Raw genomic sequence first — 70,487 nt, 5'->3', positions numbered from 1 at the left:
ACACTTGTTTTTTAAGATTGCAAGTGTTCAAGACTGTAGAATAAGAGTTGTGCAACATTAATCACCTTTCAACAAAGCAATCACTGATCACTGTTTTCCTTTCTTTAGATTTAGAGATTATCAACATTGCATTGCTTTGAAAGTTGCAAGTATTCAGCGTGTTGTACTTGAGCTTGATCTCTTTGCTGTCTGTGCTCTCTAGAATCATCAAGAGTCGTTCTCGTCAGCGCAATTTCCAGCTGCTCATCATCACCCATGATGAAGACTTTGTGGAGCTCCTGGGCCGCTCCAGCTACATCGAGAACTTCTACCGAATCCGCAAGAACCAGGACCAGAACTCCGAAATCAACAAGTGCAGCATCTCCTCTCTCTCGTCTTATCTTCATTAAAAAACTGGCTGTGTTGCATAACTTTAAAGGTCCTCAGTGACATTTCATTCTTTGATTGTAGTTGGTAAAATTCACACTGTTTTATTTACCCTCTTTTTGCTGTGAACCGTTTAAATTTTCTTATAGTGAACAAGAGCTTGAAAAAAATTTTTTTGTCAATTTATTTGAATAAATGTCAAAACACTAAGTAAGAAACTGAAAGTACAAGTTATGCACATATATTAATGACTTTCATGTCTTTGCATGATGCACCAATTGCAGAGTTGTATTAAAGAAATTTAGCATGCCGCCTTTGTTAAGAAATGAAAATAATTTTTAAATGATCAAATGCTTTCAGATAGAAAGCATTGATAGTTTGTGCTTCAAAATATGAGACATTACAGTTTAAATGTCCTTGTTTCATCTTCAAAAGTTTGACATTCTGGTATTAAATCTTCAGAATTACTAAAGCTGGAATGATTTTTTTAACACAAACTCAGTTTAGGTATTTCACTTTAACAGCTAACAAGCCTTCAAATTCAAAGAAATAGTCAAACCACAACTTATCTCATAATCACTGCAGACGACATCTCATTTTAGCAGTGAAGAAACATAGCTAGAGGCGTGGACAAAGGGTGTATAAAACCAAGCACTCAGTCAGAGCAACTTCAAGCTTACAGCTGAACAACCAAAGACAACTTCAGAGACTCCCTCTCGAGACATCCTCAACCTACGAGCAACCATGGTGATGGCAATACTTCTGCTGGTGTGTGCTGTGGTTCAGCTGGTCATCCCGGCTCCTTCTGCTTCTCCTGATGCTACACACGTCATCCTCAACCACATTATTACAGAGGCTCACAAATGTAAAGACATTTACGCCAAAGTGAGTTTTCTCTTTTAGTTATCCTTTTTCCAACAGTTTATGACTAAATTGCCGTTTTAAAAGTTGGCAGCATGTTTGACTGAACTTATTTTCTCTTTGTGATAGGCGTTTGTGGAGAACGTGCAGGATTTGGTTGATGCCGGCTGTAAGGTAAGAAGAGTGCTTCATCACTTGACCCATACTTAAAGAATGTTGAAAATGTACTTACATACTTTTCAATTACTTCCCATGTAGGATGACTTCTTTTGCAAAGCGCACATGATTCTGTCTAAGCATGAGAAGTCTGAAGAACCCAAGAAGAACGAGCAATCACTTGTGCACTACGTGGGCAAATACATCAACGATACACAGGTAAGTTTTTTAATTCATCTTGGATTTTTATATGAAAACAGGTCACGTGTGTTTTAGCCTTCTCAATAGAGTGGATTAACTTACAAAAACAAAAGAATTGCAGATGTAGCTGCAGAAATTAGGGTGAGCAACATTTTTGTGCAGCTTGAATGAACTGGATTTCTTGTCATTCAGATCGACTGTCCAGAGCTGCTGAAGACTGTGAGAAACTCAACTGAAACCAAGCCAATCACTGTTCTGCTGGATAACATCTCCAAATGTAGCAAGAGGAAAAACTTTGGGGTATAGTAACTTCAGGTCGTGGAACCTTTTCAGCAGTTGCTGATCTGCATTTACAAATTCATTGTAGTTGTGTCTTATAAGGTTTATTTGCATTTTTACATTTTCTGAAAGTGGAAATTGTGCATGTAAAGAAAATAATAAAACAACTGAGCAGCATGATATGAGAAATTAAGTTTAATGCTGTGGTTTAACTTGCGTAGTATTTTAGTTGAAAAGTTGTTTTTATTTTAAGATATTCCATCTTATTTATTTTTTATTTAATTTATCATAAGACTATTTATTGTAATTTTCTTTCACAGTATTAAAATCAGCATTAGAGAACATTAACTTATTTCTCATGACTTTCTCAGGCAAAAATGTTTTGTTCTGTATAATTTGTCAATTTTATTGTAAATCCTAAAAATATTTTTGGAGAAAATGTTTTACATATTGGCATTTACAGTGCAGATTCTGACTGTACTTTAGGATGATCAGATGGAATTATGTTGTATATTCTATTTTAATTTGACTGCTGGATTTAACTGTATTGGAATAAACTTAATTAAACAAATTTGCAATGAATTGGATTTGTTTGCTTTGTAAGGTGATTTTTGATTTGAGTGAAATAAACTTACTTGTGTCATATATCTTACATTTTGTCCTGTACTTGTGACTTATTAACAACTGCTAGGAGGGATTCCCTTCTTCCTTTACCTATTGGACACAAAGTGTAACATGTTAAGCTATAAGCTCTTTTGGAATCACTTTGTTGGTGATAAAATTATTCATGGTGTTTTAAAATTAGTCAAGGACATTGAACAAATTGTTTAGTTGTGGACAAGCCTGTAGTAAACTGTCTAAAGTTTCATGCTTGTATAGGTCATACATTACTACTTAACAATTGAGAGAGGAGAGGAATTATATTTTGTATAGAAAAAGCAGCTAATTAGTTAATTTTAATCAGAATTATATGTACAAAAATGGTGGTGTAGTCGCATCTCTTTTACTTCATTTGTATGCTGACCTAGCCTTCTGAAAACCAGTCGCTTGTCTGATGCCATTTGCTTTGTCCAGAGAGTCTGGGCTCTTGGCTGTTGAGAAACGATTGCTTCCTAGTGATATTACCTCCGTCGAGGTTTTAAATTTTACCCTATCGCTAACGTTTGCCTATGTAATTCACCAATACAACACTATGAAGCTTAGTAGAAATTGACTGTGTTTTAAACAACCATCCTCCACTGCAAAGATAGAAGTGCAGGTGTTACAGAAAAATCTGTGATCCATATTTTTCTGTGACCGCAGGGGGCGATTATTCTGGACGGAATAATCTGTGACTAGTATGATTTTAGCTATTTGAGGGTTAAATATTATAAATGCGCCCAGATTGTTGTGATGAGATGGTAGAACTCTGAAAAATAGTTGTTTTAAACTCTGACGTTATATTTTCTTTGTCAATGCGATGGTAATATAGGAGCCATGAATTTTACAATCCCAGCTGTATAATATATACCCAGTATTTTCACGCTATTGCAGAAAATGAAGGGTCACAGATTTTTCTGTAACCTGTCAAAAATTGACCGGAGCCAGTCTGAGTCAAGGGGAGGAAGCCCAAACTCTGCTGGAAATGAGGTTTTTTTTCAAGCAGAGTTGCACAGGAAGGCAATGGTCAGGCTAATGCCAAGTAGCTATTGAATATGTTTTGCATTTTATTTCATGAAGAGCTCCAGATGGCCTTAATTTAACTTTATAAGTCTTTTGTTTGCTAGGTTTTGGACATGAATGTTGCTTTTTGATTTTCCAGAACTACAATTATATCTCTGAAAGGTGTTTTATATTTGGGTAACACAGTTTCTTCTGCATTGTACATCACTCATTCTTTTTTCACAAAAAAAAGAAGTCTGTTCTGACTCAGCTATATCCGTGGCACAAAAAAAAAGAAGTTGCTTTTTTACCATTATCGCACTTTCATTTTCAAACCGCATGAGATTTTTTTTCTTTGGTGAGCAAGATCATAGACAAAGGTTCTTAGTATTCAGGAAAACACCATAGAGCTCCTCCGATTTGTATCTGTACACATGTCTCTTGCTGCAGTGCAAGACTGATACCCTATTAAAAATATTAAGACAAATACGAGAACCTGCTGTAGCTCGGTAACAGTTCACTGATTTTACATACTTACTGTCTAATGAGGGTTTTGACTTCAGAGTGGATTTGCCCCACAATGACTACGTGTTAACCTCTCTTTTTGCATTTTTTTTAAAACTAGTTATATTTAAAACCTTTGAAATGTAGTTGCTAAATGAAGAGCAATGTTTACAAAAGTGTTACCTAGAGATTTGGATGAGGCCTTTAGAAAAAGTGGGCATTAAAGTAAAGTTAATGTAAGAAGAAAAGAGGTTTTGGCAGCCACCTAGTGGTCGATTTGGCTCCGTAATGTAATATAAATTATTACATTTATTAGCTAAAAGATTTTCCTGCCCCATTCTACGTTTTGGAACAATCAGATCTCAGATGTATGATTCAATTTTATTATTAAGGGCTTTATGTGAGAAAGAGAATTTAATATTTAACCAGGAGCAAGTGAATGTTTACAAACAGGATATTTTAGAAAAAAAATGTCTAAGTTTATTTTGTATTTATTTTATGAGGATAATTATTTATTTGGTGGAGTATTTATTAATTATTAATACATATTCATTTAACTCTGAATGAAACAACTGCCCATATTATATACATGTCTTAAAATAAATTTCATATTATTCACATCTGATGGAGAAGATGATATGTCAAATAAGCCGTCAAATTACAAAAAGTGAAATATTAGTAGATTATTTGCTATATTACTCTTGGAGGATGGGATTAAAATTAAACATAGTTAAGATTTGTGTTATTTTCTGATATGTAACTAATTAATTTATATAACTAATAAGGATAAAAGATCATTAAAAAATCTACTCAGCACTATTAATAAAACATTTTTGTTAATAGATTTATTGTGTACTCTCTCTAACACAGGAACAAAAGAAATATGTGAATACATGATCCTTAAAGAACCTATAATCTAAACATTCTAGATTGTCTTTTAATTTAACATGGTCAACCGCAGATAACATGGTCATAATAACTAATTGCACCTGGTAGCTTCTTTTGACAGGACTCACAGACTGGTCAATCCTCAGAGCAATAAAAAAGTTACAGGAACCTGCAGAAGTGGAAGTCTTCTTAAATAATTTTGTGTAGTTATGTAAATATGTCAATGTTTTTGTCATTCCTTTCTTTAAAAAGGAGAGTTAAAAAAACATCAAACCCTAAAATAATTACTCTAATGGCCCCTTTAAGTTCCCGTCAAACCATACAGATGGGTTGAAGAAAAACAGATTTTCTGTTTATCAAAATGTTTAAAAGAAAAACGGTGAAACATTGACTTTGATTTGCCTGCACTGGACTAAATCAAGACAATCTTTCTTTTGTTATGACCAGAGGGAACGATTATATGTTATTTGTCCTCTGAGGCTGTTATGTGTCTTGAAATAGCAATGCAGGAACGTTTAGAGGTTCAAATGATAACTCAAATATTGATGATTGTGTAAATCATTCAGCCCACAACGAACTTCGGAGGAACCCTCCTCTCTTGTAGTGCACTCAGCTAATCGCAGCACTCCAGAAATGCATTTGTGTAAATGCTCTTCTTTGGCTGTGGGGAGCTGGTTCTCTCTCTGAGAGGAACATGTTTCACCACTCTTTTCCCTCTTGCCTGAGACAATGTACCCGTCACTCTGTGACTTGATGCAATGTGAGAGCTATGGAGGAGGCTTGTTCTTGGTGGGACTCTGTGTGCCATTCAGCTATGTGTATCTATGCTACTGAACCGTGGCTTCCTCATTACTTAATAAAGAGAATCACTCCTTTTCAGCATTGCTTTTTATAGAACTGTTGAGGGGGGAAAAAATCCTCTTTGTGGATGATTTTCTACAATAAACAAGAGGTTTTGCAAACAATTTCAAAGAACAGGTAAACTCTCGGATCAGTTGAAAGTAAAATGAAGAAAAGTGAAAGTTCTGTACGTCCTTTAGGTCACCGCCGTGTTTGAGAACTTTCATAAGAAGTAAACTGATTGCTGCAGAAATGCCTTTTATTGAGAAATGCTGTGATTCAAAAGTGCTGTTACTTTAAACCAGCCCTGGATGAGCTCAACATCCTGTTTATTCCTCATTTAACCCTGCAACACACAATAGAGACATTTTACTTATCTGTTTCCCTGGAGGCAGATAAGTAAAATAAAACAAACATGTAACAAAGGGATATTTGGAATGATTGAATCCTTAAACTTGACAGTTGAGACACATGAAATCATATAGTTTGTTCTTGAGCCTATAAAAAAAACCCTAAAAAGTAAGCAACCATTTAAGTTTTAAAAATTTTGTTACATCAACATACTTTTTGACATATTTTGCTGGGTTTTACAAATGTATTATCTTTTGTGCATAACTATAAGGTAGAATCAAAATGATCTGTGATTTTAAATTTAATCTTCCAAAAAGAAATGTTATATTCATAAATAACTCATCTTCACTACTGATGTATCTTATTTTAGACTCATAATCTTGAATTTGGATGACGTGCTTCATTTGAATCTGTTGAGACATTTTGAATATGATTTAAATATTTAGTTTTTTTATGTGTTAACAGCTTTGTAGTTATATTAACTCTGACATGTTTTACTAGTTATTCTCAATAAATACCTGTTTTTACCTGGCTTGAATTAAATAAACTATATTTTTGTTTATTTTTTAAGCCATAAAAACCTGATAAGTTTTTTTCTTTTGCTTAACATGCTAACATTAACGCACCTTTAATGCTATGATCCATCGGTCCGTATAAACACGGACCTCCATCACATCCTTAATTCCAGGAAACTACAAGCAGCTTTTGTTTTATAGCTGATCTGATGTGATGCACAATCTTTAATAAAAAATATATTTTCTGCAGCTCACAGCAAGTGCCAAGTAGACAGTCGTGCAGAGGCATGTAAATCTTTAAAGTGTGAAGGAGCCCATTGTGGATCACTGTTTGTATTTAGGGTGGCTTGATAAATTCATCGTTTTGTTAAGTTCTTCCCCTTGATCTGTACACATGCAGAGGAATACATGCTCAGAGCTTTCAACCTCTGCTGCTTTCTTTATTGTGTTCCTGGTCGATTAGCCTCGGGGCTGTCTTCAGGGCCTGGGGCCGGTGGGAGCAAATGGGGGAAGGGCGGGTGGCTGCATCTGCTAGGGGACCTTCTTCAGGGGGTCCCACTGTGGCCTGGCTCAGTTTTCATGTCTATCTTCAAAGGCACAACCCGGTGCAGGGAGAGAGAAGAGAGAATAGTGAAGAGACGACAACGCTGCTGCTGTTATTTTCCCAAGTGCCTTCAGCAAGCACTACTGGTCTAACAGCATCCTGACACCAGGCCGCTCTACAGATACCCAGAGTAAACTGAAATATCATTTTATATGTTTGTCGAAATTATTTTAAAATTAAAGTTTAACCAAAATAAAACACAAAATATCCTTCGCCCACACATGCAGTGACCCCGTGGATCACAGATATGCAACAGGAAGGGAGTGATTAACAGTAAAACTGCCCGGTAGTTTGTGCGGAGCATGAATTAGGAACATAAATAAAACATGCAGAGAAAAAGTCTAATGAATAAACCTTGAAAATCTAAACAGGCAGGACTTTGAATGGGATCATGTCTCTGTTGTGCAGAATTTTGCAGCTTCCTCGTGCCGCCTGATCCTCTCTGTAGCCGATCCTCTGGGCACGCCTGCTGTCACAGGGGTTTAGCTTCACATTTTCCAATCCAGCAGGGAAGCACTCACCTTGATGAGACCAACTTAGAAAAGAAAAACTAAATCCAGACCGTCAAAAATAACAGAAATATCAACATTTGACGTTTATGTGTTTTCCCTTTTTTGGTTTTTCATATCTCATTCTCTGTCATAAAAATATGTAATTTACTTCTCTTTTGATTGCTTTTCTTTTACTTTTTATATGTATTTTCTTCCTTCATCTACTTTATCCACTATTTTTCTCTTCCGTCCTCTACTTCTGCGTTCTCCACGTTCAGTGGCTTAGTAATGTAGATGGACTCTTTGAACAAATTCATCACAGCCACAAACTTCACTAATTCACATTAAGGGGTTCATAGTAGTGAAACGGAAGATTACGTGGTTTTCAAAATTTGAAGTTTGCCATTCATCTGTACATTTTTCCTTTATTCTAATTCTGTATGAAATGCAGATTAACCAACTGCTTTCAGGGGTCGTCCAGTTTTGCATGTGTGTATTTTAATCTCATTTTAGGTAAAGCTTCTCTGTGAATTAAACCTGCAAAGCAAAAAACTTATACTGCACATCATTCTGAACACACCACACCCACGGTGGTGGCAGCATCATGATGTTGGATGCATTTTTTTTTGCAAGAGCAAGTAAGCTGGTTAGAGGCTGATGGACAGGAATATATATCTATAATTTTTTGTCATTCCACTTCACATTTCTGCCTTACTTTGTGTTCACCTATATCCCAGAGAAATTGTGTGAGGCTTGTGGTTGTAGCATGAACTAATATGAAAACATTCAGGGTGTAACAATATGTGTGCAACCCACTAAGTTTTTACTTCCCATCTTAGTTTGAGTAAGAATTGTTTCGTTTTCTTGTCCTCGCCTTTGTTTGTTTTAGTTCTTTACGTCTCTCATTTTTTCTTAATTTTCTTGTTTCTGCTTTACATACATTGTCTCAGAAGATTTTGTTCAGCAGGCTGTATGTCCATATACACTCATCTGAGTTTGTGCTTAGGAATTGCACCTGACCAAGTGTGTTATATGGAGAAATCACGCCACACTGAGTTATTTCTGGCTGGGTTAGTCGTATTTCTCTGGGCACTTTGATAATGGAGAGCATTTGAATAATGAATGGAGTGTATAATACTGTTCTTCAAACTCGCTGAATGAATTAGGCAAGTGCACATAAGAGAGGTCTCTGAGTGTATGTTGTAGGGAATGAAACACAAATTTCCTTTTTAGCACTGCTTAATAAGCAAAGGAGTGGCCAGAACTATGAATATATATTGACATAGACAATTATCTCTTTTTGCAACCATTCTGACTTGTGTGGGCGATTCTTAATAGCACTTAATGTGCTGTGATACTAAGCAGACCCCTTGCCTGAACAAACCGCTAGTCTGAGAGGCTGCTTTGTCTCTAAAGAGAAGACGCAATGACAAATGAATCACTATGAGATGACTAGTTCCTGATAAAGGTTTAAATAACACGACTATTGTACACATCACCTAAAAAAAGTGATTAAAACCACCACTCACTTCTTTACGCTTTGATTCCAGTGAGCCATTCTTCTTCATTGTCATGCTTTATAGCTCCTTCAGTTGTCTGAGATTTCTTATGATCTAACGAGTATTTTCTTAGAAATTTGCTGATTTTTCACTGATATTTTAACCAGAATATTCTCAAAAATAAGGAAAGTGAAAGAGTACACTGTCAGTTCTAAAAAATAAAATAAAATAGAAACAAACTACTCACAGGTAATTAATATTATTCATGTTTTTGGATCTAAGAGGTACAGCTGTATGATAACTCACACCATTTGCACCTTTGAATATTTAACATTGATCTTTAACACTACTGTTAAATTTAAGTGATTGAATAAATAATGCAGCCCTTTATGGTTTTTTTCTGTGAAACCTAATTAGAAATTTGATTTCTGGAGAGGAATAAATTCATAGCTGAAACCACAGAGTAAGACTGAAAGAGTTACAGTAGTTGGTCCTTTCAGAATGAATAAGGAAATGATGGGATCTCAAAAGAATTTGAAACTATTCATGCCACTGCTTGAAAAACAGTTTCCAAGAGGAGGAAATGCAAACAACAATACATGGAGGTCTATCTGTCCTGGTACGCTGACTTGAGCAGACAGACCCCAGAAGCTAAAAGAAGTCTTCAAAAAAACCTAAAGTACCATAAATCCAGTCGTGATTTAACTGTCCAGTTTTATCCAGACAACAAAATTAGATTAGGAATCAATATGTGAATATTTCTTAATAAATAACTGAATGTTTAGTAGGTTCTCCTATTTTTTTTCATAACTTTTTATCAATCCTAAATGTCCATGTTTTCCAACTTTTCACCTTTTATTAATGAATAATGGTGAAGACATTTTTTGAAAAAGACAAAGGATAAATTAGACATAAAGACGTCAATTTGAATTCATAACCTGGAGCAACAGACTTCTTGATTAGATCCCATGCATTAAATGACTGGTCCTATTCTTCTTTACTGAAACTACATTAATTAATATTCAGGTGGTTTTATTTCTAAATTAAATTTTTTTCAATTGCTCAATTATTAATAACTCCAAAATCATTCAAAAAAGGTACTTTTAGTCTGTTTTCTAAAGTAAATCTTGCTGAGTGTAAGACATCTATCAGCTTAGTTTTAATTTCTACAGCGTAACTCAATCTTACTTTGTTTATTTTAGTGTGTGTGTGTGTGTGTGTGTGTGTGTGTGTGTGTGTGTGTGTGTGTGTGTGTGTGTGTGTGTGTGTGTGTGTGTGTGTGTGTGTGTGTGTGTTGTCGGTGCTTCATATGTGAGTATAATCCTGCAGGATGACTTGGTCTCGTGCTGGTTTGGCTTCTGACGATAACTGAAGGTGACTAAAAGGGAGGTAGCTGTCTTCTTTCGCTGCGGTCACATTCTCATTTGTTGCTACTGGCATCCTATGAATTATTGAGTCTGGGGTGTCGTGGCTCCCACCTCTCCTCTCACATTCCCTCAGTCTACTTGACAGCCACCCTGTGTGTGTACGTGTGTGTGTGTGTATTTGCGGACGCGTGTGTGCGCGCGCTTAGCGTAAAAGTGCGTGCTTTCTTCAGCAATTAGACGGAGCCTCCATCCTCATTCTGTCAGAAATGTTCTCTGCTGCATGAAAAAATCCAAAGTAAACACAGTTTCTCTCCTGCGCTCTGGCTTTCTTCCAATCCGCATTTTAATGTTTCACTTTGAATCTGCACCTTCTATTAATTTGCTTAAATTGCAAACTATTTCATTTAATGTACAAAGCATCAAAGTTTCAGGCAAATATAAAGCAGAAATTGGCCTCCCGGTGCACCTCGATTATTGCATGAGAAACAGCAATATACCTTTCAGGTTCTGCTGAATAATTGAAGTGCCCTCAGTCGCCACATGCCGCTGACGCTCATAGGCCTTCAGCTCAACTTACCACGTTATGATATCAATGCTGGTAATATGAGGATCAATTATTCACAAGACCAAACCTCACTTTCAGGCCAGAAAACTCTCAGAAATTCAACTTTTTTATGTCTTAGTTTGCATTTTTATTTCTGACTTAACTTAAAAACGCGCGTTGAAACGGCCTAACTCATCAAAAAGGGGGGGAGGAGGATCCGTTACAACAATTAAATTAAGGGTTCGTCTCTCCCTTTTGAAAAAATCCATTAAACACCATAAATTAGACTGAATTAAATCGGCTCTCACCATCAAAGAGAATATTCATGAGCGCCACAAACGTTTCCGCGTAAAGCTGCAAAGTATCGATCTGATCCAACAACCGGCCCACGGTCTCTCAGGGAAGAATCACACAGCCGCAAGCCACGGCCACTGAGGGAGGATTCCGGCGGAAGCTTCTCAATTTAGCCTCTAACGCATTTATTTATTTATTCATTCATTTCGTTTCTAGAAACATCTGATGGATGTTTGGCGACCGACTCCACGGGCGGAAATGAGTATTTTAAGATATTTTTAATGTGTCATTTTTACGCAACTGCTGAGTAGAAACGTCTGTGAAAATGAACTTAAAGCGTACAATGCATCCAGAAAATAATAATAATAATAATAATAATAATAATAATAATAATAATAATAATAATAATAATAAAAAGTGAATTAAAAGTAGACTGGTGCACATGCGCCCATAATTTAAATTGATTAAAAATAAGAAAATACAACGGTAAAGCTTAAAAATACTTAAATAACAAAAGTCTAATATTAATGAAGTAAAAGAGAGAGAGAGAGAGAGAGAGAGAGAGAGAGAGAGAGAGAGAGAGAGAGAGAAAGAGAGAAAGAGAGAGAGAGAGAACTCTCCCTGTTTCCTCGTCCAACCTGTGGTGCGTCTCAGGAGTTCCCGTTCAAGCCTCTGCTCCCTGTTCGTCCACACTACTTGCTTTTATACACATATATAATTAATATTGCATCGTCATTACTTAATAATTTCAGTCCCAACGCACGAGACAACCCGGTAACACGAGGGCATTCATAATTGAAGGTGCGCTAATTAGAGAGGAAGGGGTCCGGACGCGCACTTGTCGCTCCACGGTGTGAGAATCGCTGTGAAAATCAAGGGCCCTCCCTGTGTTTATTTGTTCTGCTTGTATCACATACGACAAATTCATATTTAATGCCAGCAGAGTTCTAGGGTCTATAAATAATAGAGCCCCTAAAAACAACCCTCATTTTTTTTTCTTGCACTGTAAACATTATTTGTTATTTTCGCTGAAAAAAAGTGGCGTATTCACCAAAGTTCATATTTCTTGAAGTAATGCCCAGTAGCTATAACATCATACAATTAAAATATTCACAATTCAACACTGTATCATTTTTACATTGCTGTATATTTATACTACATTCACGGTAATGGTCATTTAAAGAACAGTTAAGTGTGGATGAGGAGCTGACACTGCATCGTAAAATTAATAAGGTTACTGATGTTGGCTGAGAGGGAACATTTTTGATCGATTTTATTATTTTTTTTACTAGTTAAACTTCGACACGGATTACAAAAATCACTTACAGCAGCTTGTATTCTATTTATTCAACTGTAGGTCTGTAAATTATAGATTTTTACAGGAAAACATTACTCTTAGTTATACAGCACTGATGGTGTAAAACTAAAATATTAACTCAGCATACCTAATACAAGTGTTACCTCAATACTTTTCTTTACCCAAATAAGTACAATACATACTGTATATAATCCATATATTTTTCCCCCTCTTCTTTTTCAGTGGCTACATATTCAGACAGAAAAAAAGAAGGGTTTGCATCTTTTTTAAGCTGTATTTTTGTTTCAGCTGCTCTTAACTAAAATGTCCTTTGACAGGTAACGTCACTGAGCTAAGCTGTTATTCTAACAATAAACAATTTGCAGTGTATAATCTGCAGCTTATCTAACATGCCTTGTTGGAAGGCCTCGGGCCGCAGCCTGAGGATCAAAACCACCCATTCATTCAAGAAAACAATGAGAATAAGAGTGAGAATTTTAGAAAATAACCAATAATTTATTCAGTTTAAATTTCACACTTTTTTTTTTATTATTCCAAGTGAAATCAAGAGTGAGGAAAATAAATACTTGACAGGTGATAAAAGCCATATAATAAATATCTATACAGCTCACCTGTGATTCTGGAAAACATGTTCACATCAAAATACTAAAATATAGCAGCAGCCACATTGGTTGTGCTCCCTGTAATGACGGTGTCATTTCCATTTCTTAATAATTCAAGACGAACAGAGTGTTTTGTGATGAAGACTCACTTTTGTGCGTAAATCACGATCACTCACAGTTCACAAAGAGAGAGAGAGAGAGCGGCTTCATTCGAAGAATTTAGTGGTTAAAATGTGAAACCATGGAACATTTTTATCGTAAAGGCTCCACAGGTGAAGACATGATAGTGTTGGTATTTAAGGATATATGAAGTGGAGATCATAGAGTCTGTTTTGTTATTTGTTGTAAGAAAGAAAAAGAAAAAGAAAAAAGTCCAGTTGGGCTCCAATAACAAGGAATATGATAGTTCAAAATAAAAGTCCCTTCTCAGCGTGTGCAGACTACATTATCAATAACATCAAAAATCCCTTTAAAAGAAATAAATATGCCATCTCAACAGCAGAATCCGGAAAAGTGCAACAATGCAAAGTGAGTGACACAAAAATGGGTAAAGTCATTTTTGGAAACGATCCCAGAGATGCTGATAAATCCCTGTCTGTTAGGGCTACTCAGGTTATTATTAATCACTCAATCAAAAATGTAGTAGGCTATTTTATTCATGATGTTGGTGGGAAGAACTCAGTGCACCGCCGAGTACTTCATTCGCTTCTGTTTCTGCCGCTGATTGCAGAACCACACTCGAACCACGTTCTTTTTCAGGTCCAATTTCTCGGCGATGGCCGCGATTTTCTCCGACGAGGGCCGAGGCTGGATGGCGAAGTACGCCTCCAACGAGCGCTTCTCCGGCGCGGCGATGGACGTGCGCTTCCTTTTCCTCTCGCTGCCGTTGAAAAGGTCCGGCTTGCTGCTCTTCTCCCGGTGCGCAGCCTCGGCTTCTTCCAGCCAGGCCTGCAGGACCGGCTTGAGGGCGATCATGTTGTTGTGGGACAGGGTGAGGGACTCGAACCTGCAGATAGTGCTCTGGCTCAGCGACCCCACGCCTGGGATCTTGAGGTTGGCCAATGCTGCGCCGACGTCCGCCTGGGTCACTCCGAGCTTAATCCTGCGCTGCTTGAAGCGCTCCGCGAACGCTTCCAACTCCCGTGGATCGGACTCCACGTCGCTGACGCAGGCCATGCCTCCGTGCACGGACAGGGAGTGAGGATGGGCCATTGTGGCCATCGCCTGATGCAGCTGTCCCATGGTCTGCAGGTGGTGGTGCGGGTGCTGGTGGTGGTGCGCCGTCGCAGCCATCCCTGGGGGCTCTGGAGCGCCCATCCCGGTCACGGCCAGGCTGGTGGAAAGGTGATCCAGGAGGTCCCCAGCCTCCAGGGTCTGTCCCAGGTGGTGGTGGTGGTGGTGATGGTGGGAGATGGGCACGGTGGTGGAGGAGGAAGAGGAGGCTGAGGTGCAGGGGACACTGCTCATGGTATGGTAAGTCACGTCTGGTTTGAACGGGTGGCTCTTGCCTTGAGAGACAATGCTGTCAGCAGCCGCCAGAGCTTCAGCCCGTGCCAGCAGGCTCTCATCAAAGCCTCCGAATATATTGCCCTGCAGCTGCAAGCAAGAGTGCGCATACTGGAGTCAGTGGGGAATTCTGTCAGGCAGCTCTCAGGATCTAAAAAACATTTTCCAAAGGCAAGCAGCGCCGAGGAGAGGAGAGAACCCCTCCTCAAAGCGCAGGTCATAAAAATTAATATGAAAGCAAGAGCATTGCTTGAATAGACATGTGGATGAAAGGGGGGAAGGGGGGAGGAGGAGAGAGGGGGCGCAGAGGAAGAGAGAGAGAGAGAGTCAGAGAGAGAGAGAGAGAACAAAGTCCTGTCAAATCAACTTTACAGACATTTCCAGTGTGATATTTTCCCCTCTCCTCTCCTCTCCTCCAGCAGCGCTGGCCCTTCTCTCCCACCCTGACCCGAACGTACCTGCGGGGCCGGCAGACAGACTCTGCGCATGCCCTCCGAGCCTGAGTGCAGGCCGGGATATTTGGGCTCGTGCAGGGCCGGGTGCATGGAGAAGTGTTGCTTGCCGTTCATGGTCATCATCGTCATCCTCCCAGCAGGCCCCTCACAAGCAGTGTGGCCCCGGACATGAAAAGAGCCGGGAGGAGCGGGCAGCCACGGGAGCCTCCTGTGCTCTCAGTCACCAGACTGAGGCTGTTCACAGCCAGGGCGCCTCCCGGCATCATCCTCCTCCTCTTCCTCCTCCTCCTCCTCTTCCTCCTCCTCCCTGCCTCCCTCCTCCTCCCTCCCACCTGCTCCTTTGCTCAACTTACAGGTTTTAACCGTGTGGCCTGTGGGCTCAAACATATTGCTGGTCAAAATCACTAATATATTTTATTTCAAAAACTGTTTATAGACGAGAATATGAATATTTTGGTGACTTTTTTTCTGTTAATATACTGAACATCCTCTTCTGTCAGCATCTATCAGAAGAGGACGATGTCAAATTTGGCGAATCTAATGCAGTCTAGTCATTTCAGCACCATGGACAGAGATGAACAACCCGCGGGCATCAAACCATTGACAAAGTTTCTCAATAAGTTAGAATATTATCAAATAGTTCATTTATTTCAACAATTCAATTTAATTAGTTAAAACCTAACATTTGATATATTCATTTTACACAGAGACAGAGTTCAATTTTTTATTTCTGTTCATTTGAATGATTAAGGCTAACAGTTGCTTCAGTTCCAAAAGTTTCCAAAAAAGAGTTTTTAACAGTTTTGTCGGCCCCCTGAAAAGTTTGTGCTGTGCTGTAACAATTCTTCCTCCGGATTCTTGAAACTCGATTTTCAAATAAAGTGAAAAAAAATATTTTAATCTAAAAAGAGAATCTTTGACCACTGAGCAAGAGTTCTTAATCTTCTAGCCCCGATGTGACCCGATGTGAATGTTTACTCGACAATTGTCATCCAGTTGTTGTTTCTGGTTCAGGTATGGTTGGACACCTGAGAGGCTGCAGCTGCAGCCTTTGTCCTGGAAACATCTGTCTGGGTCTTCAGGATGTCACTCATGAATCTCAACTAAAATGTTGCCTGGCCTTTGCTTCAAATCCTCTCAGGGCTGCAGTTTTATTCCTTGTTTTCCGCTCAACTTAACAATAATATGCTGTGATACAACCCCTCATGAAAGGCCAGCTTGTTTAGCAGTTACCTTTCATAGCCCACAGCTCCCATTCAGGCTTTCAGTGAATGTTTACCGGACAATTGTCATGTTAGCAGTTTTCTCCACCGTAGGCTAAGGGTGGACAACCCCCACCTTAGGGCTGCGGTTGAACACCCCTGGTTTCGGCCATACGTGTGTTGGCCTGGTTTCACCTATAATGATTAAAATTAAAGAAAATAAGCCCACTAAACAACAACAAAAAACAAAAGAACAACAGATTTTTAGTTGGCCTTGTACAGCAGGAATGGTGATTCTTTTCAAACCCCACAGTTACATCCACTAACTTCATGGTATTTTATTAGGATTTTATGATAGCCCATCAAATAGTGGTAGATGAATAAGAAGAGGAAGGAAAATAATAAATGTTTCTTTTGAAATAGTTTTTACAAAGCAAACTCTGGAAGGTGTGGCATGTGTTTATACTCAGCCATCTTTATTCATAAACCTCTAAAAATTCAGGATAAACAATGGCCTTCAAAGTCAACTGTTACAGGTTTCAAAAGACCTTAGACTGGTGCAGAGGCTCAACTTCCACTCTAAACATACAGCCAGAGCTGCATGGCATGATATCAAATGTTAGAATGTCCCAGTCAAAGTCTAAACCTAAATGTTTACAATAGTAAGACTTGAACATGTGTGTTTACAGACGTTCATCCAAACTGACTGACTCAAAAAGTTCTGCCTCTATATGTAAAGCTGTTTGCTTAATTACCCCACAGCTTAATTACCCCACAGGTGTAAATGCAGCAAAGGCTGTTCTAAAGAATTATTCACTCAGGATGGCTGAATAAAAAACACATTTTACACTTTTTGGATATTTTTATTTTGAAAAACCATCTTCCTAACAGTGATCGCTGTGCAAACTGTAATAAACTGAAGAACATAAATGTTCATTGTTTAGACTGTGGTGCTGTGTAAGCCTGCACTTTAATGACAAGCCTTGACCCGATGGCCTTGGCCTGGCTCCTCTCGACTTGAATGCTCAGTTCTCTGGAGCTGCTGCTTTACCCGACTTCTCATGTGGCTGCCTGGTTAAAACTCAGAGACCCGGATGGACAGACCGAAAGAGGAGCCATGTGGACAGAGGCCGGGCTGATGACACAGCGGGTCCATCTGATCCTGCCAGCCACCTCTCCAGTTCCCCAGACTCTGAATAATTCAGCAACATGGTGGCAGGCATCCATTACCACGGTGGCATCTTCTCATTCATTACGCAGATTAAAACAGGCAACCTTTTCTCACCATGCAAACATGTTGCAGCCAAACATAAACCCAAACATACACATGCTTCAGAGACACAGGGTTTGATAAAGCCTTGGTTCTGACTGGAAAAACTCAGCTCTTGGTGCATACACACGTGTCAAAAAGAAAATGCTATGTTTTACCTGCCATAAAATCGATCTAATTGTTTGCAAATGACTGGAACAGAAGAGGAATACAGGTTGACTTTATTCATGTGCGGCACAGCTCATTGAAGACATGCACATTATAACAATTCTTTTCAGTGTTTGGTAAATTTTGCATCCCGGAGAAGTTAGTTACTTTTTATTAAACTGTAAAATGTCTGCATATGACATCTGCAAACTCTGGAGGTAGAGTTAAACAGAGACGTTTTATCGTTTGTTTCTTTTTAAAGCTGTAGAGCCAGCTCCAGCTACTGCTAAACAGGTCATGGATCAGTTCCAATGCCATCATTTCCAAACTATAAGCTGCCACTTTTTTCACAGGCACTGTTAGGAAAGAGTAATTATAGTACATTTTCTATTTAAAAAGTAAAAAAATACTAAAATATCTATGCAACTATCTCATGGAGATGTGGGACTTAGACAGCAGGTGTCCCTCCCCTTTTTTCCTTTTCAAAGTTAGTGCACGCAACTTATATTCAGACACTAACAAGAATATTTAGTATGTTTTTACAATATAAAAAAGATACTAAATATTACAAAACATCATGCTGCCCTATGCTGAAGATGTAATGGGTGTTTAAAAAGCAGTTCTACAGGTAAACATTAGTTCAGTGCTTCACAGCAATGATAAATTCTCAAGCATTTTCAGTAAAAGTTTGCATTTGTAATAAAAAACTTGGAGGAATCTGTTCCATTTTTTTCTCACTTTCTGTAGATGGATTTTGAATAGAATGTCACATTTTCACATTTATAAATATAAATGCATTGAAGCTAAATCACATTAGAACTTCACCAATTTTATCAATCAGTTTAAAATATGTCTGACAAAGTAGAAGCGCATCCATACTTGGGTGATGATGCTCATAACTGCAGCACAGGAAGCAATAAAATAAAAAATACAATGAAGGAGACCACACATCATTTTAAAGGTAATGTTTTCTGGAATGCTTTTGCTTGCATCTTTTTTCTCCCCACAGCCAATATTCTCATCTTTTTGCTCAATTTTCTTTAACTTACTTTTTTCTTTTCCAAATCCAATGATTTATAATTCTTTTTTCTTTTTTTTTTTATCATTTTACAAGCACCCCATTCCTTTGTCTTTATTGGCAAAAGCAAACATGCTAGTAAATTATAAATCCATTTATACAAATAAAATACATGAAGAAAATACACACACATCCTGCAAATATAAACAGTAACAAATCCAAAACTATTATCCAATAAACATTTTACATTTTGTACACTATTGGGTGATAGTAGCATTACAGAAGGTTGTACAAAAACTGGGAGATGGTCAGAATCTGTTTACTCAAATGAGAGAAGACAAAAAAAAATAAAATCAAAAATCACAACACTTAAACCTCTTTGTGGCAAAGTGAAATGTAAAGATCTAAAATGAAACACATCGGGTTCTTATCAAACTTCACTGAGGCTGAAACGTGTTTAAAATAGTTTTGTAGCCTCCTAAATTGTGCCACTGTTGTGGAGCTAATGTATTTACAAGCAGGCAAAATGATGTCTGCTAATAAGTTAATCTCACCTTTAGCTTGGCTTCATTCTGGATATGCTCCATCGACTTGAGTTCTGATTATCGAAGTGTAAACAATTATCTGCTGAAGGGGCATTTAAAGTCATCTTGCTTTTATTTGAGCAAACTGAGCTCATCCCACCCAGATGACTTTGGAACACAGTATATGTTATAAAGAGGCAAAAGCAGGAAGCAGAATCTTCAGTTGTCAAGCTTGCACACCTAAGCAGGTTTTGAACACTGACAATGTGAGGCAGCGCTGCACTCATGCAAATAAGTTAGGGTGTGCTGCGCGACTCAAGTGTCTTTCAAAAGTGTTTTAACAACTCAGAGCAGCTCTGAGAACTGGTTTAGAGCAAACGTTCTACTTAGATGAGGAGTAAAAGGAAACAAAACAGGGTGGACTGTTCCAACACATAGGCAAAATTGTGCACACATGTCTGACCTCTTCTACCTGATATACAATCCTGTCATTTGTGAGAAACAAAAAAAAATCCAAAGTTAACAGTAATTTCTCTTCAAAGCATTTACAAAATTTACAAAAGTAAATCACAAATCCTGTAAAAACTCAGCAATGAGCTGATAGTTTAAGGCAAAGAAATTACACATATATTTCTTTATAATAAAATCAAAATGTTCAGTACTACATTCAAACACCTGTCTATGGATGTCACATTTTGGAAATAGGTGATCCGACCAGCTCAACAGGTGAGGATTTTCCACCCTCTCTTAATCTCCTGTGCGGATGTGTTTTCACACAGAGTGGCACTGGACCGAGCGAGGAAGAAAACTAAAGAGGGAAAAACGGGGGATATATGCTACACATCTGTCTGTTGACACAGAAACTGTAATTTGTGAACACTGATCTGCTGCACCAGGATCTGTCAGTACCTGCACACTCTCTCTCTCATGGTTCAACAGAACCTGGATGTGCTGGGCGTGCCAAATCGAACATATGGAATCAAAAATACTTGAGATCTTTAACATTTTTTGGGGGGGGGGTAATTACTATCAGGAAAAAAAATAAAAACCCCACTGAGAGTAAAGTGAAATTGAAAACCATACCAGGTACAACACAGTGCATCAATGTGGTGACAAAAAATAAAATAAACAGACCTCTTTCTGGAAGCAATAGAGAACTTTCTACTGGTGATGGAATGGCTGTCCCTGAACTGAGGGTGAGATTGTTTAGTTTTTTATCTTTTTTTTTCCTTACAAAAAACTGGTGAGAAAAAGCTTAAATACAGTATGTATAAAAATACCTATTCACAGTAGACACAAATGTTGTGCATTACTGATATTAATCATCTGATAAGCACACTACAACATACATAGATTTTTCTATCTATAAGAGCAAAACATTTATCACTCTCAGCAAAAGTGAGATGTTGTACATGTTTCATCGAGGGATACAAAAACTAATGACCCTCTAAGCTTTTTTTTATTTGTTTTTCACAAAGAAACGATGTTTTCCTTTAACTCAAGTCTAAAATTAATGTAAATTATAAAAAAAACTGTTTCCTTGTATGCAGGGAGAAAATAATAAAAAAAAGAACTGAATCCACCAGAGGGCATGCAGGGACACATCGGCCTCCTTATCGTCTCCAAGACCGGCTCTCATTCTCGTCGTCTTCATCGTCGTCTTCCTCCTCTTCCTCGTCCTCCCTCCCCTCTTCGTTTCCTGGGAGATACGAGCTTGCTTCCTTCTGTTCAGATCAAAACACACCAAGGAAGCATCTTTATGCTGTTCTGGTTTTAACATATTTTAGAAATGTAGCATCTCACTTTGAGAGACACTTCACACAAACTGCAAAGTTTCTCTCAAAGAACTTTACAGATCTTTTGAGAACCTTATGTTCCTTTGTTTTGTAAATAAAGCAAAGGGAAATTAAGAAAATGGCTTAAGGAAAGAACATAAGGAGACATGGAAGGACACAAACAGGTTACATAAAAGGTAAAACAACACGTATGAAAGAAAGGAAAAAGGAAGAATGTACAAATGGAAACCAATGACTGAAAGAAAATATGTGCAGGTAAAGGAGAAAGGACACATGAAAGAACGGAATATGGACAGTAAGGATTAAGAGGGAAGAGAAGAGGCGAACGGATGGAAGGAAGGAAAGACACAAATGAGAAGGAAATGTGGGAACAAATTACAAAGAAATAAGAAAAAGAAAACATGACTGAAGGAGGGAAAGTAGAAAGGAAAGCTGTAAGAAAGTGAAAAAGAAGGAGCAAAGATGGAGGATAACAAGTCATAAGAAAGAAAGGAATGACTGAAACACAGAAGGTCAGGAAAAACAAACAGAAGGATTAAAGGAAGGGTGGATGTAACATTCAGACTACGGGGTAGAGAATGATTACAAATACAAATATTTTTTCTAAACTCATTCTCTTTTTTTTCCAACACTTGATCCTGGAAAAGTCTTGAACCAAATTCTGTCTCAGACCAAAACGTGTCCATGGATCCTGGACACGGCTCTGAGAGAAAGAAGACCAACTGCATGCAGACTGAAGGAGATCTAGTGATAGCTAAATTAATCCTAAAAAACAAAATAAATAAATAAATACCCTTCTTAAAAAAGAGCCAAACACATTAAAGTGATACGGTAAAGAATCCACCCTTAAACAGCTAAAAGAAACCATAGCAGGAGGATTTCACCTGATCTTAATGCAGTTTTACTCAAGAGGCTGGAATGCTCTTAGCACAGAGAGGTTCCCCCTCTCTGGGAGCAGCAGTGAAAAATTCACAAGCACTAAAAACATCCAACCTGTGAATATAGCTAAAACTTCAGAAAAGTTCACCAACTTTTCTGAAAAACTGTGTCAAAGCCCAACGCTTGGCCTGAACTGAGTGTGTGTGATGTGCCGTACCGCCTTCTCCTCGTCTTTAGTCTCTTCTGCCTCAGGTTCAGACGTAACGGACAATGACTTGGGCTTGTACCAGGAAATCTGCAGAACGCGACTTTTGAACTTAGCTCCCTGATTTGCTGCCTAGAACACAAAACACACAGATTATTTTCAAAAACTTAAAAAGCACAAAGAATCTGGCCTCATTTGGAGTGTGCAGCTTACATTCTCTGCTTCGCTTCGCGTCTTAAAGGTCATGATGACAGTGTTGGCATCTTGGTAACGCAGTTCTTCAATTTCCCCAAATTTCTGAAAGTAAGAGAAAAAGCTTAGCACAACAATTACAGACAATTTCTGTGGACAGTTCTGTGAAATTGTGCAATTACACACCGAGAAATGAAGCATTAGCTCTTCCTTTTCCTCCTGCGCGACTCCTAAAATAGCGACCGTTCTGGGCCTGTGGTCGACAACCATGCGGTTTACGACTCCACCGCGAGTCATCATCTCTCGGCTTCGGCTCCTGCCGCGGCCCGAGTGCATCGCCCCGGGATCCGGCGCCATCTTCCCTCGGCCTCTGCCTCGACCCGGTGGTGGGATGATGAGACCAAGTCGCTTCGCCTAAAGAAAAGAAAGAGACTGGTCGCTTATTTTCTTCAAGGCACAAAGTAACTAAATTGGGAAAAAAGCACAGTAATTTTCAAAATCGTATCACATTAGTATTTTACCAAGATGTCAAACAAAGGTCATTTCTTTAAGTTATTTATTCATAAGCACCGTTTGTTAATCTTTTCCAACACCAGTAGAATGATTACGTTTAACAATATCTCTCATTTTTTACTTTCATTTCTGAAGAGGATCTGAAGACCCCACAATGATTGATTTGCGACCCCTAATTGGATCTTCACACAAACATTTGCAAGTAATGTGTCAGAGAATATTCCTAAACCAACAGCATCATGAGGACCACAAAAAACAGCAGACAGATCAGGAATTAAACTGTAGAGAAGTTTAAACACGATTTTCCACCAGAGCCAGAGACGCCATAGAAGGGGTCTGCTCAAAGAACACTGCTGTTAGAATGGCCTAGTTAAAGTTGTTGACTAAATAATATTAAGAATGTGTGGCTAAATAGCTCAAGGTCAGTCAGATTTGACTGCAAGTGTCTACACAAAGCAAAGCGAAATGGGAAGAAATTTCTATTTCTGTCCAAACCTGATAGCAGCATGCCACACTTTTCAGAAACCTATGAATTATTTTCATTCCACTTCACAAATAAGCACTTATTTCACTTTGCCTATCACATAAAATTCAAATAAAATGCATTTAATAACAAGTTAAAGGGGTGTAAATACTTTTGGAAGGGCCTGTATGCGTTCTGCTCTCCATTAGTTGTCCCTCCTCCATTTTTAACATGTCATCTCACATCTTAACCACCCCACAACCCATCAGCCCGTCTCTTCTCCATTTGTCCCTGCCTCACTGCTGCCTTTAATTGTCATTCCGCGATTTTCCGAGACAGACCAGCAGCTCAAACTTTAATGAGACGGGTCCACATCAGTGTAAGGACTTGTGTCTGATTTGGCTTCGGTAGCGGCTGCTCCTCTGGGGTTGCTTAAGTGGCTGCAGTTTAATGTGCAGAAAGAGGTTTGGGCTTGGATGGATGAGGCGGGATGGGGGGGCAGAGAATATGCATTTTTAACAACCAGCTAATTAAGGACCGCTGGGATGAAGCAAGGGAGAGGGAGACAGGGTGTTGCAAACTGAAGCCAAGTTGATAATGTGCTGATTGAGGGACTAAACCCATTAGGGTCTATATTCACAGTACATTTAGATGTACACTCACTCTGGATGGTCTGGGAAAAGTGATCAAAGAGGACCCTGATAACACTAACATGAGTAAAAAGAAAACAATAATTTGTTGCAGAAAACACAAAGAATGTTCTGACTAATTGGTTTTTGACAGCAGCACCGAACAGATTTGAGACTCTTGGCATTTTTCACCCCGCTTGTCTTAAACACTCTCTTGTTGTTTTATTGCTTATGCTTGTTTGTTTTAATACACACCAGAAAACCAAACACTAAAGCAGAGCAGCAATCAAAATCAATTCACGGGACTCAAGAGTGCAAAACTGTTAAAACATTTGAAATATAGACCTTTTTTAATGGGCAGGCGTTGGGGTAATTTTGTTTTAGCTTTACATCATGCTATATCATCATTCTCTCATCAAACACCTACCCAGAGTGTTGCTTTGACTCATTTATGGGGATCCTTGAATCTCCCATGGCAACCATTTGGGGGTGTCTTAACGCCTGCTCTGTGTCTTAAAAGTCTGCCTTTAGGGACATAGGACACTCACTCTGGATGGTCTGGGAAAAGTCATCAGACTTTTCCACCCAACCACAGAGCACCCCTCTCACACTCCACTCCCCCAGACTAGCGGCAGCAACAATTAGCAAACACCTGGTGGAACTACATCTACTGAGCTCTGCTTTAAAACTGCGGTTGGAAAACTAAAAGCAGCCAATAACTGACGGCTCGTTATGTCAGCATGTAGACCGACTGACTACATGACTTATTACATCTAGTTACACCAGGATCACTCCAAATACATACATATTTTTCCCCCTATGGCTTCTTTATCCAAATCAGAAAGATGATGAAAATCAACGTTGCACCTATTGTTGCTGTATCATGCAATCCGTTTTGTGCTCCTGTAGAAGTAGTTTTTCTGTTGCTTATTTAGTTTACGTCTGAATACTGGGATGCTGCAGCATCACACCTTCAGTCTCATACTGATCCAACAGCTTTCTCTCTCTTTCCCCTAAGGTTTTAACTGAACCCACATTACCGACTCAAATGATGTCTTTTTCAAATGCACAAGCCAAACTATTATGTCTGACAGAAGCTGAAGAGCTCATTAAATACCAAGCCGGCTCTTTTATTTATTTTGTGTTAGGATTTTGCTTTATATGTTTACTTTTGTTGCAAATTTATGCATGTGTGTGAGAGAAAAGTAAAAAAAAAAAAGTAATCTCATCAGTAAACTTCCTCTCTGACATTTCTCAGAATCACATCCTCAAATTCAGCTTGTGAATTCAGAAACGTCTGGTGTTGTGTGTGTGTGTTTGTGGTCCCTGTTTGGGGAACTTTAATATATATGGGGTAACACTGGTTGTTCAGATTAGTATTAATGAATTTAAATTTTTTACTCCTTTGGGGGTTGATTTATATCAACAAATTAAGCATTAAAAATGTACTTTTAGGACTGTGCTTAGAAAATGATGTCAGTGTAATTTCTGTACCTCCACCCGTAGCTCCACAAGTTTTCTCTTAAGGTCTGTTGTGTCTTCTCCAGAGCTAATTTTTTTATGAAAGTCTAATTCAGCATCGAGCAACTCCTTCTGGGCCTGAGAAGAAAACCAAGACAAATAAAGACACCGTGATAATCTGGTCGTTTACTCCATAAAGTAAATCAGCGAAAGAAAAAGAAAATAGATTTTAAGGTTTACCAAAGTACCTCTACTTATTTAGTATAGCTTATAACTTAAAAATATTTGTACAGCATAAACATGTATTTCTAAACTTACATCAGTTTTGGTCTTAGGTTGGCTGTGGTTGGCTTTGCCACTTGAGACCTGAGAGGTGGGGTTCATTTCATTCTGCAGCTGGGTAATCTTCTCTGTTAGCTCCTTCAGGGTTTTCATGATGTTGGCCCGTTCCTCGGGCTTCATCGCTCGGTTTTTCTCCAAGCGGTTGATCAGAGCCTTAAGGAGAAGCAGTAAGAGGAAAATGGATTGAATGCAATCTAGAACACAAGGCAAGAGAAAACCTTAAGAGCAAAGGTCACGTCATAACCCAGTGGAGAGAAAACAAAAGAGGGCATGTTACTTTCTGACACTCGATCTGCGTCTTCAGCATCTCCTGTTTCTTTTTCCTCATGTCTTGCTGGAGTTTCATCGCCTCCTACAACAGAAAACAAGCCTTTAGCACACTACTAGCTATCAGTAAAACAATATTTCACAAACAAAATACTCGATCTTTTGCATCTATTCTGGAATATGTTGGCAAATAAAAAATATATATGCTACTTACTTGCTTCTTTTTAATAGCTTCCTGCACTTCCAGGGCTTTTCCAGTTTTCCCAAGGCTCTTTGAGGAGGATTTGGCGGCTGTGGGTGTGTAGGGGCCTTTCTGGGTGTTTGGTGCCACCTATGCGTCACAAGAAGAGGAAAAAGAAACGGAACCATGTAGGTCATCAAAAAAGGAATACACACGGCTGTAAACTTTAAGTCACAGTGGAAGGCATTCCCTGGAGCCACCAGCTTGGAATGCAATCCTAAAAACGGCTCGTAAGGAGCTTAATGAGGCTTAAAATAGTGCAGAAGATGACATGTTCTAGAAATATTAAAGACATAAAAACGTTTTAATTTAGCTCCTTGAGGGTTCACATGCAAACCTTCATGATGTCTAATGATGTCCAGAGTATCACTGTGGCTCAGTACAGCCATATAAAGCTGCATCATTAGTTAATTATATGTCTTTACACAAAAAAAACTTTAGTAAACTTATTTTTGTATACATATGAGGAGAATAAAGGCGTACAATGAGAGCGTCAGCGTTTGGATTCATGCCGTCCGTCTTTGTTGCGATTGTGGTTCCAGGTGCTGCATTCAGGTGATGCTTGGGTACAGTCTTGTTCAGCACGTAGGCACCTGGACTGTGCTGTTTAATCCCCTGCAGAAACATTAAGATCAAGGTAAAAGAAAGAAAATGAAAAATTTTAAAAATTTCAAAGAGAAATCAACTGGCGACCTGAAAATGGCTTGATTAGCTTGATCAGCAGAGTTTGCTGAGGTTTTCTGTGGGCAGATATGAACTGTCTATCCAGGAAAGAACCATTTGTACACTTTCCTGAGTTGAAGAATCGGAAGTCTTTGACGTTGAAGTTGTTTCTAAGGTAAGAAAACTTACGACATTTTCAGTATGAGTGTCATTCTTAAAAATAATGATACCGAAGCTTCAGCGTTTGCACCACTCTGCCTTGCTGCAGCTTTTCTCAAAACAGCACTGTCAGAAAATCAATAGCCTTTAAACCTTCACTTTGAAATGCTATGAAGCGTTTCATTGTTCCAGTCTGCAATGTTTTGCAAAATACACCGTGCATGTTGGCCAGTGTGCGTGTGCACACACTGCACACAGGCATTTCTGGAAAAAAAAAAGTTTAATTCAGTTTAACAAAGAACCTAGTTGTACTTTTGCTGGATAAGTGATGCTAAACATCAAACGTATGATCATTTGACCAAATCAGCAGCAAGTTAAAATAATAACATAGTTTGAATTTTAATTGCCACTGCCAGGAGTTCGGCTTCATTTGCTGAATTGCTTTGGCTTTATTTGGCCGCCAGGTGTTGCTGTTTTTAAACATGAGACTCTTTTCCAGCACACTGAAACATGAATGTTTCTTCAGCAAGTGAAAAAAAAACATTTCAACCTCCGTCTGTTAGGGATCATCCTGGAAATGTTGGCCGTCTTTTGGAAATCTCAGACCAAAGGGAGGAATCTTCACACACAGACTGTTTAAGGCACAACTTTAGCTGTACAAAAATCTATTTTGTACATAAGGTTCTGTGTTTCTCCTTTTGAGATGAAAGTTTTGTGATTCTTTAGCGTTAGCTCTTTAAGCTAACCTTATGCATGTTGCTGTGCGGCAGGCCTTGGCCTGGCACCGACCCGGGCCCCTGGCTCCCTGAGGTGGGCTCCTGACCAGCGGGGTTGGTGCTGGACTCCCGGTGCCAGTACACACGGATGAAGCGGTTGTTGAGGACGGCCTCGATGCTGGATATGGCCCGTCTGGCCTCTTCGTTCTTTGTGTACTGGATCAGAGCGGCTTCTGGGTCGCCGCCAAACACAACCTGGGGAGAGAGTGAAAGTGAACTGGTCAGCAGGACATAAAGTTCTCTATTGCTCTAATCTTTATCACTTTTCATCTGCTTTATTGCATCCAATAAATACTGCACCTGTATGTTGACGATGGTTCCAAACTTGCTGAAATGCTCGTTGAGCTTGGTGATGTTATTCAGGTCCCGTGGGATCTTGCGCACCTCCAGCTTTGTGTTCACGTAGTGGTTTCTCTTTGGAAAAATATTCTTATCTTGACCAGCAAAATTTGGCCTGAAACAGAAAAAATGCATCATAAACAGTGACGTTAATTTTAGAAATAACTTTGTTTCGATCATGTAAAATAAGAGCTCACTTTTGGACCAAAAGAACAAATATACCTCGAGAAAATTTAAAAAGATAAAAAAAAAACTCATTGTAGAGAGACTGTATGTATTAGTTTGTTTTTTACTGTTCCAAATTTAATAATTACACAGAAATGCATTTTATATTAAACAGTGAAGAATGACGTAGTTTAAAATAAGATTCAAATCAAGATTACAGTTTATGCTCTATAAAAAAGTTAGAACATATATCAAAGTGCAGGATCTGCAATTAAATACTAGAAGTACATTCATGTGAAAAAACATGGATATCCCATGACAGCATGTCTGTTTTTCTAACATATTTAACATCCATATGATCCAATGAAATATTCAAGAAATAAAAACAACAATAACTAGTAATTCAAACCAATGAGAAAACCTTTTGAAAATGTTTGCTTTAGACTTTACAAACACTATGATTAAATTGTCTGATGTCTTCATAAGGAAAGATGCAGCAGCTTTGTGTCTGATACGTAATTTTAAGAATCTTAAAAATTAAATTTTTGTAAATAAACCTTTCCTATGTAGGGAAAATATTTCTTCCGTGTTTATCTTATTTTGTTATTCTATATTTTCTTCATGTTTGCGTGAATCTGTGACTCCTTACTTCTCCATCCAGGGTTTCTTAGCAGCTGGACCATCGGCTAAACTGGCTCCCATCGTCCTCTTCCTGCTGTCCTGCTCAGCGTTGAAGCGAGACACATTGTTTCCAGGAGAGCTGGATGCAGCTGCTGGCTCTGTTTGGATCACTATGTTAGCGGCTAGAAGAGGAAACAGAAAGACAAGACATGCTTTTTAGTTAAAAAGTGATAAATCAAAAGATGTTGCATTGACTGCATTTCATCTTTATTGTGTTGGAGACACAATGATGATGTTTTAGGATTTATGTGGACGGCGTGGAATAAACTTGATTTTCTGAAGACTGGGTCATCTGGTACAGACCACAGCTGTTACCTCTGGATCCTTGTCCTTCGCTGGAGGTGAGGCCGATGAGGTTGGAGCGCTGGGTCTGGACTCGGGGAATAAACTGGCGATAAGAATTACGACCCGCAGCCGTCAGTCCTGGAGATTCTGGGTTGTAGCCTTCCGGATCATAGTTATCTAAAAAGAGGTAAACATGAATTTACAAAATGGAAGTCATGAAGATTAAAATATTGTATTTACTAAAACCTAAAGTAAAGCTGGAGCTTCTATATATGCCCAAGTTTTTAAAAGACACCTACATATAAAACAAAAGACAATTATTTAAAGCAAAATGCTAAAGATTATTAGTGTGAGCTGCAGCTTAATGTGGTAGAATTAAAACAAGAGATCTGAAAGCAAATAAGTTCAACTGGAACAGAAAAATATATTTTGTACAACTATCTGGGATCTGAATTATGGAAGCTGCAAACTGTCACATTAGAAATACTTGTCTTTAAGATGAATAAACACCACCACCTTATGGGCAGCAAGGGATACTGCAACACTCAAAGAACATGCAAAGAAGCTCATCCACAATATAATTAAACAAATAACCAAAATCCCCATAGTGTGTAAAACATGCCTTAGTCAGCAGAAAATCTACTGTGTGAACAGAAAAGTCAACATAAAGAAAAAGACGTGAAATAAAGAACAGAAACTGAAACAAAAAGCCACACGGTCCCAATCTGAATAGGAAAAGCATTTCTGCTTACATTCAGACTGGACATATTGGGGCCGCAGAGACACGGATGAGGACGAGGAAGGAGGCTGAGGAGGAGCAGGAGGAGGAGGAGGAAGAGTAGGTGGGAGCCCCACTCCAGGTGGTCCAATGGGAGGAGAAGAAGTGATTGCAGATTGATGGTTGGGGGTATCGATCCCACTGGTAGCTATCAGTGGGGGTCCTGGGGGAGACAAAGGTCCAATCCAATGTCTCAGACGTGTCGCATGTACAACAGTGTATGAGGTTGTTTTCTACACTGAAAAATGTATTCACTCTATACAAAAACCAAGAAATATTGGCATTCCAATAGTTTTTACATGAAATTTACACAGACAAATGGAAAAACATCAATAGAAATATGAGGCATAATCTCTTTGAAGTTTTAAAAGATTCCTAAATATTTGGGCCAAAACCTAAAGAGTAGAAAACCCATGAAAAGTAGCAACCACAACCAATAAGTGAGAGCATAGAACTGACCCAAAAATCTATCAAAACTCAGAAAAGTAAAATATTTTGTTCACATCTTGGCTCCAACATTCATCCTGAGGAGATACCATTATTTATACATAAAACCAAATTCCAGATTCTTCCAAACTAAGTAGAAACCCTGGAATAATAACGTAGATCAAGAGACTGAATGCATCTGAGACAATAAGGAAACATCCACAGAGTTTTCCATAGTGGATCCTCAGCTGACAGTAAACACCGACGTGTGACTAAAGTTTATTTACATGTGAAGCTGCTAACTGCATTGAGTTTAACTTCCGGTGTCACTAAAACTCACCTGTCATTGGGAAGACACCTGGTGGTGGTGGCTGGGTGTAGGGGGGCATCGCCGGCATCCTGAGTGAGGGGGGCGGCTCAGTGATGGGGGGGATGGGCATGCCGGCAGGAGGCATGACGGGAGGAGGCGGAAAAGGAATCATTTTGGGCAGGGTGACGTCATCAACGATGAGAGGGTCGCTGCCGTGGTCGAAGGGACACATGTCACCAAGGACGCAGAATCCTTTCTCTGTTTGAGCAAAACAGACACAAAAACATGAGTCAATCCCAACAGGTCCAGTTTCAAATTTAAAATCCACCACAAGAGCATCCACACTGACCAAGGTGACTAAATAAAAAGCAAATGTTGAGGACAAAAGGTAGGTTAACACATCCAGTGTGCGTTTACCCCACAGCCTCATTAAAGCAGCAGGTCTCCAGTGGCTGTTTGAGCGCTGTGACAGCAGAGAGCTGCAGGGACGGAGGGTTAAGTTTAAACTCTCTTGTGTGTGCAGAGACGGCCTAGCGCTGTGCTACCTCCCACTGGGGACAAGGGACAGAGTGCTAAACAGTGGTCATTAGTAAAGAGACTCAACAAGGGCCTGAACCCTTGAGGGAAAGTGAAACGCCAGCTTTATACTAACCCTAATACAGATAAACTTTTCTAAGTAAGACCTTCAACGGTGCTTCCCCTTTTTTACAAAAACATAAACTCAGCTCCTACCATCATAGTCCCTGCATCGCTGCTTGAGCGGAGTATTCTTGCCGCCGAAGGGCTTTCCAACGCCGTCTTGCCGCTGAGCGATGTAGTAGCTGGACCAGCTGTCTGTAGTGCTGTCAGGCAGGTGAGCCGGAGTCACGACAGGAACCCCTCCAACTCCAGCAGACGAGGTAGCAGAGGAGAAGGGATGCGGAGGGATAGGAAGGGGCAGCAGAGGCGGTGGATGCTGCTGCTGGGGGCCGGATGTTTGCGAAGCATTGTATCCATCATTGTCCTTTCTTTCCACCTCAAACTTTGACTTGAAATCTGTTAAAAACAAGAAGAAACATTTGAAAAATCTATTGATAAACCTAATCTAAGACTGAAGAGTTTAAAGTGCCATTTTAAAACAGCAACTTCTCGTAATGCACAAGCTTAACCTTGTGGGTAATTTATCCAATTCCAGCCCATGTTATGGAATCCCCAGTGATGTGACTGCAAAGTTGTCCACATTGTCCTGTTAAGTCTCGACAACGCAACTAAAAACAATACAATCCGCTACATTCGATCTTCTCTAAACAGTCCAAACCAGCTCAGCTCCTGGCAGCTCTTCTACATTACTGATGCACAGTTAAAGAGCTGCTGCACACCTGGGTCTGGTCCCCTGTGACTTTATCTGGGCTTGTGTGGGAACACTGGCTCCGTTCCTCTCTCACCTCTGCCTCCTCTGTGCTCCCGGTCCCTGCTCTTCCCTCGGCTGCCGCTCCTGCTCCGGCTGCGGCTCCGGCTGTAGCTCCTCCCCCGGGGGCTGCCTCTGCGCCGCTCGTGGCGCTCTCGCTCGCGGTGGGCTTCGCTGGCTTTGCTGTGCCGCTCAAAGTCTCGGCGTTTGCGCTCATCTCGCCTCCTGTCTTCGCGGCTCCTGCAGGGTTTATTAGAGGGAACGCGTTTGAATGACTTACCTGCGCCGTAACTGCTTTGGATGAAACAGTTAGCTGAGCGATTTTCCAACAGGAAAGACTTTTGATAAAGGTCTTAATACCTTTATCAAAACGGCCTAAAGGGGCATTTTAATCAATTACAATGTCATCCTTCCATCCAAGATTAATCTGTTCTGGGTCTTAATCCAGTTAAAATGTTGTTTCAATTTAGTATTCACTTCTTAAAACTTTATTTTCAGAAATGAAAACTTTAAACTTTTTATTTTTTCTACTACAGAAATTATGTGTTATGTCACAAAGGGGGCTAAAGGGGGCAACCAGGTATTTATGTCAAAGACACTGTCAATATGTTTTGCAGATGTTAAGTACAATAACACACCTCTCTATCTCTACATTCATCAGGCTCTGAAGTAGCCATAGAAATATAACAACATATGAGGAATAGAGTTGAAGCCACAGCCTTGCCTGGATTCGTTGAAGTCAGCGCGGTTTCTCAGGGGACTTCTCCTGCGTCTGTTTTCTCTCTCTTCCTCTGGAGTTTCAGCCTTCAGGGAAACAATGATTATGTCACACAGGAAGAGATTTCAAAAGATCAACATGTCAAATATAAATTTGTTTTGATGTAAATATTAAAAAGAAAAGGTAGCTCTTCTCTGTATGGCACTTTAAACTCATTTTGGAAATGTGTCCTTGTCCACTGCTCTTACCTCAACAACATCAGCCTTGAGAGTAGCTGGTTTCACCTCCTCTTTTGGACCCTCCTTGGCAGCAGGGTTCCCCAGGTAGCTCTTCGTCGTCAACGACTCAAAAAGTTTGTCTACAAATCCTATGGTTTCTAGACAAGCAAAATTAAAGCAGTGAACATGTTTTTATTCTGTTAGATTTGTGGCTTGTTTTATAGTTGGATTGAATAATACTCTTCATTGATGATATGCCTATTGTCTTTTTAGAAACCAATCATTTTATTCTATGCTTTCTATGTTCAGCCCAGTATAATATATTACAGTGTCATATAGTACAAAAACAATGTGAATATGTAAATACACGAAATACAACTAATACAAAAAAAATTCTAGATGTTTTTCCAGCCACTAGAGAAAGTGAATATCTAAAATGTTATACGATATAAACAAACTCAGAGATATTATTTTTGTTTTAACCATTTGCGATGCACTAAATAATTTCATCTTATATGCTTTCAAAGAACAAAACAACTGGCATCAATTAGCAAACTTCAGCATACTTTCTGAAAATAATAGTGTTTAGATCACAAGTCATTGCTACATGTGAGTGATACGAAAAAAGAAAAAGAAAGTAAAATCAAACATTTACAGCACTGTCTCCCTCTAGAGGTCATAGGGGAGATAAGCTAACTCAGCTTGGAAACGTTATGGTTTATTTACGTGATGCCATTTTGAAGCATGCAAATTTCTCACTCCCTGAACAGCCAGGTTTGACTATCCATCACTGACGCAAATTACTTTTATCATTTCTTACAAGTCTTACTACAAATCACTCTGGAGATAATCTGAAACAATGCTGTGTTTAATATGTAACCCATTTAACCTTGTGAGATAGATAGAACTTTTTAAAATACAAATTTTGCATAAAGTGGGTACAAATATTTGAGTTTTTTTAGTGTAAATCACTTGACATGTCTTTCTGGATGAGCCAATTTATCAAAAACTCCCAAGCACTATGTCGGAATTATTATTTTTTTAAATAACCCACATTTTCAAAGTGAGCCAAATATTTTTAGCCATGTGACGTAGCAGTGAAATTTTCCTTTGATTGGAAGGTCAAATAAGGAAAACTCTTATTTCTCTGCCTGTCAAATGCATCAAAATATGAGAACTTTCCCTTATTTAGTCCATAAACCCAACAACAAATTTCAGATTCTATGATGTCATTTTAGCTTTAAGTTAATTTTGTGTTTTATGGAAAACTAATGCCTCTGAAAAGGAAGCATGCCATTCTTTTATAATCAACATTTAATTACTGAATTAAAATACATTTCTAACTCAGTCACTATTTTTTACAGTATAACTTTAAAAAATACTTGATGTGTTTGTATACATCAACTGCAAACAGACCCAAACAGAGCAACGGATAGCAAGGGATGCAAGACTAAACTAATTGCTTTTAGGTTTTTTATTTCCCCCATTTCAGCTAACTGAGAAAGCAACACACATTTTTAAACAGGAAAAGGAGGTCTCTCTGCATCCAATCAGCTAAAAGAAGTTTCATGCAAACTTCTTACCCTTTTGTAAGAAGACATCAAGCTGGTCAGCACAAAGCGCTTTCAGCTCCTTCTCTGGTTTGTCTTTCTTCACAAGAGCCACTACGTAGTTGGCCAATGCAGCAGGATCAGCATCACATCTGCAAGTCAGAAGGGATGTAAAGTTTATTCAAAAAGTCTAAAAAATGCTTGTGTGCTGTTTTTCCATTGTATTTTCCAGGGGCAAGGGTTAAGGGGTTAACAAGATTACACTTTTAAACAGTTTAAAGAAAAGGTCCAAAATACACTCCACCTACACATCAAGTACAAACAGACCCAAAGCGTCTTGACTCACAGCTGTTTAGTTTAAACTTTCCAAACTCACACAAAAACTGTTGGCCAACACACTAAAACAAATATTTAAGAACTATCAGTGTTTCCATGAACCCCAAAGCATCAAACCAAAAACAACTTGATGGTTTTTTTTTCTGTTATCCTTACAGGTATAAAATAAAAACTACTTTTAAAAGAAACAAATACATCTTTGTTTATTTTCAGATCATTTTTTGACATCAAAATTGTTAAGCATAACTTATTTTAGAGTCACCTGTAAATCTAAATTAATGGGTGATTAATTTACATTAATTATCCATTGTTCACTTCTTTATCAATTCAGAATCCAACAACTAAAAACATACTGAATGCCCCCCTTCTATTTAAATGTTGTTTTCTTTCTTTTTTAATACATATGAAGCTCCTTTAAAAAGGTATTTATCTGTATGGTGTACCGCTGCAGCAACATTTTCAAGTCATATGCAAGAAAACTTAATGGAATTAAAAAAAATAAATAAAGACAAATGTGTAAACGATTTATGAAGAGGACTATTACTGTGAGATCTGAATTTCATTATCAAAGAATTTCAGCTCAAGTCACAAATTTCATTGCAATTTTAATTATTGCAATATTGCAAATAAAAAAGAACTGCTTTGAAACAACATGTATGAGGCGATATAATATCAGTAATTCATACTTTCCAACTTTTATGCCAGTGATGTATTTGGCCAGTTGGATGAACTTTTACTCCCTTTTGAGACAACATCTGATCAAGATGTTAGAGATCAAGATGCTAAAGCTCAAGAACAGAGGTGCAAATATTATGGGAATTGAAAAAAACCAAGTTAGTTTGTTTACTAGTATTTACAGCTGATTAGCGCTGATACCATTGACTCAAGTAAACACAAGCAGAAGTAGTTGCTTTCTTCAATGCACTTTTTTTTTAGAAACAATTATGTCGTGAAATGCATATGTAAAAATTCATACTTCGTTAACCAGATGGATTTTTATCGTAAGTGAACGTTTGTAGCAGAAAGTAACGCAGATCACTGGGCAAAGACTCTTTGAAAAACTATTGTACTTAATCATAAAATTCAACGCAAACAACTTGAAAATATTCGGGACGCCACAGAACTATGATCAAGCTACAAGTGAATGAAGGTCACAGATTCACAATTTAACATTCATCACCACTGACTCTTCCAATTATTCAAATTTTTAGAAACATCCGTTTCCATAGAGACATTAAAAAAAATCAAACCGTAGCAATGGTGACTAAAGTGACCAACTAGGTTCATTTCGTTTTTAAAAACCCTTAAAACGTCTGCGTACATACAAACACATAGCACTCGAGTTTGTAACTATGGTAACTCAAAAAGTCAAGTTATTTGCTAAAAGCGGACTGCAGCTATGTACATGTAGCTTGTACTGCAGCCACAAGTAGAAAAATAACCACAAGTTATGTCTTGTCTTAAAGCTTAGTAGTATCCTACAGAGTCGTAACCAAATTATTACAAAATTGTAGTGAAAAACATATACAACTACCACAAATGAGGCACGTTAAACGTGGATTTCCTGAGCTAAGTGAGCAGGGATTATAGCTGCTCTCTTCCTCCAAAGGCCCTGATTATAGCACGGCTCCAATGATGCTTTGGTCAGGCTCGCCAGCTAACGTAGCATGCGAGCTAAATGTCATTTCAATTCAATACTCACATCGGCTCCAGGAGTTTTGCCAGCCACGACTTGAAGGCTTCCACATTTTCTATGATCATTGTGAAAAAGACTTTAATACTGCCTATAAATAGAAAGTGTGCTTCGTCAACCCTACTTTCATCGTCTATACATTTATAAGCTTTTAGGCCTTCTGTCTTCTCTACTGGCTGGTCGCACGCACTGTTTTACGGCATGGCAACACGAGTCGAGTTGTCGTAACGTAGGCCTGACGAGGGACGTTGTAATATTTAATATAGAAACGTCGATTTGAAAATGATGATTAAATATTAACACAAGCATATTCACATATTATTTTAACATTAGCAAAACCTTCTATATTTAAATCAAAATAGTGGCCGGCTATTTGTTTTTCAAAGTAAACGCTTAAGACCTCGTGGAGACTTCAATACCCAGAATGCTCTGCGGAATGCCGATTGTCGGTGTCATCATCCAGACACCGGTGGCGTGGATTTTTCTTGTCATTGGAGTTTTATATTATTTCCTCTCTTTAAGCTACAGAAAAGCACGCTGTTGTCGAATTGTTACAGAATGACGGTAAGCTCTAAGCATGTATTTCAGAGTTATTTCTACTTCTATTGAGTAAATGAATACACTTTCCATCTTTATGTGTGAACTTATTGTAGCTGAATGCTACTTTAGCTAGCATGAGCTCCCGAGCCAGCTGCCTAAATCTTATGCCAAAAATGAAATCAATGTCGTTATGTTTACTATTACATTATCAACACGAGTTCACTAATATTTTAAATAGTTGAGAATTTTCTCCAAGAAATAAATTCTTGCTTAACATTGTATTCAAGGAGCGAAAGGGTACAGCCAAGTTGGACTACTTGAGAAAGATTGAGTTGGAAATCCAGGAGAAATGGGAGAAGGAGAGAGCATTTGAGAATGACGCACCGTCAACTATTGGAGAAACTTCAAAGTGAGTAGCTGCTGTCACTGTCATTCAGTTTGCCTTGAAAATTTGCTCTGTCGAGGTAACAAAACGGATATATTTTAAAGTGTACGTTAAATACAATATTTCTTCTGCAGATGTTTCTCTTATTGTGATGAATATGTCCTCATTATTATATTATGGCGCCTGTTGAAGTGAAAGAACATAGGTACAGAGAGAATAAATTGAATTAAACAGGTATGTCAGCAAATGACATGTCAAAGCAAACAATTTCACACCAAAAAGCAGTTAAACCAACTTTTACATGACGCCCAGATCATATGTTTCTGTTAAAACAATTACAGAAATACCATAAAATGTGAAATTTTAGGGTGACTTTTTTTTTTTCCATTTCAAGATAAAAATCAAATAACCTCTTCAGTTATAAATCTGTTACTGTCTGGTGTAAGACCTCAGTTACCAAAACAGGAAGAGACTAAAAGGTCTTTTTTTATAACTTTAATTTTCTTTATTTTTTTACAGCAAAAACAAGTACTTTGTCAACTTTCCTTATCCGTATATGAATGGTCGATTGCATCTTGGCCATACCTTCAGCTTGTCAAAGTGTGAGGTAAGTTGGATACTCGGACGAAGGTGAATACAGAGAAATTAAATTCATCTTGTTCACTTAGAATCAAATTGTTAGCAGTTTTTTAAACAACCATATTACTTGTAGTAAATTCAAAAATAAGGTATGGAAGAAAAAAAATCACTAATTTTAATGTTAAAACAAATCAGAATCTTAAGCTTAAGTTGGTTTTAATTGCAAATTATTATATTAATGTTTAATGGACTGTTCATAGAAGTGTGTTATCCTAAGAAATGTGTTGATTGTGCAGACTGCCCTTGGTTGAAATAATATATTACATAAAAAATATTCCAGGATGCTGTCTGTCTGGTAGCTTGAAAATGTTAAAGATTTTCCACTTTTTCCTCTGAGCTTCTCTTGTTCTGATTTGTTCCTCCAGTTTGCTGTTGGCTACCAGTCTCTGAAGGGGAAGAAATGCCTCTTCCCATTTGGTCTGCACTGCACAGGAATGCCAATCAAGGTTGGCATCTTCTTCTTATTTTCATTTCTAGCTACTACAATCTGTCTTCGCTTTTACTTTAAACAATAAAAAGTGTTTAATAGTATAAGAATTCCCACCAGGAAATTAATGTAAGTTGCATTATGCAACAAGGTTTTATTTATTCAATGTAGAGAATAAATGTAGTGAATCTGATTGAAGTAGATCAATCAGATTCAAGTACTTATTGAATCTGAATGTTTTATGAAAGTAGGTTGAGTTATTATCACGTTAGCATTTCTGCTCCATGTAGTCCGCTTAAATCAATCCATAATTTGATCTTCATTTCACATTTTGTTCACTCTTAGGCCTGTGCAGACAAGCTGAAGAGAGAGATGGAGCTGTATGGAAACCCTCCCCTGTTTCCAGATGAGGATGAAGAGGAGAAGGAGAAACCCGAGGCTGCTGATGAAATCATCATCAAGGACAAAACAAAGGGCAAGAAGGTTGGGATTATCTGACAGCTGAAATAATTTCCTACATTAAAATTGTGTCTCAATGAAAACTGAATGGTATTCTATGTTTGTGTTTGTATGTATTGTTTTTAACTGCTTTCATGTAAACTGTTTCCACTGACTGAAAATCTCTTTGTCAGAGTAAAGCGGTGGCCAAATCTGGATCTTCCACATACCAGTGGCACATCATGAGGTCTTTAGGCCTAAATGACAATGAAATTGTCAAGTTTGCTCATGCAGAACATTGGCTGGAGTACTTCCCTCCTTTGGCAGTCAAAGACCTCAAACAAATGGGAGTCAAGGTGACTAAACATATAAAGCTATTGCTAGCTGCTGTGTTTTTCTATTTTGTTTATACTGAAAGTAATTAGATTTATATAAATCTGAACTCATTGTGCTTTTTGTGCTTCTTTGTTGCATCATTGAGGCAAATTCCTTTCATCAAAATGTAAAAAAATTAAATAATCTGTTATTCTGTAGGTGGATTGGAGGCGGTCTTTCATCACTACTGATGTGAACCCCTTCTACGACTCTTTTGTCAGGTGGCAATTTCTCACCTTGAAAGACAGGAAGAAGATCAAGTTTGGCAAGAGGTAAATTTTTTTGAACAGTTGCACTTTTGTTCAATTGCATAAACCTATGCAGTTTTTATTTCTTACATCGGTTGAATTTTACTGCAAAAGTTTTCTTGACTTGTTCATGTTTTGTAAGGTTACAGCCACAAACCTTTAACATATTGTACAGGAATTAGAAAATTTACAACATAGTTTTGAAATCAAAGAAAATTAAAACGTGTTTTCAAAATTTTAAAAATCATAAAGTTTGGAGTACATTTTATGTTTAACTCTTTTTGCTATGATACAATTTGGAAAAATAATCAAATTTACCAAGACATGGCTGTCCATCAAAACTGACAACATATTTTCCTGTTCTATGCTGTCTTCCTTTTTACCAGCTGAATATGAAACCAATTTCATAGAATGTTTATGAAAAATAAAGGATTTTAAAGTTGTTTGAATGGAGTTTGGTATGAATATTGTTTACCTCTCTACAGGTACACCATCTACTCTCCCAAGGACGGACAGCCATGCATGGACCATGACAGGCAAACTGGGGAGGTATGTACATTGTGCTTATTAAAATATCAAACACCAAATTCAAAATGTTGTAGTGCACATGAACAATGTTTATTCAGTTTACTACGCATGTAAAATATTCAGCTACATCCTAACACCAGTTTATCTAAACTGAAGGCTTGTGATTCCATATAAATTTGTTTTTCATTCAAAGACATCAAGTGTAACCTTTTTCACACTATGATGACCAAAGTGTAGCATTTTGTTTCATTTCTGTCATTTGCAGGGTGTGGGACCTCAGGAATACACACTCATCAAGATGAAGGTGGTTGAACCTTACACTGCAAAATTTAAATCCAAAGTGTTTTACAGCAGGTAAAATATCATGACTGTGGTCTTACTTGCTGTGATATGTTTAGTTGACTAAGTAATTATTTTTTTCTTTTTTTGCACTGCTTTTAAACACATAATCTCATAATTTCCTTTTGCCAGATTGCTTGTTTGAACAGAATTGTGTGATGATGACTCTTTTCTTTTTGCAACTTCCTAGGATTATTATTTTTTTCTTTTTTTATCAAGCTTATGTAAATAAATCTGAAACTAATATTACTGAATATACTAATTCTTCACAAAGAAGTCAGATTTGAATACTTGCTGTCGTCCCAATAGTGGTATGAAAGGCAAAAACATCTTCCTGGTTGCTGCCACCCTGAGACCGGAAACCATGTTCGGTCAGACCAACTGCTGGGTGAGACCCGACATGAAGTATGTCGCCTTTGAAACGGCCAATGGAGACGTCTTCATCTCCACCAGGAGGTCTGCCAGGAACATGTCCTTCCAGGGCTTCACCAAGGAAAATGGAGTGGTGCCAGTGATCATGGAAATACTTGGGCAGGTAGAGAGCCTGTTATGTTTTGCACCCAACAAACACAAGAGATACTAAAATAATAATCAAAAGCCTAGATGAATGAGAGAGAGGCAGGAAACAATGTTGACAGGTTGCCAGAGTAATTTGCATTTTGATTTGAAAGATAAATTATTTAATTAAGAAACAAAGCCTCAAAATCTGACATGTTCTAGATCAAAATAACTCCAGGACATCAGTTATACAAAAGAACCGATGAAGTGATGAACTTATGTTTTCACATTTATTCAAAGTGAAAAGAGAGGTTTTACGTGGCTGAAGAGAAGAAGGTTTTGAATGATCAGAAGGCTACCTTGGTCAGTCTGATGAGCTCAGACTGATCCATTTCAGGCTGTTCTCTGCACTCCATTCAGAGAATCCAACTCCTTGTCAGAGTGACATTTCCTCTCAGACTGCACAAATGGTAATCATCCATTCTGTGTGACGTAGTTCTGACTGGCGTTGAAATGCTGTGAAAAAAACCACATGCTTATGATGAAGAGCAGCAAATGGCCCCTATTAGAAAGATTGTGGAACAGGTTAGAATTCAATCTGTTACTGGGACCCTGGGGAGATGGAAGCTCCTGAAACTGGGTTATTGTTGTTAGGGGAATTGAAATCTGAACATTATTTTTACTTCATCCACTACCAGCTTTTCCATCAAGGAAGAGGATATTTATAAACGTCTGCTTTTAAGACAGAGATTTCAATAACTGGTTAAAACTTGCCTTCAGTAACTAAAATGAAACTTGGTGTATTTTAAAGTTCAAATCTGTACAATCACAAGTAGGCCTGTAGTGATACAATAATCTCACGATACGATACACGATGTTCTGCTAACGATATGATATATATTGCGATATTCAGCTACCGATACAGTTCAATACACTTTTGCGATTTTCTGAAAGATTTTAGAGGGACAGAGTGATTTTGGTGACATTTTGTGACTGTTATAGAGTTTAACTGAATTAATTTAACTGAAAACTGATTAAAAGCACCAACTACACAATACCTGGCTCTGGTTGGACATGGACACAGACTTAAAGTCGACAGCTGGACAAAATGAATCAAAGAAGTGGTGAGAAAACATGTTTCTTTTAATTGAAACAGTACAAACTGTAGGTTACATGCATTTGTAAAGTAAATAAAGTGCACCAAGTACCTGCTCTGAATAGTTTGATACCTTTTTAACCTTGACACTTAACATCTGAAGGAATCACTCTAAGCCTGATGACCTAATCACTCTCCCGGCGAAGCAAGCAGTGAGTGAGCAAGGTGACAGTTGGATGTGAAGATACTTGCGGATGAATAGTGATTTTTTTCTAGGAAAGAAAATATTGATATATATCGCAAAATCGATATTATTACACAACCCTAGTCACAAGCTAGAGCTGAAAATTTGTCTAACTTATGTTAAACATGGAGGTTGTAACTTTCAATCATAATGTTCTTAATAAGATCTCACACTTTGTAAAAGTGTTTAGCAGCCATGTATAAATGTAAATGTTGTGACTTTTTTACACTTATATGTTGTTCAGTATGATAAGTGACTGATTTACAATTATATGTTAAGCATAAATTACATGATTATTATTAATTGAATTGAACATGATTGTATATAATTACAAGGATGAAGTGAAATATATTTAAGTTCAAGACATGATTTATTTGAATAGAAGAAGTCTTTTATTTTGAAGAATGCTTAAGTATCTGGTTCTGTTTTGTCACTATCTTGCTTTGTTGATATTTTGGTTGTCTTGGTTACGAACAGCTGTTGCCGTTATCAGCTGTCGCCGTTTTCTCTCTTCAATAAAGAACTGAACAGAAAGGTTCAGTAAAAGACATACGAGCCTCCGTTTTGTTTGAAGAAGCTTCACTCCGTAACAGTAAATGCATCTAAAATATAATCTTTATTGGTGTAAACATAATAATTTGCTGCTTGTTAGTTGTGTCTGAGCTTCTTATAAACATGAACTTTGAATCAGAAATTTGAACTGAATTTAAATATCTGATTCTGAAAGGAGCACACTGATATGACATGGCTTCTCTGTTCAGGACATCCTCGGCTGTGCCCTGAGTGCTCCTTTGACCTCCTACAACATCATCTATGCTTTGCCAATGCTCACCATTAAGGAGGACAAAGGTACGAGTCCTTCAAAATATATGAATTCAGTTCTTTACTGCATTAATTTATATTAGTCTGTTTACCAGTGTTGCTCACAAAGGCAAAAATGTGCACATTTATAACAGTTTTCTAGATTTCTCATATTTAGGCAGTTTAGCTGTCATGGGATTCTTTGGTTTTTTCGAACATTCTTTTTTTTCTTTTATTTTTCTTGCAATTTTTTAATGTTTAAGATATATTATATTTCAAATTTGCATTATATTTTGTAAATCAGATGAAACATTTTATGATATTAAATTAAGAGGAACTGACTACAAGTGCCCTAAACACTTTTGTCACAGGTTAATGTAAAAAAACATGAAGGGGTTTGAATCCTTTAAAAGGTCAGTGCATATAGTGATGTCCTGATGACATACTGAATGTTTTTCCTTTTTTTCCACTTGAAGTGTAATTGGTTCCCCAAATAGACCTTTATTATTGCAGATGTTTTATTTTTAGTATTTGTTGCTGGAAAGCTGCTGTTTGCTCCTAAGTAATTCTTTGTCCTGTTGATGGATTTCTGTAAATATTCATAAATTGAATTTCTGAATCACTAAACCGAAATGTCACAATATCCATATGAATAATAATGAATTTCTCATGCTCAATCTGTCATCTTGTCTTGAAGGGTTATGGAGTGTAATGAGCAACAGTAAATGAGATCATGTTTGTGTGTCCTTTTTCACAGTTCGTTTGTTGCTCCAGTGCTTGCTGCACAGCAGATAATGAAATGTGGCAGCATGGGGCATTTATTAGATTTGGAACCAAGTAGAATGAAATAAATTGGTTTTGTTCATGTGCATTTTCTTGCACTTTTCTTCTCCTCGTCTCCAGGTACTGGGGTTGTTACCAGCGTGCCATCTGATGCTCCTGATGACATCGCTGCTCTCAGGGACATCAAAAAGAAACAGGTGACATAAACTTCTGCTGTAAGAGAATAACACCTATGTCAATCTTTTTCTGCTTAAATAATGTCTGCTGTGCAATTCATTGAGAATTCATAGAAAAAATAAATAATTATGAATTCTTGCATTTTGTACAGGCTCTAAGGGAAAAATATGGAATTGAGGATAAGATGGTGTTGCCTTTCGAGCCGGTAAGCAACTCTTTTAAAAGTAATTTTGGTTTCACTTAGACTGAACATATTTATTTAATGATATTTTCCCAGTGTAACATTATTTATCATTTTTAAATGCCTACACCTCAGGTCCCCATCATTGAAATCCCAGGCTTTGGAAACCTTTCAGCCCCTCTCGTCTGTGATGAGCTGAAGATCCAGAGCCAAAATGACAAAGACAAACTGGCTGAAGCCAAAGAAAAGGTTTACCTGAAGGGATTTTATGAAGGGGTAGGTTTCAAACAACTACAGGAGGAGTTAACTGTGGGTTTGAAGGGTTTCTTTATCAATACTGGGTTGAATATAAAATTATCCACTGATGTCTGCATTTCTTTCAACTGGTTTTGACTGTTTTTTCTTTATTAAGAGCTTATTTTGTTTCATGTCACAGTCATGTTAATAAACTTTTGCACACAATTCCTGCCTTGAAACTCTACAGAGACATTGCCCACTTAATGATGTGAGAAGTTTTAAAATAATTACATTTCCTTAATATTGATGAACCTTTGTGAATAAATGTCTCAGATCATGCTAGTTGAGGGATACAAGGGGCAGAAGGTTCAAGATGTGAAGAAGCCGATCCAGATCATGATGGTGGAGAAGGTAACATGTTTAACTTCATCTGGATTTAGTTCTATATACGTCTGTGCACAGATGTGTTGGCGTGGGGTGTTTCTATAATGCATGTTTTCATATTATTTTACCATTCTCAGTTTGTGCGATGTTTATCTGTTTAAGGGTGAGGCCTTGATTTACATGGAACCTGAGAAACAGGTCATGTCACGTTCAGCTGATGAGTGTGTGGTGGCGCTTTGTGACCAGTGGTAAGTGCAATCTTTTGTATAATTGTATTTTTGTCATTTGAATACATTTTTATTTCTATTTATGGGTATTGAGTGTTTTGAATTTCATCTAAGATACATGCTCTATTTAGTTCATTCATTCTAGAGAATTTCATATTTGTGTTTTGCTTCAGTCTCTGAAAAGATCAATAAAACTGGTTTGGTATTTGAACAGGTATTTGGACTACGGGGAGGCTGAGTGGAAGCAGCAGGCCAATGCAGCCCTCAAGTCACTGGAAACGTAAAAACAATGACTTCATTATCTAAATATGTTTTTGTTTCGTGTGGTTTGAGCCCACTTCTCAGGGGTCTTATAACAAGTCAGAAATGCATATAATGGACATTTATATTTATCTCCAGAGTTCTTAGGGGTTTTTTTTTAAACTGTTGAAAAAAAATTATGAAAAGGTAAAACACTGCAAGGTCAAAAATAATTTACCTACTCTGTATTTTGTTTGTGTACAAAATTCCAGATTTTGTGAGGAGACTAGAAGAAACTTTGAGGCAACTTTAGCCTGGCTGCAGGAACATGCCTGCTCTCGTACCTACGGACTTGGTAGGTTTACAGTTCAATAACATAAAAAAATCCCCATAATTCTATTTCTTCCTTGTTTCTTGGTCACCTGACATGCAACCATGTAAAAGATGGAAGAGAACAGTGTGACACCTGAACGTTTCAAACGGCTGTTTGTATGAAGGTTTTTTGTCTACAGATGGAGACAAAGGCCTGGTCACAGAGCATCTAGCACTAACTTGTGTTTCTGCAGGAACAGATGCAGTATGGAGCCTAAATAAAAGGCTAAATATATCCTGCATTCTTGTAGATTCAAATAAAATGTTTTATTAAAGTTTTTTTCTAAAATAAGTAAAATATTTGATAAATGTGGTTACAGTTAGAGATTTATAATTTGAGGGCATAAAAATGTATTTGATGTAGTAAAAACCTTACTACAGAAATAAGGTTCTGTATTAAGACAATACAGAACTAATAGATTTTGTTACATTTATTGAAATCTCAGTACTGTGAGAAAATATCTAAAGAATCTGTTTTTGTTGTTTTTGGCTAAAAATGTGTCACTGCTTAACAAGCACAAATATTACAAATAGCAATTACAATCAGCTGTATTTTGAAGCACATATACAGCAGTTATTGATGCCCTCAAGGAACTAATAGTGGGAAATGGGTCAAAAAGTTTAAATAACAAACACATTCATTCAGATTTTTAAGCTGCAGATATTGGTTGGAATTTCTTGTTGCTTGTCACATGATGGCTAATTGTTTTTCTCTAACACAAAAAGATGAGCACAGAGGATCTGAAACTAAAAATAAACTAAACATGGATTTTTGTTCCTCTTCCCCAAAGCTATGTTTTTAAAGTATATAAAATCCAGGTTATCTGTCATAACAGCTGTTTAGAGATTACTTGTGGTTTTGTCTTCTGGCATCACCAGATTGCATCGCTGTTTATTTTTGGAAGGATTACACAACTCAATCCAAATCTTTGGATTTGGATTGAGACATTCTTTTGTCTGCATGTGAACCAAGTGGAACAAGACTGAAAATTCATTTAATTAGCAGCCTTAAACATTTAATCAGTGCAAAGTAATAAATATTATTTTGTCTTTTAAAATATTTTTGTTGTGTGTATCTTTGGTTGTCTGTGTGTGACTCTGTCCCGTGGTTACCATAGGAACACGGCTGCCTTGGGACGAGCAGTGGCTGATCGAGTCTTTATCGGACTCCACAATCTATATGGCTTACTACACTGTAGCCCACCTCCTCCAGGGAGGTGTGCTGAACGGACAAGGGGACTCTCCACTGGGCATCAAGTAATTATTCACCACACACAGACCTGCACTTGAAGTAAATATTGAACTTGAAGCTATTTATGTCTGTTTTTTTTCCACACTTTGTCTTCTTCGTCTTTTTTTTCTCTGCAACAATCAACCAGACATTTTATTCCAGAGAGTTAGAATAGAGAAGACTCATAAAAATATCTCCTAACATGTAACAAATTAAGAAATTTGATGCTGGAATCCACAACTTCGTATCACTGGAGTTTGCTATAAGCACCTAAATACATCGCTCTGTCAGCAGAATACCAGATTCGTTAAAGTTTATAGCCCTTAGCCATGTTTTCTTGCTTTGACAGGCCAGAGCAGATGACCAGAGAAGTATGGGACTTTATCTTCTTTAAGTCGTCTCCTTTCCCCAAGACCGACATCCCTAAGGAGCATCTACAGAGGCTGCGGAGGGAGTTTGAGTACTGGTACCCGGTGGATGTCCGCGCGTCTGGAAAGGATCTTGTGCCCAACCACCTCTCCTATTACCTGTATAACCATGTAGCCATGTGGCCCAAAGACAGGTGAGTTTTTCCTGTTTGACCTGCCGGTATAACTTTTAGAGTTTTATTGATTTAGTTTAAAGTTGGGAGTTGTAGTTAACATGAAAAAGGTAAATGAATACAATGCCTTTCAAAAAAGACTTTGATTTGTTTAAAATATTTTTTTTAATTTATCAAGTTCTCCACACACTGTAGAGGCCTACAGCTGGAATATAGCCAGCCTAAATTCACTGCAGTTCATCTTTTCTCTTGTGAGAATAATGTTGCTGCCCATTATTCCTGGACTAAAATTTACAAGCATTAAAAAACATAATCAGGTTTTAAATCATCATCAGGTTTTGTCATGTTATGGTTGATGCAAACTGTTACAGATTTCAGCCACTCCAATGTGTACCATTATTAATGTGTTATTTGTTTTAATATCACAGTTGTGTCAATGTTTACCCTTTATTTCCCCTGTAATGCCTATGTGCTGAAAACATTTCCATCCTTCGCAGTAGTTTCGTAAAGGGCCGTTGCTGATGTAGCAGATGAAGTCTCCAAACGACTTGAAACTTTTTGAATAATGGGGCGTGGAGCGCTAACATAGCCTTAACTGTATTTTTGTTTTATATTTATATATCTTTCAACAAAGTTTCAGATGCTGTTCTCCACCATCAGCAAAACGACGGGGGAGGAAATTCATTTTGGAAACCCAACATTAATAGAATTAATGGGGTTTTTTCTGTTACAGTGGGAAGTGGCCTCAAGCAGTTCGAGCAAACGGACACCTGCTCCTTAACTCGGAAAAGGTAAGTCGAGCATTTTTAAATCATAATGATTTTAGTTTTAGTGATACTAAACCCTGAAGAGTCTATAAAGCGTTTTTTTTTCTTTTCTTTTTTTTTGGATGAAGGCAGTAAATTGTATCTTTTGTTTTTATGAAAGATTCAGAAATAAATCTTAGAATGTAAAATTTTTGCTAAATGCAGAATTTAAATAACCATTCTCCATTTTTGTTTTGCTGTTTAAAATAATTGTTTTTTTTATGACTGAAGCTTGAAGTAGTTTGTTACGAAGCCTTCTAGGGGACACGGGGGAAACACGGGTTACCTCGCAATATTTGCTGGTTTATTTTGTATGCAGTCAAAAATGTCAATTTAAAGAGCCTCAATGTTTATTCTTAACTCTTTTGTCCAAAAAACTGATTTATTCAAAAAACGATCTATTCACTGCATGTTTATGTCTGTTTGTGTAAGGCTGAGGGAAAACGGCCTGTTAAACCATTCAGACTACCAACAGAAACAAGACACAATCAAAACTCTCAGATGACTTTATTACCCAGCGATAACTCAGAAATAGTCCAAATAGTAAATTTTTTATTTCCTTTTTATTTATGGAAAGTTTCTGTTTTTCTATCATTTCTATCCTAAAGAAAAATATATAAAAATTCAGATATTTCACAAGAAGCTATTAACATACATGGAACAACCTGACAAAAGCCTTTTATTATCACAGAAAGTGTGATGACCACCGTAAGAAAGGCTTACAGTATTCAATTATGGCGCATGATAATTGCACAATAAATCAGTACTTTATTGCGAGGGAAAACACAAAACATATTGCGAGGTAATGCAAAAGGTAGATATTCACCCATTTTCTTTAAAGGGCTCCGAACTTTAAGTGTTTTAAGTATTTCTTGAAGTTGCTTAGTTTACCGTTTAGTATTTCTGTTTTCAATATGTACATGTTTTTTAGTCATCTGAAGCTGATGATCTCTGTCTGGAGTTTTAATTCAATGCATTTGTTTTGAACTTATATGGAAAAAATGTTTTTGTTCTTTTACTAGATGTCCAAATCAACAGGAAACTTTCTCACTCTCAGCCAAGCCATCAGCAAGTTTTCAGCTGACGGTAATGTGCTTCTTCATCTATTCTGCATCTTTTTGCATTTTATGTATCATCTTCAATCTTTTCTTCTTTTTCTCCTTATAAGAGTTTTCTTGTCCATTACAGTGTATTTTTACACTACATAGGGTATTCCACGGGATTATGTGGTGAACATTTCCTGTCCAACTAGTGGTTGTAATTGAACATGAACACAATCGTATTCCCAGGTTACAATTAGAGTTGCTCCAGGCTGTTATTAACAGCTTTTTTATTTATTTTTAAAGCTGTTCATAACAGCCTATAGCAGCTCTTAATTGTCATGGTAGTATGTTAGTGTTTGCTTAATTTTGAATATTCTTATAAAACATTTAAAAGAACCACAAATAATGCCCAATGCGTGTGGTTTCTTGGGTCTAACTAATTTTTATTGGCCTTGCGTAGTCAGATTATGTGTCTTAAATCCTAAATCATTCATTCACATAGTTGACTCAAGAGGCTGCCTTCAAAATAGAAACAAAAAGTGGAGATAATTTTAGGATGCCATGGGGACCAATAAGAATTAATTTGGATATGTTTTAAAAAAAATCTTGTGTGCTGTGTTTGTGTGAACTGCTGCACGTATTACTTAGACCATCATTAAAGTATTTTTGAATAAAATATTTTTGAAGTAGAAGATTCTCTTCCTCCAAAGCCTTATGAATAACAGGAATTAAAGATGCACCAATTTGAAAAGTTGCAATATTTATATCAATATTCAATATTATTATTGCTGTTTTGACTTATAACCAATAGTTACCAATGTTGGATATATTTTCCTACCCTATTGATTGTCGACATTGCGTCTCTGCTTTAAGTAAACGTCCTGTGCTGCATCACTGTCACATGACCAAACAAACACCACATGACCAGCCTCCCTCCTCAACCTGAAACACATACACAAATGGAAACAAGAGAAAAATGGAAATCAGTTATTAATATCAGCCCACTTTTATTTATGGGACAGACACCTATATATTAAAAAATGATTAACATCGGCCGTTCTGGCATTAATGCAAATGCATCCCCAGTTTAAATGAAGCAAATTATAAACGTAGGGAGAGTTATGTACGGTGTTTGCATTACATTAAACACAACTTATTTTTCAGACTACATAATCTAAGTGAAGTTTGTTCTGTGGATTTTGCATCGCTTTGCTCTTTTCAGGTATGCGTCTGGCTCTAGCTGACGCTGGGGACACGGTGGAAGATGCTAACTTTGTGGAGACCATGGCTGACGCCGGCATTCTTCGCCTCTACACGTGGGTGGAGTGGGTGAAGGAGATGATTGCTAACCAGAACAACCTGAGGACTGGGCCTGCGGACACGTTCAACGATCGTGTGTTTGAAAGGTATGTGGGAAAATGAGCTGAGTAATGCTGAGGTTTGTAAAGATCTAGAACTTGATCAAATGTTTAAGCTAGATGGGATGCATTTCTTTTCATATTATCTGGAATCTGTCTTCATAATAATCTTGACAGTGCATTTCAGAAGGATGTTTTCTCTTAATTTTTTAAAAATTGTTTTGAATTTGATTAAAATTCACCCCAAAACATTTTTGAGTAACACGTATTTCTTTACTTGCAATTTGTACCTACTAATTATGAGGCACTTTCTGCAATAGGGTTGTCTCTTATAACAAAAGACTCATGTCCTGGAAAAGCTGCATTGTGAAACGCTGAAGTTTTATGAAAATGAGCATTCTATCTCCAGAGCAACAGCTCTGCTATTCTTATGTCTTTATATAATATAATTACATGGACTTTTCTGTAGTGAAATGAATGCAGGCATCTTGAAGACAGAGCAGCATTATGAGAGGATGATGTACAAGGAGGCTCTGAAAAGCGGCTTTTTTGAGTTCCAGGTAAGTACATGAAGTTTCTGAGAAATATATTTATCTCAAAAAATAAGAATGTCTCTAAAGCGTTGAGATTACGCTATTATGAGAAGTGTTATGAACCATTAAAATCTCTGTAATTTTTTCAGAATATATAAAAAAAGAGCAATTAAAAGTTGTAAGGCAAGTGTCTAAAGAACTAAGATCTGTTTGTAAATAGTTTTCAATGTGATGTAGCCTATAATATGTTTTTTTTTGAGGAGGTGTCACTCTGTGAACAAGCTAGTCCACCAACCAGTTTTAACTGATTCAGGAATTTCTTTTAAATAATTGTATTTAAAAGCATATTTTTATTGTTTGTTTTTCTACCTTTAAAAGATTACTAATTATATTTCACATTTCCCTCCTCTGTTCATTATTAGTGTGGTTTGTACTGACATCAAAAACAGCAGTCTCTTTATGTACTTGCTAAAAAAACATAAAGTTTGTCAGCTGAAATTTCTAAAATGCTGCCAATATTTTCAAATCCAGCCTTTTCCATAACAGATGTGTTTACAACCGGCTGCTGTGTTATGATTAGTCTGTTATTTGAGACCCTAAAAAATAGGTTATATTCTCTTTATACTGCATTGTTTTATATTAAAAACCTTACCAACACTAATAATGGTTAATCTTAGTAAATCTTTACAGCTTCTAAACTGAACATGCTTGCTGTTAATGATGCTGATTCTAAAGGAATGCCTCATGAAATTCTTGGTTGAAATTGAAAAACAACCGAGTGATGCATCAGAGGAGTGGCTCTGATTAAACACAATTTTGTTAAGAAGTCATTTAAGTTAATATCCAAGTCTGATCAGCTTTGACAGAAAGCACATTTATTTAGTTTTGCTGCTGTTGGATCATGCTACTAAAGTACACTGATCCTTACAGATCTGTTTTTTTTTTCCATCTCCTTTTACCCTTTCATGTATCCATTTCTAAACACTTGTCAGGGATAGTTACTATTGTTTTGTGCACATTGTAACTAATGTGGAAGTTTAAAACTGTTCATGTTTTTGCTTTAGGCGGCTAAAGATAAGTACCGTGAGCTGGCTATTGAAGGCATGCACAGAGCCCTGGTCTTCCAGTTCATAGAGAGACAAACACTGCTGCTGGCCCCCATCTGCCCACACCTCTGTGAATACACATGGAGTCTACTGGGCAAGGTAGGTAACATAGACTTTTGGCATTTCTCTGCTTTTAGTGTTCACAGTGTGCTCTCAGGGTATAAATCTGGCTTTGATTGTCTCCTCCCATCCTCTCTCTGGGCTTTTTCCTCGTCATAGACTTTTACATACAACAGAGAAATGCAGCCAACCAAAACGGGTCACCGTAATGTGTTAATTTACATTCATGAAGAGCACCTGGGATCGGAAAGCTTAAACTTCCAGGTTCACGGCTGGCCCGCAGTAGCACTTGTTCCCACTGCTCATTTACTGGTGTGAAATGGCTACTGACAAGATCCCAGTGGTGAAATCCAAGTCTGCTGGGAGCCTGTCTTCACACTGAGCCGTTTCCTCTGCACTCACTGTTACACGCTTCCTGTAGCACTGAGAGCCATGAATATTTTTAACACTCAAATTTGTGAATATAAAGGAGAACTGCTGTGTTGGAGATATGTTTTTCAGTTGTTGCTTAGCAACAACAAAAGAGCCCCCCTCACCTACCTTTATTTTCCCCTCATCCTGTGCTTGGTACCACAAGCTGAAATCATATGTTGTTTTTCCACACGCTCAAGCACAACCGAGTCCTGCTAGGGCAATTACATAAGCACTGTGGCTTTTGATTATGTAATTGATGAGACCAGTTTTTGTTTCCACTTTTTTAAAATAAGAATCTCCTTTCTCTCGTCTCCTGCTTGCCTCTCACAGACTGGTTCTCTGATGAAGGCATCATGGCCCGTGGCCGGACCCGTCGATGAGGTTCTGATTCGTTCTTCTCAGTACCTGATGGAGACGGCACACGACCTCCGTTTGAGACTCAAATCATACATGCTTCCTCCCAAAAACAAGGTATAATATGTCTACTATCCTCGCTTGTGTCCTAAATCAATGTGCTTACTAATTCACGGCTTCGTCAATTAATCTTTTTTATTTATGCTTTTCAAAAACAATTTTTAGTTGGAAATTCGCCCAGTTGATTTTTTTTTTATTCTGTTTTGTTGATCACTTTCTAATAAATTCTGGAGTTTTTAGTTTATCCTTTGACAAAACTAACACAACACAACTGACTTCAGGGATTTAAAATCAAAACCACCTATGTTGTTAATCATTATAGATAAGTTACCAATGAATAAAATGTCTTATTCAGATAGGTATTCAATTTAAATCACGAGGATCTTGAAAAGGCTTCACATTTAAATTTAACGTTCTGAAACGTGTAAGAGCTGTTGCATGCTCTTTACATTGTAGATATGATGGCTTTTTGTAAGAATAAAAATCAATTTTAAAATTAATCACACTCTTTTTATAGTTTTTTTTTTTTTTCTTGTTGAATGAAAACCAAACATTTTGTTAACAAAACCTCCAACAGCCAGAAACTGGAGGCTGAGTGTTTTTTCTCTCGTCAACAGATGTTTCACAGTTTATTATTGTTTTCACGGGAAGCACAACAATGAGGGAAAAATGAATAATAATAAAAAAAACAGACTTCAGACTAGAGAGGGCTTTTGTTTAAATGAGATTTTTTTCTTGACCATCAGGGTAAAAATAATGTATTATGATTTCATAAGCAAAATGAAACGAGAAGAAATGTTGCTTTGGGGTTTTCTTTATTTCTCTGTGTGTCATGCCTGAAATGCAGCAGTTGTGGATTATTGATGCCGAGCTTCCTGCAGCATCTGTCATCCTTTTAGATAAACCAAGAGTGTTAAGTCTTGTGTTGACAATGGAGAAGTTTGTCTGTTCATTATCTGGATTTCTGCAGCTGAGAGGGAAAAGCAAAGCAGGTACTGACAATGTATCTAAGACGGGTGATATCTTGGGCTCCCAGGCTGAAGTTATTGATTTGTTACCAATGTTTTGGGAGCACAGGGGCAGAACTGGAAGAGAACAGGAAAAGAGGGAAACAAACAACTGGAAGGGCTGACTTTAATTTTATGATATGGTTTCATATTTAATCTTTGTTAGAAAGTAGAGATTTCTGATAATATATTTTATATTTTTTCTCTTATGAACCTTTTCCCCATCATGACTCATGTGGTACAGTCTGTATATAGACAGCTGCCATGTACGTTAAATGAACAGATCACTCACTAACGAGCATCAAAAAGCATATGTATTTGTTATATCATCCTATTTAACCCCAAAGTTGTATTCCCCTGCAACCACCTCGTGTTGTGAGTTAACAACAAATCAATCACATCTAAAAGGTTGTTTTTATTTATTTTTTTCTTAAATGCATTTTTCTCTTTTCATAGAAAGGTGACTCTAAGCCCCCTGCTAAGCCGTCCCACTGCACTATTTATGTGGCTAAGAGCTACCCTCCATGGCAACACAGCGCCTTATCTCTGCTCGGCAAGCACTACAAGGTAAAAAATAAATAATAATAAAAAAACACTTCCACAGAGCAATGTTTCTTTGCTCTTTATTTTTTATATAGTTGTGCTTAAGACACAGTGCAAGTTAATGCTGGGGCTCGTTCAGCTGTTCACACTCAGCTTTTGTTTAAATCTGTAGCACCTCTTTGTGTTTGTGAGCAGAGCAACAATGGGATCCTGCCAGACAACAAAGTCATAGCCAGCGAGCTGGGAGCCCTGCCTGAGCTGAAGAAGTACATGAAGAGAGTCATGCCATTTGTTGCCATGATCAAGGTATTTATTATTAGTTTTAAGGGTCACATTGAAAGTGCACTACTCAGGTTTTTTCAGGCACATGCCAGTTTTTGATTTTGACCAATTCTTCTTCGTTTTAAGGCCAAATGCATGTAACGTGAAACTAATATGGTGTAGGATTTTTGATTGATTGAATATTTCAGAAAAGATGCAATCATGGGATGTATCCCTGCTAATGCATAAAAACTATATATTGTTTTATTTATTAATGGAAGGCTGTAGAATTTTACAGCTTTTTTGTTCAGTTTAAATCTTTACTCCAAACTTTCACAAACACAACATCATCTTTTATCATTGAGATATATTCCCTCTTTGAACTCTCATGTGGTAGGGCTAAGGGAGCTAATGTTTTGTACTGACTATATATGTTATTATAATACATAGTCAGTGTGAAGCATCCAATAGTGGACAGAACTATTTAATACCTGCTCTAAAATGTCATCAAAGATTGTGCTTTTCTTATCTCATTTAGAGCTTAACTGTATATATATGTTTGATTAAAGCAGCTAATAATAATGCTGATCAAAGGCATTTCTCTTTTAAAAATGTATGAGTCACTTCTCCTAGGTGTGTTAGTCTTTATTCAAGTGATCAAACAGAATAACCATGGTAATATTCATGATAAACTTCATTATTTATTTATTGCTCTTTACGTCTTTTAAGCTCATCCTGCAGATACATGGTGTACATTTATAGTAAAGTGTCCTGTTTTCAATAAGTATTTTCTGCAGCTGAGTTGTTAGTACTTTTAGCATTATATTCACATCAAACTTTCTGTTTGGTTGTGTTTGTGTTTTTTAGGAGAACCTGGAGAAGAACGGACCCACGGTCTTGGATCTAGAGCTGGAGTTTGATGAGCGAGCGGTTCTCATGGAGAACCTGGTGTACTTGACTAATTCTCTGGAGGTCTGTGACTTCACTCTCTTCAGATTCAACACAAAGTTTCATCTGTTCTTGCTCACAATGCTTTATGATTTTCAGTCTTCTGTGACCAAGTTGGCAATGATTATCTGTAATATTTATCTATAAGCAACTTTATTTTTCTCCTAAAAAGCTTAATACTGACAAATAAATAAACCTACAACTCCAGATAATATTTTTTTACAAACTAGCACATATTTAAAAATTAAACCTTTGTGTTTGCACAGTAAACTAAAAGGCTAACCTAGAATTTCCGTGCGTTTCAAGGACTGGATATTACATGGTGTATTTCTTGCTGCACAAACCAGTAGTTAGACAAAGGTCCCATCAGTGATACTTCACTGAGAAAAGAACGGTCAGCAGAGAAGAGGTGTAGATGGTTAAATGGCTTCAGTTTGCTGCTTTAAAATGGCTTCTGCTGAACTCAGATCACTTGGGAGCTGTTGCTTTCTAAGTAATAAAGTGGCCTTAGATTGCTCCCAGCCTGTCTACATGGATAAAAATAATGGTAAAATGCAGAGGCCAAATTCCATCCTATGCAAAGCATGCTGGGTACAGCGTGCTTTGCATAGGAAACTAAATGAGCAAATGGTGTAAAAAAATAAAATAAAATTCTGTCATGCAGCTCTGTTCAGTATTCTGTTTTACATCTAGTTTAACTTCCAGTTGCTGTTTTCTCTCCAAAAACACAGAAAATGTGTGATATTCTGGAGAAGGCCAGGCTGTTTACTGTTTGAGTCTAGTTAACGCTGCCAGTCTGTGCCAGTAGAGCAAACACACACAAAACATCTAAGCAGTGCACCGTTGTGGTTGGTCTGCTCAGCTGTGCACTGATATGTTTTCTCCTGTTTCCCCCCTACAGTTGGAGCAGATTGATGTCTTATTTGCATCTGAGGCTGATGACAAAGTGAAGGAGGATTGTTGCCCTGGGAAACCGTTCAGTGTGTTTAGATCAGAGGTAAAGGCTCCTGATGTGTAATGGACGCTAAAAAAATGACAGAAAATATTTATTTCTGAATGTTTTATGAATGTCAGCAGATAAAATTTTTTATGTTTAGCTGCAGGTTTGTTTGCATACATGATGCATCATGTTGCAAACTTTATGTTGAGGATTAATAAAATTATAACAAAATAAACTTTGTTGTTCCTTCCAAGCCTGGAGTTGCCATGTCCCTGGTCAACCCTCAACCAGCCAACGGCCTGTTTTCCACAAAGCTGGACATCCGGCAGGGAGACAGCAAAGACGCCATTGTCCGTCGACTAGCCAAAGTCAACAGACTCATAAAAGGTCAGCAGCACATTTTGAAACTCAAAAACGTCTTATTATAAGTCTGTATTTTAGAGAGCATGCATAAAAGTATTTACTCTGTTTAGATCAAATAATCTGTAAACCGGTGAGTCATTTCGGAGTTGAGCTGATTCTTATTTTTGGTTTGTCACACCTCCTGGTGGATAAGTAAATTCAGATGCATGTTGTTTACAAATCTGCCTTGGAAATGACTTCTCTGAGTCTCTGCCATCTGCCAGTGTAGAAATGTGGAAAACGGAAATTGCGCATTCACTAGTCTTTTGACCTTTTTCCAATCTAAACTATAGCTGGATGCATGCTGATTGCTGAAATTACCCCTGAGATGTGCCTACAGCTTGGAAGTCCAGCTGTTACAAATTTAGTTAGATTAGGTCAATGAAGCCAGAATAGCATGCAGTCTAAAGAAAATTTCATTGCGCTGCGTTAGTTTGTGTGTTGTAATTTAGTCTTTATGTTTATACCGTTAACCTGACGGGTACTGCAGAGAACAGTTAACCTTTATGGCTAAATCTGGTATGTTTTGGTGCTGGACTGAAGAACTCCCTTTAATTTGTTGATACTAAAACATATATTTTTTCATCTTTCTTGAGTAAAACCCTATACATGCATCAATCAAGTTGTAGTTTGAAATCATAACATCCAGATGGGTGTAATTCAGAATCTGCCATTCAGGCTTTAAAGAAAAGCCTGAAATGTCTTGTTATTGTTATTGACTTGCATTGCTCATAAAGAATAAGTATAAACCTTAACGAAACATGTATTGTAACGCAGTTTGAAGATTTATTTAAAGATTTATTATCTGACACTTTTTTGCCCAGCTCGTATTTTTATTAATATCGAACTGGGCTAAGAAACAACGTAACTCACTTGTGTTCAGGTTAATCACTATGGTTTAAAAAACATCTAGGTGTGTCTGTGAACTATTTGTCTAGGGTTCCTTGAGTTGGTAGTCCTTTTTTTTTTCATTTCCTTTTCTTTTTGTCCGTTTATGTCTGTCATATTTTTTATTGGGGTTTTTATGATCACTCATGTAATCTTGCACAACACTTCAACTCTGTCTGGGGAAAAATATGGCTCCTATAAATCCATATGAATTCTCTGTGATTATGTCATCCAGTTCATGACCACATTCTGTTTTATCTCACTTCCTTCCATCCATTCCCCCTTTAACCCTTTTTGTCTCTTTTCTATTTGTTTTTTTTGTCTTCATTTTCTGCCTACCCCACTGACTCTTGTTTTTTTAACCTCACCACTAGATCTGTCCAGAGTGAAGCTGATGAGGTATGAGGATCCTGTGCTCGGCCCACGGCGTGTCCCCATATTGGGACAGGAGGAGCAAGGCAAGCTGCCCATCTCCAGCAAATCTGTGTTCAACATTAATCTGGATGAGAAGAAGGTCACTCTGGCTGACAACGGCCTCACTGTAGACATCGGAGATACTTTGGTTTATCTGATCCAATAATGTACAGAAGGCCGTCTCACAGGCACAAAGGAGCAGGTTCAGCAGTTTATTTGTAAAATTTCAAAAGCTTTTGCAGTGAGAACAAAAGCCTTTTCAGTCGGAAGACACAAAAAGATCGCTTTTCCTTTACTTTTAATTTGTGGACACCTACAATTAATTAGAATTGACAGCTAAATAACACCAGAATATAGCATTTGTTTCACAGTACTAGTACATCAGTCTGCTTTTAGAAGGTTCAGGTTTGGCAGTTTTGTAAATGGTCAGTCTTTTCCTGTCTGGTATTTTGAGTTTTTAAGCTTTTAAACAGATCTGTGCTGAACAAACAATCCTCCTCCTCATCCTCCTCCTCCTCCTCCTCCTCCTCACAGGGTGAGCACTTGTGTTCATTGTCAGGCAGCTCCTGCTGTGATCTGAATGCCTGATGTTGTCATATAAATGGAAATGTGTCTGGTGTTATTTTATACATCAAATGTGAGGGATATCATGTCTCTTCAGCTTGTTGGGCAGCTTTTATATTTTCTAGCTGTCAGTTGTGCTTGTCTGGGTTTTCCACAAAAATAAAAAATATTTGAATGTTTGCAATTTGTTTGTCTCTGCTTGTTTATACAGTCTAAGTTATGGTAGAAAAATGTCCCACATGAGAACTAAACTGGCAACATCAGGTTTGCACTTTTAAATGAATACATTCTCTGCAGAATCCTGTTTGCTTCCTTAATGTTAGCCATAAAGTTGACATGGCTGAATATTATGTGAAGCAGAAAGACAGTTTGAATGTTTAGTTTGGTTAATATTATTTATCCAAAAACATCAAATTTCCGTTTAAAATGCAATAAATGGATTTTCTTGGCGCATTCAAAGAAACAGACAGACGCCTGTTTGTTTTCAAAGTAATGTTTTCAGACCGAAGCAGTAATGTGACTGTTTTTATTAAGCCAAACTGGGGGTTTTGAGCATGAACAGCCTGCTTGGGTCAAACCACTGCATCCTGATCAGGTTTAACTCTGGACTTTGACTGGACCACTTCAAACACTTTCTTTTAGTATTTTTTCACTCACTCAGAAGTTGGGTTGCTGTTTTGTGTGGATTATTGTCCTGCTTTAGAACTGAAGTGTGTTTGAAGTTACACGTTGCTGACATTGTTCAGGATTTCCTGCTAAAGAACAGAATTCATCATGGTTTCAGAAGTTGTACAGCCATCCTGGTGCTGAAACGGCAACAAAACCCCAGACAGTCAAACTACTACCTCTATGACTGAAGGATGTTGTTTTCTGAAATGCTGTTAGATTTATACAAGGTATAAGAGGATGCACACTTTCCAAACAGGTCTCCTTTTTGTCTCATCGGTGCACAGAATATTTTCTCAAATGTTGAGATCATCAAGATGCGTCTGTCAAACCTTTTCTCTGCCCTTTCTTTGTTTTGCTGAGCTTTGGTTTTTCAACCTGGACTCCCTCTGTGGAAGCCCTTTTTTAATGAAAACTGACCACATTTTGTATTACCCTCTGTTTGCCCTCTGTGTTTGAGGGGGCAAAGTCACTTTCACCCAAAGAACTGTAGCAGCCCGAGTTGTTTTAAAGATTCTTCCAGAAACCAACAGTGACTTGTTGGGGAGAAATAATCAATCAGAAATGCTGTTTAATGCATCTTTCTACCAAAAATACATTTGACCATATTTAAGAGATCCTAAACCAAATTAAAAAACCTTACTTTCTGTTCATATGGGAGTGTACATGTGTTTAACCTGAGCTTCTGAACCTCTTGGTTTCACTGCATGACTTTTCAGCACGTACAAAGTTCCTCTTCCTTTTTGTCTGTCAGTTGCTAAGTCTCAAGTACAAAGTGCATCAATCTAAATAAAAGGTCATTGTTAGAACAGAGGAAATGAGCCTCTTGAATGAAAACCGCAGAAGTTTCATGACTTCTAAAACCAAGATTTTCCCTCTCAGCGCCTCATACGAGAGTTCTTTACTTCAGAGGTAAGTGCTGCATTCATTGTTTAAGAATTTATGTACATGAAAACCTGCATATCATGGATCAGATAAAGTGTTAGATTTGACATATTTGATTAGATTTTTTTTTTATTCTTTCTAAATTCCTTTTTTAGTCATTTGCCTACATTTTCTTTTAAAACTTTATCAGATATCCTCTAACTTGCTTCTGTGCGAACGCATCCTTGTCCTCCCATGCTGAACATTTTATGTTTTTTGCACCCTGACGTTCGTTTGCCCTCTCTTTATTTGCTGTATTAGCAGGGTGCACAGCAAAGTCTCAGACTGAAGACAGCAAGACTTATCTTAGTCACGCAGCTTCTGGCTGAGCCCTCTGACTGCAGGTTTATCTGCTCCGACACACAGCCTCTCACTGGGAGAGTGTCACTTTGGCTCCTCTTTCCTGCTGACTCCCGGCTCCACTCTCGTCTCTCCTCCTTGTGTCACCCGTCTCAAGGAGCTTCTGGTAGAAGCAAGTAATGGAGGAGACGACAGTTACTGACCAGTAAGTGTTTTATGCTGTCCCAAACTGCTCCATTAAGCTCTCAGTACTTGGCACGATGTAATTAAAGGTAACATTTTTTTCAAGTAGTGGTACATCCCGAGTACCACTATTTGATTTACTTATTTTTGCATATCATTGGTATGCAAGTGAAAAGTTTTTCTCATCATATTTACTGCAATAACTGTATAATCCTGTTTTTTTGTGTTTATTATGAACAAGGAATAAATTAGACCTTTAGATTATATCCCTTTTATGCATAAAGAGCACCAGCTTCCATCTAAAGCTGCTTTTTCTTTGTTTTATAGACCAGAACTTTCAGTCAAAAATGTTTCAGCGTCGATGTGTCAAGATGAAGAAGTGGAAGGCTTCGACACACAAACTGATGATGGCCAGAGGTCAAACGAAGGGCCTGTGTTGATGAGCCCAGTGCAAAGTCAGCCTGGTCGTGGCATCGCTACAACAACCATCACCACCGTCACACAAATGGGGGGAGACTGGAGCACTGGACTGTTTAATGTCTGTGGAGACAAGACAACATGTAAGAGGAACTCACACACTACACTAGAGCACATTTCTAATTTAATATTGATGTTAATAATAAAAGCAAATGTATTTAGAACTGTGATTTATATATTTATTCACTCACTCACTCATTCATTCATTCATTCATTCATTCATTCATTCATTCATTCATTAACAAACCTAAAACAACTAAAGTGTAAAACAAAATACAGCTAATAAACCCCTTTACAAAAGCAAAAAATAATCCAAAGTTGTTTTTTTTTTATTTATCCTGCATTTTTGTTTGACAGTGTTAATTTCATTCACATAGTAATTTGGCATGCATCAATATTTTGAATTTTTTTTCTTCTACAAAACACCAAAAAGAAAGCATCAATGAAGCTTTTTATTTCTTTTAAATTGGTTCTACTTCTTAAACACCTTTCAAGAACAGTGATCTCTGTCTCGAGCAACACACTCAGAAATACTCACACAGACACTACTGTTGCCTTCTTCCATGCCTGCAGGTATTATCGGGGCGCTGGTGCCGTGTTATTTAGATCTGAGTTTAGCCCAGCAGTTTGGGGAGTGTCTTTGCATGCCTCTCCTACCAGGATCCACTTTTGCCATCAGAGTTGGAATCAGGGAGCGTTACAAGATTCGGGTGAGTGCAGTACAAAGTTCTGTGTTTCTTTTGAAAAAAAACTAAACTTATCATTGTATTCAGTGAAATAAAAACTTTATTCAGCACTTTATCAACAAATTTAAAAGTAAAATGTGCATTGGAGCATGTGTTCTATTTTATGCCCTTGTAGTTAAAAATGTGTTCTGTGTGTGTTTCTGCTACCTCATTTTGTTTGGACGTGTGCTTCCTCCACCTGCTTGCATGTGCTGTGTGTGTCTGCTCCTCGTTGTCCTGCATGTTTACCCACAGGGAAGTGTGTGTGAGGACTGGAGTGCAGTGTACTGCTGTTACCCTCTGGCTGTATGTCAGATGATAAGAGAGATGAAGCGCAGGATGAAGACCCAGACGTATCAAGTGTCTACAGCGATGGAATCCTCCTGAAGAAACTGTTGTCAGTAACTGTGTCCTTTGCTTTAACTTTGCAACACGGATCAGTGAAGTCAACAGAGATTAGCATAAGATATCAGTGGCAGGGGATTAGAGCCTCTGAAAACATTTGATCTAAAATGTAAAGACTGGAAATCAAAACAGGGAGAAACAATGGAGCCAAATGTTCAGGTCTTAAAGCTCCACTGAGTGATATAAGATTTGTAAATGCAGAGAGAGAGAGAGAGAAAAAACATTGTAATTGCTGTTTGAATATTAATAGCTTGAATTATTTCTCTGAAAGAAATTATTTCGTGGTCACATTTGCATATGTATGAAAAACAGGTGGGAAGATGAAGGGTTTTCCTTTTTTTCAATTCCAACAGACATCAAACGAGCTCCAAACAGCTGGTGAAAAATTACATCAAACACAGAGAAGAAAAGAACAAACAGTTAAACCTGTTTTACACAAACAATAGTCCTGTTATTGTGTTCACCATGTAGCTATATTAACTGACACACTGCAGTCATCCTTAAGATGTATTAAATATTGCACTTATCTCCATTATAATTCTGTTTTTGTTGTTGTGACATTGCTTTCAAAATCTAAGACTTTTATTTGCTACAAAAGATAAAACTTTACAACTTAATGGTTCTAATAATTTAATGCCCTCTTTCAGTTTGAACCTGATTAAACCTTTTATTAGCTCTTTTTCAGTCAGCATCAGAACAAACCTTGTCACATATTTTACAATGGGCTTTAAATTGCCAAAGAAAATCCCATGTGACATACTTGTAACAAAACAAAATTCATAATTAGCTTAGATTTTAAGCTAATAAAAGGTTAGCATTTTCTTTTTCTATTACATTGGATATGCATTTTCATTAAAAACCTTTTTATTCTGTCTCTGTTCTCAACACCCAATGTATTTGTATGAAAAGTTAATTATCCTTTTTTTAAAATACACATTTTATTGTAACTGTTTACTGTAATATTTCATGGCGCTGATCAAGTCATTTTCCAGGCTGATTTATTTTTAAGTACTAAATTTATTTAAAAAAAACTCCAAATGTAATTGTTACTTTACAGAACCTCGTCAGCAGGTGGTGCAGTTGAACATTTTCTTACACAAATATGAGTTATAAGGTTAATTTTCTGTATTGCTTGCCCAGTTTGGTAAAGAGACATTGACTCGTATCATAACGAAAATAAGCAGACACCAACGCCAGCCTGTATTTTCCCCAAAAGCAACGTCTTTGACTTTGCATCGCTTACTTTTTCTCTGACTTCAATAAATTAATTTGTAAATTTAAATTCATTCAAATAAATTGGAAATTCTGACACCGTCTTTCTCTTCATTAAGTAAAGGTCGCCACAATGAAGGACAGGAAAGCAGATCATTCTTTTTGACAGGAAGTCTTTACAGATCAAAATGATAAATTCTGTTTGAACGTCAGAGGACAGATCTAGAACGCTGTAAATGAACTTGCAATAAACCGTTTGCCTTAAGAAGGCCAAATTACTATTGTAACAGATTTACTTGTGCACCAGCAGTACAGTTACCCATCATTCCTTCCGCAGTCTTTCGTCCAGTACAACAAAAAAAACAGTTTCTCTATTCCTTTAAACATGCATTCCTTGATTTATCCATAGGCATTGAATCATTTTATTAAGCCAGTCCTGATTGCCCTGCTTCCCTGAACCTGAAATGCCAACCAGACTGAGCGGATATGAAAATGTTATTTATTCACAAAGGCAGATGGATCCTCAAAGGGCAAATATGTAATTTGTTAACTCTTGCAGTCGGTCTCCCACCTGGCAACTTCCGTGAACGAAATGTGAAAATGGAGAAAATTGGGTTTGAGTCAAGATAAAGATATACATCCGATTGTGTTTGGTGGAAAGTTTTAATTTCTGAGTGATGAAATGTCAAAGTCTTAAAATTGGTTAAATTCATTAGAGGTAGGTCTTCGCTTCATCAAGACTATGTGTTCTAGGTTTGAACTATGTTAAAGGTCTTTGAATATAAAGGAGAAATGGCTGCATATCCTTTTTGAGAGCAGAGTTGAGCTCATCTCTGCAAATTTGCAGCTGGGATGCGCTATGGATGTAAGCATGGAGATGAAAAAATGGCAATGAGGATCTTTGACCAGAGACGCAGCAGGTACATGTTGGAAGAGGGTTAGTGAGCAGCAATCAACAAATAGAGAAGACAAACTATGTAAAAATATACCACAGCAAAATGGAAGAGTCTGTTAAAGACCATACCTTACACCCATAGTGCTGCTTCTGTTTCTTTTCAGTCATGCTGACTGACTGTCATCCACCCATTCACACTCACAAGCATGCAAATATTTATACACTGATCCATAGATCTGCTGAGCATCTGATCAATGCTTGGATGGATTCAGTCACCTGGTGACATTATAATGTTGAACTGTGTATCATCTGCGTAGTTATGATACCTAATCTTATTACTTGTTATAAAACAGTAAGGGGTCCCAGGATTGAACCGTGTGGTACCCCACATGTGACTAATATATGTTTCAATGAGATATAACTTGACTCAAAGAAATAAGACTCAAACCAGTCGAATACTGGACCAGAGAATCCAGCCCAGCTCTCCAGTCACTTGCATATGTCTTAGTCAACAGTGACGAATGCTGCGCTGAGGTTCTGCAGTCTATATTTATGTTTATTGAACACTTTGATGAGGGCAGTCTGAGCAATGTGGTGAACAAGAAAAGCAGATTAATAGACATCAAAGTAATTGGTCATTGTTAAGATGCTGTTTAGCTGTTAAAACACAGCTTTTCCAGTATTTCTTTAATAGATCTAAAGTAAGATATCGTTCTGTAATTCTGCAGAAGTGATTTGTCCAGACTGTTCTTTCTTTAACAGCCGTTTGATAACTGCTGTTTTCAGAGCTTGGAGGAAAAACACCTGATAGGAGAGACAAGTTTACTATTTGAATTTATCAGACGCAAAGATGGGCAAAAGTTTCTTAAGGAATGTTGTGAGTAGGACATCAAGACAGCAGGAGGAGTTTAATTAATTTATCATTTCTCCTGAGTGTTTCTGTATTTTGATGTTGATGTGAAAATTAGTCCTCCAATTTTTTAAAAATCTCTCTACAAAGATATTTACAAATTAGTTTCAGTTAATTGAAGCTCAACTTCTACATTCATAGAAAGGGTTGTCAAACATTTGACAAACCTTTCAAATGTTTGACATTTGACCTTTCAAATAGGTTATTTCTTGGGTTGAAAACAAGAAAACGTATAAGATCAATTGGGCTGTTTTCTTCTTGCTTGCTGGGTTTCACCTGCCATGTAATTTAGAGTCTATTAACACATAACCATACATATTTTGTAAGTTTTATTTTATTAGTCACATGATTGAATTTGACACAAATTCAGATACGTTTTGCTTGTCATTCTGAAATTATTACAGAATAATGGGTGTAATTAATTTCTGCATCTTTACCATGAATACATTTTACATGCTACAGTCTTACGTCATCTCTTCCAGATATGCTTTCACACCTCAACCGTTAGGGGGCAATGTTACCCTAGATCTGGCTGCCGGCTTCTTTTCTATCGCTTCAATGGCTCAGCAGGGTGACATCAGTTTTAAGTGCTGATGTGAGGTCAGAGTTGGGATTTCCAAAGCAATAGCCAGGTCAAGATCTGGAACGGTGAAGCCCTTCCTAAGTCAGAAGTCAGACAGGCATCATAAAATATCTCTGCGGATGTTCTTTCCCGCTGCTTCAGCATGAAGACAACTATCCCTACAGAGGCATCAGGTGCAGAGTACAAGCTGTTATCGACAACAGCCCCCGTGGGAGTTGAGTTTTGCGTGTGGGTGTGTGTGGGGGATGTATCTCCGAGAGCCGTTTCTTGCTGTTGTGCTCATTAGAAACTCGCACAGAGAGGGAACCGAAAGATCAAGGCATCATTTGCCAAATAAATTTGCTCTCTCACACAAGAAACCAAAGGTGAAGTAATAGAGAATTTATCATTTTAAATCTCTTTTGGCACATCAAACCTCTTGCTTCCTTCTCTTCTTTTTTTTTAATTAATTCAGCAAATTTATCTCCACTGTCTGTGCATGTTATTTCTGCATTTAAACCGTTATTCCTCCCATCCTGTCCCTGACTTCTCCAAAGCCCTCCTCTTCTGATTTCTGCCCAATGATACTTCATCTAACCAGAGCCACCTGGGGTTTGCGTAATACAAACCCACACTCTCCTCCCTCCAGTCCCTCGTCGTATCAGTGTCTCTGATTCACATTTGCCTCATCCTTGTCCTTCCTCTGATTTTCACTCTGCCTTTCTCTCTAACGTAGCATCATTGTTGGTGATTTTGTTGAAGTGATGTGCAGCTGCTGTTTTAGCCCGGGGCTGTGGAAGCTTTGTCCGTTTGACACCAGCAGTTTTGGTTTGGTTTGTATGTGATGATGGTCAGTTGCTTGGCACTGCTCCACTTCTAATGGTAGATGGGTAATTTATCTATTTGCTCTATTTTTAAGGATAATTGAAGAAATAAGTTAATTCGGGAAAACATGAGAAAACCAAAACGGTCTGTTTTTGCCTTCTGGACTCCATACAGTGCTTACAAATTCCAGCCCTAAAATTAATTTCTTCACATAAGAGGATATTTTTCCTTTTTTTTTTTTGATTAATTAAGCTGTGCATCCTTTGAGGCTTTTGTCTATTTTCAGAACGTCTTCCAGCATTAATTAAAATAAACAAATGTGAGCCAAGTTTACAAATTTGCCATGGATCTTACTCTATTACATGAGTTTATTTTAGAGAAATAAATTGTTTTGCGAGCATCAAAGCAATTGACAATGTATTGAGTAAAGGCATTGACATTGTTTTTAATATTTCTTTGCATACTGTTATTTTCATGACTTATTTTTATTCTAAACATTTCTTAATATTGATTTTTACGAAATTGATTCCTTCTGTCAGGTCATTTCACACGCCTATCAAAGTCTTGCACAGGAAGAGATTGTACTAGAAACACAATGCCTTACAAGAGTATTCATACCTTGGACTTTTAGAATAAACTAACACAAAGAAGTAAATAATTTTTAAGTAGAAGGAAAATAGGGCGCGTGAAGTACTGGCACCCCAACTCTTCCCCAATGTAGGGATGGATGGATGGATGGAAAATGGATAAATATCTGAAACAAAAACAGACATCCACCTGATCTGATAGGAAAGGAGAGAACCAGCCAAGAGGGCCATGGTAACTCTGGAGGAGCTGCAGTGATCCACAGCTGAGCTGGGAGAATCGGTTGGTAAGGCAGCTAGTATTTGTGCACCCAACAAATCTGGGGCTAAATAGAATTGGGGATAAGAAGAAAACCACAGTAGAAAGAAAGTTGTTTAGTTTATTTCCACTTTGCCACAAGCCATATAAGGGACAAAGGAAACATGGGGAAGAAGATGCTGCAGTAAGATGAGAAGAAATCTTTGTTATTCTGACCTACATGTAAAGCACTGTGTGGGGTAAAACTAGAATGGCACCTTTAATGCACCATCAATACAGTACAAAATGGTGGTTGCAGCATCATCCTGTGGGAATGCTTTGCTTCAGCAGATGCTGGTCAGAGATTACTGACCAGAGACATGTTGGAGACAACAAGAGACTTGAGGCTAGAGTGATGGTTCACTTTCCAGCAGGACCACAAAACAAAACATTCACAAATGAAATCATTTGGATCAAATCTTGATTATGTTATGATTATGTTACAGAATACCTAAATCTCACTGAGGATCTATGGCAAGACTTGCTGATCCAAAGTGAAATCTGGTTTTAAGAAGTGACCCACAGAAGCAGAGTATATATACCAAAAGCATCTGTAAGGCTAATATTTATATAAAAATAAAAAAATGAAAATAATGTTACTTTTTCCTTCCACTTAGGCACAAAACCACTATAAAATACACAGACGTTTATAGCTGAAAAATGACAAAATACAAGAAAATAATAAAATAAAATCAAGGGGTTCAGATGCACTTTTACAACTTCGTCCAATGTTGGCAACGGACGAAGGATGATTTTTTTTTTTTCATTGGATCTTAAATTTGAGAGCCTCTACAACATGCACAACCATAAAATGTTCAAATCAGTAATGTTATTTGTGCTTGTGCAGGTGAACAGTGACTGCTGCATAAGCACTTTACAGTTTTAAGAGATAGGAAGCACCTCTAATTTAAACCCTCATTCTGCTTGATATTCCAATCATCACATTCTCTACTCTAAGCCTGAGAGCAGGAGGAGGCAGTGGTGCTGCTGCTGGATTCTGTTGGTGGCTCAGTTGTACTGAAATTAAAGTTAAAATATAAAGAAAGGGGTCCTCTTCACTTCTACTATTCTCTAAGGGGAGAACATTTTAACCATTGACAACCAACACAGGTTACATTTTAAAAAATATGACAGTTTGTGAATATAGATCAGATGTTACTAATAATCCTCGTCATTATAAGTTCTAATCCTTCAGAGATGTAAGCAAATATAGAGTATTTGACACAAATAAATGATCTTCAGCTTCAGCTCTTTCATCTTATCATTTATCTTCATGTAGATTGATTACTGCAAGTGTCTTTCCAGGTCAGCCTGAGAAAGCTGCAGAAATATATTAAGCTTACCATGAAAAAAATAGTTAAATTCATTAAAAAGGGTCTTTGATATATAATTATTTTTCCGCCCTCCTCACTGTTCATGGTTGGCAAGATAAACTTGGGTTCTTGGCCAGCTTTGTTTCTGACTGTTCCAGCTTTTTTTTTTTAAACTGTTTAGCTTTTCCTCTTACTGTAGATAAAAAGTGATTATGATCATTTTCTTGTAACCATTTCCTGTCTTATGATGATCCAGACACACCTGGCTTTTTAGAATGGCACTTTTTTTATTCTTTCCTATTTTGAAGATTAGTTACAATCCACTCTTTTAACGTGTCACATCTTAGTTACACTCCAGCATATTACAAAGAAAACCCGAAACACTCAAAAAAATAAAAACAGTAGAAACTAAGAAATGCCTCAGTTACATTTTCTAGGAGTAGTTACTGCTGTGAATAGCTGCAATAACAACTTTTCTTCCCCAGCAAATTAATAATAATAATAATATAATAATGACAGTAGTCATTATTATTATTATTATTAATAATAATAATAATAATAATAATAATAATAATAATAATAATAATAATAATAATAATGACAATAGTCATTGTCATTAATATTGACAATAGTTATTATTATATTATTATTACTATTGAAG

The 70,487-nt window shown here is 37.6% G+C and overlaps 6 protein-coding genes across 7 annotated transcripts in view; 4 read left to right on the top strand and 2 right to left on the bottom strand.

The window, feature by feature from the left end:
• The window catches only part of rad50 (RAD50 homolog, double strand break repair protein), a 22,624-nt gene extending 22,207 nt beyond the window's left edge, over nt 1–417 (top strand). For both annotated transcript variants that reach the window (XM_008426949.2, XM_017308758.2), the window contains exon 28: nt 203–417. In XM_008426949.2, coding sequence (XP_008425171.2) covers nt 203–389 — 187 coding nt within the window. In that variant the 3' untranslated portion in view covers nt 390–417. The remainder of the gene's footprint in view (nt 1–202) is intronic.
• A 411-nt stretch (nt 418–828) lies between these two features.
• Nucleotides 829–2,515, top strand: LOC145554869 (uncharacterized). The gene is made up of 4 exons (XM_081615684.1): nt 829–1,251; nt 1,357–1,401; nt 1,486–1,602; nt 1,777–2,515. Exons 1-4 carry the CDS (start codon nt 1,111–1,113, stop codon nt 1,888–1,890), a joined length of 417 nt encoding a protein of 138 aa, XP_081471810.1. The 5' UTR covers nt 829–1,110; the 3' UTR covers nt 1,891–2,515.
• Nucleotides 2,516–12,717: 10,202 nt separating this feature from the next.
• Nucleotides 12,718–18,763, bottom strand: pou4f3 (POU class 4 homeobox 3). Its single transcript, XM_008426948.3, has 2 exons — nt 15,286–18,763; nt 12,718–14,917 (listed from the first exon to the last, which is right to left on the bottom strand). The coding sequence occupies exons 1-2, from the start codon at nt 15,409–15,411 to the stop codon at nt 14,000–14,002; spliced, it is 1,044 nt and encodes a 347-aa protein (XP_008425170.1). The 5' UTR covers nt 15,412–18,763; the 3' UTR covers nt 12,718–13,999.
• Nucleotides 18,764–20,883: 2,120 nt separating this feature from the next.
• Nucleotides 20,884–37,143, bottom strand: rbm27 (RNA binding motif protein 27). The gene is made up of 21 exons (XM_081615329.1): nt 36,925–37,143; nt 34,920–35,038; nt 33,367–33,494; nt 33,125–33,204; nt 32,438–32,640; nt 31,746–32,048; nt 31,044–31,271; nt 30,252–30,440; nt 29,530–29,676; nt 29,183–29,336; nt 28,330–28,483; nt 28,000–28,224; nt 26,915–27,046; nt 26,405–26,521; nt 26,201–26,275; nt 25,900–26,076; nt 25,615–25,719; nt 22,702–22,929; nt 22,537–22,620; nt 22,336–22,455; nt 20,884–21,167 (listed from the first exon to the last, which is right to left on the bottom strand). Exons 1-21 carry the CDS (start codon nt 36,981–36,983, stop codon nt 21,057–21,059), a joined length of 3,138 nt encoding a protein of 1,045 aa, XP_081471455.1. The 5' UTR covers nt 36,984–37,143; the 3' UTR covers nt 20,884–21,056.
• Nucleotides 37,144–37,330: 187 nt separating this feature from the next.
• Nucleotides 37,331–59,726, top strand: lars1b (leucyl-tRNA synthetase 1b). Its single transcript, XM_008426947.2, has 32 exons — nt 37,331–37,479; nt 37,743–37,864; nt 38,360–38,447; nt 38,845–38,925; nt 39,252–39,389; nt 39,539–39,700; nt 39,879–39,991; nt 40,453–40,516; nt 40,761–40,849; nt 41,144–41,369; nt 43,434–43,521; nt 44,377–44,453; nt 44,585–44,638; nt 44,750–44,890; nt 45,185–45,262; nt 45,398–45,483; nt 45,677–45,742; nt 45,975–46,057; nt 47,193–47,331; nt 47,655–47,867; nt 48,580–48,637; nt 49,675–49,738; nt 50,918–51,101; nt 51,523–51,613; nt 52,651–52,791; nt 53,497–53,637; nt 55,044–55,154; nt 55,326–55,436; nt 56,259–56,363; nt 57,241–57,336; nt 57,534–57,666; nt 58,944–59,726. The coding sequence occupies exons 1-32, from the start codon at nt 37,474–37,476 to the stop codon at nt 59,147–59,149; spliced, it is 3,555 nt and encodes a 1,184-aa protein (XP_008425169.2). The 5' UTR covers nt 37,331–37,473; the 3' UTR covers nt 59,150–59,726.
• An 84-nt stretch (nt 59,727–59,810) lies between these two features.
• plac8l1 (PLAC8 like 1) lies at nt 59,811–63,765 on the top strand. The gene is made up of 4 exons (XM_081615331.1): nt 59,811–61,642; nt 61,948–62,180; nt 62,671–62,807; nt 63,078–63,765. Exons 1-4 carry the CDS (start codon nt 61,617–61,619, stop codon nt 63,207–63,209), a joined length of 528 nt encoding a protein of 175 aa, XP_081471457.1. The 5' UTR covers nt 59,811–61,616; the 3' UTR covers nt 63,210–63,765.
• Nucleotides 63,766–70,487: the final 6,722 nt, after the last annotated feature.

The sequence above is a fragment of the Poecilia reticulata genome, chromosome 14 (genome assembly GCF_904066995.2).
Source record: "Poecilia reticulata chromosome 14, P_reticulata-male-v2, whole genome shotgun sequence".
In the NCBI taxonomy this organism is placed as follows: Eukaryota; Metazoa; Chordata; class Actinopteri; order Cyprinodontiformes; family Poeciliidae; genus Poecilia; species Poecilia reticulata.
Note: the sequence above shows the minus strand (reverse complement) of the source record. Positions and strands in the feature narration are given on the sequence as shown.

What these genes read in the sequence shown, in the direction of transcription:
- LOC145554869 (XM_081615684.1), top strand. Translation starts at nt 1,111, where the DNA reads ATGGTGATGGCAATACTTCTGCTGGTGTGTGCTGTGGTTCAGCTGGTC. An exon ending in GTAAAGACATTTACGCCAAA is followed by an intron (nt 1,252 to 1,356) that starts GTGAGTTTTCTC and finishes TCTTTGTGATAG; the next exon opens with GCGTTTGTGGAGAACGTGCA. An exon ending in TGGTTGATGCCGGCTGTAAG is followed by an intron (nt 1,402 to 1,485) that starts GTAAGAAGAGTG and finishes CTTCCCATGTAG; the next exon opens with GATGACTTCTTTTGCAAAGC.
- pou4f3 (XM_008426948.3), bottom strand. Translation starts at nt 15,411, where the DNA reads ATGACGATGATGACCATGAACGGCAAGCAACACTTCTCCATGCACCCG. An exon ending in TCTGTCTGCCGGCCCCGCAG is followed by an intron (nt 14,918 to 15,285) that starts GTACGTTCGGGT and finishes TCTTGCTTGCAG; the next exon opens with CTGCAGGGCAATATATTCGG.
- rbm27 (XM_081615329.1), bottom strand. Translation starts at nt 36,983, where the DNA reads ATGATCATAGAAAATGTGGAAGCCTTCAAGTCGTGGCTGGCAAAACTC. An exon ending in TGATGTCTTCTTACAAAAGG is followed by an intron (nt 33,495 to 34,919) that starts GTAAGAAGTTTG and finishes TTGCTTGTCTAG; the next exon opens with AAACCATAGGATTTGTAGAC. An exon ending in CAAACGCTGACGCTCTCATT is followed by an intron (nt 26,522 to 26,914) that starts GTACGCCTTTAT and finishes TGTGACGCATAG; the next exon opens with GTGGCACCAAACACCCAGAA.
- lars1b (XM_008426947.2), top strand. An exon ending in TCATGGAAATACTTGGGCAG is followed by an intron (nt 41,370 to 43,433) that starts GTAGAGAGCCTG and finishes TTCTCTGTTCAG; the next exon opens with GACATCCTCGGCTGTGCCCT. An exon ending in CATGGAGTCTACTGGGCAAG is followed by an intron (nt 52,792 to 53,496) that starts GTAGGTAACATA and finishes TGCCTCTCACAG; the next exon opens with ACTGGTTCTCTGATGAAGGC.
- plac8l1 (XM_081615331.1), top strand. Translation starts at nt 61,617, where the DNA reads ATGGAGGAGACGACAGTTACTGACCA. An exon ending in GAGACGACAGTTACTGACCA is followed by an intron (nt 61,643 to 61,947) that starts GTAAGTGTTTTA and finishes TTTGTTTTATAG; the next exon opens with ACCAGAACTTTCAGTCAAAA. An exon ending in CTGTGGAGACAAGACAACAT is followed by an intron (nt 62,181 to 62,670) that starts GTAAGAGGAACT and finishes CCATGCCTGCAG; the next exon opens with GTATTATCGGGGCGCTGGTG.